At 36.8% G+C, this 70219-nt stretch overlaps 2 protein-coding genes across 2 annotated transcripts; both read right to left on the bottom strand.

The window, feature by feature from the left end:
* Window positions 1-17582: 17582 nt before the first annotated feature.
* Window positions 17583-45524, bottom strand: LOC140154600 (uncharacterized). Its single transcript, XM_072177168.1, has 11 exons — window positions 45244-45524; window positions 35658-35835; window positions 33830-33968; window positions 31986-32204; window positions 28990-29138; window positions 25790-25977; window positions 25322-25615; window positions 23080-23567; window positions 22262-22441; window positions 21430-21560; window positions 17583-18229 (listed from the first exon to the last, which is right to left on the bottom strand). Exons 1-11 carry the CDS (start codon window positions 45427-45429, stop codon window positions 18084-18086), a joined length of 2298 nt encoding a protein of 765 aa, XP_072033269.1. The 5' UTR covers window positions 45430-45524; the 3' UTR covers window positions 17583-18083.
* A 10337-nt stretch (window positions 45525-55861) lies between these two features.
* On the bottom strand, window positions 55862-70219 carry LOC140155590 (uncharacterized). Its single transcript, XM_072178493.1, has 6 exons — window positions 70145-70219; window positions 65633-65757; window positions 64787-64901; window positions 59053-59186; window positions 58307-58383; window positions 55862-57821 (listed from the first exon to the last, which is right to left on the bottom strand). Exons 1-6 carry the CDS (start codon window positions 70217-70219, stop codon window positions 57715-57717), a joined length of 633 nt encoding a protein of 210 aa, XP_072034594.1. The 3' UTR covers window positions 55862-57714.

A 70219-nucleotide genomic window follows, 5' to 3' on the forward strand; every position in this document is an offset into this window, starting at 1 on the left:
AGCATTTATACTATATTCAGTAGACAACATTTATGCCATCTTCAGTAGACAGCATTTGTGCTATCTTCAGTAGACAGCATTTGTGCTATCTTCAGTAGACAGCATTTGTGCTATCTTCAGTAGACAGCATTTATACTATATTCAGTAGACAACATTTATGCCATCTTCAGTAGACAGCATTTGTGCTATCTTCAGTAGATGGCATTTGTGCTATCTTCAGTAGACAGCATTTGTGCTATCTTCAGTAAACAGCATTTGTGCTATCTTCAGTAGATGGCATTTGTGCTATCTTCATTAGATGGCATTGCTGCTATCTTCAGTAGACAACATTTATACTATATTCAGTAGACAGCATTTATGCTATCTTCAGTAGACAACATTTGTGCTATCTTCAGTAGACAGCATTTGTGCTATCTTCAGTAGACAGCATTTGTGCTATCTTCAGTAGACAGCATTTGTGCTATCTTCAGTAGATGGCATTACTGATATCTTCAGTAGACAACATACTATATTCAGTAGACAGCATTTATGCTATCTTCAGTAGACAGCATTTGTGCTATCTTCAGTAGACCGCATTTGTGCTATCTTCAGTAGACAGCATTTGTGCTATCTTCAGTAGATGGCATTTGTGCTATCTTCAGTAGACAGCATTTGTGCTATCTTCAGTAGACAGCATTTGTGCTATCTTCAGTAGATGGCATTTGTGCTATCTTCATTAGATGGCATTGCTGCTATCTTCAGTAGACAACATTTATACTATATTCAGTAGACAGCATTTATGCTATCTTCAGTAGACAACATTTGTGCTATCTTCAGTAGACAGCATTTGTGCTATCTTCAGTAGACAGCATTTGTGCTATCTTCAGTAGATGGCATTACTGATATCTTCAGTAGACAACATACTATATTCAGTAGACAGCATTTATGCTATCTTCAGTAGACAGCATTTGTGCTATCTTCAGTAGACAGCATTTGTGCTATCTTCAGTAGATGGCATTTGTGCTATCTTCAGTAGATGGCATTACTGCTATCTTCAGTAGACAACATTTATACTATATTCAGTAGACAGCATTTATGCTATCTTCAGTAGACAACAGTTGTGCTATCTTCAGTAGACAGCATTTGTGCTATCGTCAGTAGACAGCATTTGTGCTATCTTCAGTAGATGGCATTACTGCTATCTTCAGTAGACAACATTTATACTATATTCAGTAGACAGCATTTATGCTATCTTCAGTAGACAGCATTTGTGCTATCTTCAGTAGACAGCATTTGTGCTATCTTCAGTAGATGGCATTACTGCTATCTTCAGTAGGCAACATTTATACTATATTCAGTAGACAGCATTTATGCTATCTTCAGTACACTGCATCTGTACTAACTTCAGTAGACAGCATTTGTGCTATCTTCAGTAGACAGCATTTGGGCTATTTTCCGTAGACATCATTTATGTCATCTTCAGTAGACAGCATTTGGGCTATCTACAGTAGACATCATTTGTGCTATCTTCAGTAGACAGGATTTATGCTATCTACAGTAGACAACATTTGTGCTATCTTCAGTAGACAGCATTTGTGCTATCTTCAGTAGACAGCATTTATGCTATCTTCAGTAGACAACATTTGTGCTATCTTCAATAGACAGCATTTATGCTATCTTATCTTAGTAGACAACTTTTGCGTTATCTTTAGTAGACAGTATTTGTGGTATCTTCAGTAAACAACATTTGTGCTATCTTTAGTAGACAATATCTGCAGTTGACAGCATTTATGCTATATTCAGTAAACCATTTATGCTATATTCAGTAAACAGCATGTGCTATCTTTAGTAGACAGTATTTGTGGTATCTTCAGTAGATACCGTTTATGCTATCTTCAGTAGACAACATTTGTGCTATCTTCAGAAGACAGCATTTGTGCTCTCTTCCTCTTCAGTAGACATAATTTGTGTTATCTTCTGTAGACAGCATTTTATGCTATCTTCAGTAGACAACATTTGTGTTATCTTCAGTAAACAGCATTTGTGTTATTTTCAGTAGACAGCATTTTGTGCTATCTTCAGTAGACAGCATTTTGTGCTATCTTCAGTAGACATCATTTGTGCTATCTTCAGTAGACAGCATTTATGCTATCTTAAGTGGACAGCATTTATGCTATCTTCAGTAGTAGTCAACATTTGTGCTATCTTTAGTAGACAGCATTTATGCTATCTTTTGTGCTATCTTCAGTACACAGCATTTGAGCTATCTTCAGTAGACAACATGTGTGTTCTCTTCAGTAGACAGCATTTGTGTTATCTTCAGTAGACAGCATTTTATGCTATCTTCAGTAGACAACATTTGTGTTATCTTAAGTGGACAGCATTTGTGTTATCTTCAGTAGAGGGCATTTTGTGATATCTTCAGTAGACAACATTTGTGCTAACTTCAGTAGACAACGTATGTGCAATCTTCAGTAGACAGCATTTTATGCTATCTTCAGTACACAGCAAATGTACCAACTTCAGTAGACAGCATTTGTGCTATCTTCAGTAGACAGCATTTGTACTATCTTCAGTAGACAGCATTTTATGCTATCTTCAGTAGACAGCATTTGTGTTATCTTAAGTGGACAGCATTTGTGTTATCTTCAGTAGAGGGCATTTTGTGATATCTTCAGTAGACACCATTTGTGCTAACTTCAGTAGACAACGTATGTGCAATCTTCAGTAGACAGCATTTTATGCTATCTTCAGTACACAGCAAATGTACCAACTTCAGTAGACGGCATTTGTGCTATCTTCAGTAGACAGCATTTGTACTATCTTCAGTAAACAGCATTTTATGCTATCTTCAGTAGACAACGTATGTGCAATCTTCAGTAGACAGCATTTTATGCTATCTTCAGTACACAGCAAATGTACCAACTTCAGTAGACAGCATTTGTGCTATCTTCAGTAGACAATGTTTGTGTTATCTTCAGTAGACAACATTTGTGCTATCTTCAGAAGACAGCATTTGTGCTCTCTTCCTCTTCAGTAGACATAATTTGTGTTATCTTCTGTAGACAGCATTTTATGCTATCTTCAGTAGACAACATTTGTGTTATCTTCAGTAAACAGCATTTGTGTTATTTTCAGTAGACAGCATTTTGTGCTATCTTCAGTAGACAGCATTTTGTGCTATCTTCAGTAGACATCATTTGTGCTATCTTCAGTAGACAGCATTTATGCTATCTTAAGTGGACAGCATTTATGCTATCTTCAGTAGTAGTCAACATTTGTGCTATCTTTAGTAGACAGCATTTATGCTATCTTTTGTGCTATCTTCAGTACACAGCATTTGAGCTATCTTCAGTAGACAGCATTTATGCTATCTTCAGCAGACAGCATTTATGCTATTTTCAGTAGACAGCATTTATGCTATCTTCAGTAGACAGCATTTATGCTATCTTCAGTAGACAGCATTTATGCTATCTTCAGTAGACGGCATTTATGCTATCTTCAGTAGACAGCATTGTTGCAATCTTCAGTAGACAATATCTTTAGACAGTATCTTTAGTAGACAGCATTTATGCTATCTTTTGTGCTATCTTCAGTACACAGCATTTGAGCTATCTTCAGTAGACAGCATTTATGCTATCTTCAATAGACAGTATTTATGCTATCTTCAGTAGACAGCATTTATGCTATCTTCAGTAGACAGCATTTATGCTATCTTCAGTAGACAGCATTTATGCTATCTTCAGTAGACAGCATTTTTGCAATCTTCAGTAGACAGCATTCATGCTATCTTCAGTAGACATGATTTGTGCTATTTGTGCTATCTTCAATAGACAGTATTTATGCTATCTTCAGTAGACAGCATTTATGCTATCTTCAGTAGACAGCATTTTTGCTATCTTCAGTAGACAGCATTTATGCTATCTTCAGTAGACAGCATTTATGCTATCTTCAGTAGACGGCATTTATGCTATCTTCAGTAGACGGCATTTATGCTATCTTCAGTAGACAGCATTTTTGCAATCTTCAGTAGACAATATCTTTAGACAGTATTTTTACTAGACAGCATTCATGCTATCTTCAGTAGACAGCATTTACGCTATCTTCAGTAGACAACATTTACGCTATCTTCAGTAGACAACATTTGTGCTATCTTCAGTAGACAGTATTTACGCTATCTTCAGTAGACAACACTTTTGCTATCTTCAGTAGACAATATCTGTGCTATCTTTAGACAGTATCTTTACTAGACAGCATTCATGCTATCTTCAGTAGACAATATCTGTGCTATCTTTAGACAGTATCTTTACTAGACAGCATTCATGCTATATTCAGTAGACAGCATTTATGCTATCTTCAGTAGACAGCACTTACGCTATCTTCAGTAGACAACATTTTTGATATCTTCAGTAGACAATATCTGTGCTATCTTTAGACAGTATCTTTACTAGACAGCATTCATGCTATATTCAGTAGACAGCATTTATGCTATCTTCAGTAGACAGCACTTACGCTATCTTCAGTAGACAACATTTGTCCTATTTTCCGTAGACACATTTGTGCTATCTTCAGTAGATGGCATTACTGCTATCTTCAGTAGAGGACATGTATACTATATTCAGTAGACAGCATTCATGCTATCTTCAGTAGAGCGCATCTGTACTAACTTCGGTAGACAGCATTGGTGCTATCTTCAGTAGACAGCATTTGTGCTATTTTCCGTAGACATCATTTATGCCATCTTCAGTAGACAACTTTTGTGCTATCTTTAGTAGACAGTATTTGTGGTATCTTCAGTAGATAGCATTTATGCTATAATCAGTAAACCATTTGAAATATTCAGTAAACCATTTATGCTATATTCAGTAAACAACATGTGCTATCTTTAGTAGACAGTATTTGTGGTATGTCCAGTAGATAACATTTGTGTTATCTTCAGTAGACGATATTTAGAGTATATTCAGTAGACAGCATTTATGCTATCTTCAGTACACTGCATCTGTACTACCTTCAGTATACCGCATTTGTGTTATCTTCAGTAGACAGCATTTATACTATATTCAGTAGACAACATTTATGCCATCTTCAGTAGACAGCATTTGTGCTATCTTCAGTAGACAGCATTTGTGCTATCTTCAGTAGACAGCATTTGTGCTATCTTCAGTAGACAGCATTTATACTATATTCAGTAGACAACATTTATGCCATCTTCAGTAGACAGCATTTGTGCTATCTTCAGTAGATGGCATTTGTGCTATCTTCAGTAGACAGCATTTGTGCTATCTTCAGTAAACAGCATTTGTGCTATCTTCAGTAGATGGCATTTGTGCTATCTTCATTAGATGGCATTGCTGCTATCTTCAGTAGACAACATTTATACTATATTCAGTAGACAGCATTTATGCTATCTTCAGTAGACAACATTTGTGCTATCTTCAGTAGACAGCATTTGTGCTATCTTCAGTAGACAGCATTTGTGCTATCTTCAGTAGACAGCATTTGTGCTATCTTCAGTAGATGGCATTACTGATATCTTCAGTAGACAACATACTATATTCAGTAGACAGCATTTATGCTATCTTCAGTAGACAGCATTTGTGCTATCTTCAGTAGACCGCATTTGTGCTATCTTCAGTAGACAGCATTTGTGCTATCTTCAGTAGATGGCATTTGTGCTATCTTCAGTAGACAGCATTTGTGCTATCTTCAGTAGACAGCATTTGTGCTATCTTCAGTAGATGGCATTTGTGCTATCTTCATTAGATGGCATTGCTGCTATCTTCAGTGACAACATTTATACTATATTCAGTAGACAGCATTTATGCTATCTTCAGTAGACAACATTTGTGCTATCTTCAGTAGACAGCATTTGTGCTATCTTCAGTAGACAGCATTTGTGCTATCTTCAGTAGATGGCATTACTGATATCTTCAGTAGACAACATACTATATTCAGTAGACAGCATTTATGCTATCTTCAGTAGACAGCATTTGTGCTATCTTCAGTAGACAGCATTTGTGCTATCTTCAGTAGATGGCATTTGTGCTATCTTCAGTAGATGGCATTACTGCTATCTTCAGTAGACAACATTTATACTATATTCAGTAGACAGCATTTATGCTATCTTCAGTAGACAACAGTTGTGCTATCTTCAGTAGACAGCATTTGTGCTATCGTCAGTAGACAGCATTTGTGCTATCTTCAGTAGATGGCATTACTGCTATCTTCAGTAGACAACATTTATACTATATTCAGTAGACAGCATTTATGCTATCTTCAGTAGACAGCATTTGTGCTATCTTCAGTAGACAGCATTTGTGCTATCTTCAGTAGATGGCATTACTGCTATCTTCAGTAGGCAACATTTATACTATATTCAGTAGACAGCATTTATGCTATCTTCAGTACACTGCATCTGTACTAACTTCAGTAGACAGCATTTGTGCTATCTTCAGTAGACAGCATTTGGGCTATTTTCCGTAGACATCATTTATGTCATCTTCAGTAGACAGCATTTGGGCTATCTACAGTAGACATCATTTGTGCTATCTTCAGTAGACAGGATTTATGCTATCTACAGTAGACAACATTTGTGCTATCTTCAGTAGACAGCATTTGTGCTATCTTCAGTAGACAGCATTTATGCTATCTTCAGTAGACAACATTTGTGCTATCTTCAATAGACAGCATTTATGCTATCTTATCTTAGTAGACAACTTTTTGCGTTATCTTTAGTAGACAGTATTTGTGGTATCTTCAGTAAACAACATTTGTGCTATCTTTAGTAGACAATATCTGCAGTTGACAGCATTTATGCTATATTCAGTAAACCATTTATGCTATATTCAGTAAACAGCATGTGCTATCTTTAGTAGACAGTATTTGTGGTATCTTCAGTAGATACCGTTTATGCTATCTTCAGTAGACAACATTTGTGCTATCTTCAGAAGACAGCATTTGTGCTCTCTTCCTCTTCAGTAGACATAATTTGTGTTATCTTCTGTAGACAGCATTTTATGCTATCTTCAGTAGACAACATTTGTGTTATCTTCAGTAAACAGCATTTGTGTTATTTTCAGTAGACAGCATTTTGTGCTATCTTCAGTAGACAGCATTTTGTGCTATCTTCAGTAGACATCATTTGTGCTATCTTCAGTAGACAGCATTTATGCTATCTTAAGTGGACATCATTTATGCTATCTTCAGTAGTAGTCAACATTTGTGCTATCTTTAGTAGACAGCATTTATGCTATCTTTTGTGCTATCTTCAGTACACAGCATTTGAGCTATCTTCAGTAGACAGCATTTATACTATCTTCAGTAGACAGCATTTATGCTATCCTCAGTAGACAGTATTTGTGCTATCTTCAGTACACCGCATCTGTACTAACTTCAGTAGACAGCATTTGTACTAGTAGACAGTATTTGTGCTATCTTCAGTAGAGAGCATTTATGCTATCTTCAGTAGACAGCATTTATGCTATCTTCAGTAGACAACATTTGTGCTATCTTCAGTACACAGCATCTGTACTAACTTCAGTACACAGCATTTATGCTATCTTCAGTAGACAACATGTGTGTTCTCTTCAGTAGACAGCATTTGTGTTATCTTCAGTAGACAGCATTTTATGCTATCTTCAGTAGACAACATTTGTGTTATCTTAAGTGGACAGCATTTGTGTTATCTTCAGTAGAGGGCATTTTGTGATATCTTCAGTAGACAACATTTGTGCTAACTTCAGTAGACAACGTATGTGCAATCTTCAGTAGACAGCATTTTATGCTATCTTCAGTACACAGCAAATGTACCAACTTCAGTAGACGGCATTTGTGCTATCTTCAGTAGACAGCATTTGTACTATCTTCAGTAGACAGCATTTTATGCTATCTTCAGTAGACAGCATTTGTGTTATCTTAAGTGGACAGCATTTGTGTTATCTTCAGTAGAGGGCATTTTGTGATATCTTCAGTAGACACCATTTGTGCTAACTTCAGTAGACAACGTATGTGCAATCTTCAGTAGACAGCATTTTATGCTATCTTCAGTACACAGCAAATGTACCAACTTCAGTAGACGGCATTTGTGCTATCTTCAGTAGACAGCATTTGTACTATCTTCAGTAAACAGCATTTTATGCTATCTTCAGTAGACAACGTATGTGCAATCTTCAGTAGACAGCATTTTATGCTATCTTCAGTACACAGCAAATGTACCAACTTCAGTAGACAGCATTTGTGCTATCTTCAGTAGACAATGTTTGTGTTATCTTCAGTAGACAACATTTGTGCTATCTTCAGAAGACAGCATTTGTGCTCTCTTCCTCTTCAGTAGACATAATTTGTGTTATCTTCTGTAGACAGCATTTTATGCTATCTTCAGTAGACAACATTTGTGTTATCTTCAGTAAACAGCATTTGTGTTATTTTCAGTAGACAGCATTTTGTGCTATCTTCAGTAGACAGCATTTTGTGCTATCTTCAGTAGACATCATTTGTGCTATCTTCAGTAGACAGCATTTATGCTATCTTAAGTGGACAGCATTTATGCTATCTTCAGTAGTAGTCAACATTTGTGCTATCTTTAGTAGACAGCATTTATGCTATCTTTTGTGCTATCTTCAGTACACAGCATTTGAGCTATCTTCAGTAGACAGCATTTATGCTATCTTCAGCAGACAGCATTTATGCTATTTTCAGTAGACAGCATTTATGCTATCTTCAGTAGACAGCATTTATGCTATCTTCAGTAGACAGCATTTATGCTATCTTCAGTAGACGGCATTTATGCTATCTTCAGTAGACAGCATTGTTGCAATCTTCAGTAGACAATATCTTTAGACAGTATCTTTACTAGACAGCATTCATGCTATCTTCAGTAGACAGGATTTGTGCTATTTGTGCTATCTTCAATAGACAGTATTTATGCTATCTTCAGTAGACAGCATTTATGCTATCTTCAGTAGACAGCATTTATGCTATCTTCAGTAGACAGCATTTATGCTATCTTCAGTAGACAGCATTTTTGCAATCTTCAGTAGACAGCATTCATGCTATCTTCAGTAGACATGATTTGTGCTATTTGTGCTATCTTCAATAGACAGTATTTATGCTATCTTCAGTAGACAGCATTTATGCTATCTTCAGTAGACAGCATTTATGCTATCTTCAGTAGACAGCATTTTTGCTATCTTCAGTAGACAGCATTTATGCTATCTTCAGTAGACAGCATTTATGCTATCTTCAGTAGACGGCATTTATGCTATCTTCAGTAGACGGCATTTATGCTATCTTCAGTAGACAGCACTTTTGCAATCTTTAGTAGACAATATCTTTAGACAGTATTTTTACTAGACAGCATTCATGCTATCTTCAGTAGACAGCATTTACGCTATCTTCAGTAGACAACATTTACGCTATCTTCAGTAGACAACATTTGTGCTATCTTCAGTAGACAGTATTTACGCTATCTTCAGTAGACAACACTTTTGCTATCTTCAGTAGACAATATCTGTGCTATCTTTAGACAGTATCTTTACTAGACAGCATTCATGCTATCTTCAGTAGACAATATCTGTGCTATCTTTAGACAGTATCTTTACTAGACAGCATTCATGCTATATTCAGTAGACAGCATTTATGCTATCTTCAGTAGACAGCACTTACGCTATCTTCAGTAGACAACATTTTTGATATCTTCAGTAGACAATATCTGTGCTATCTTTAGACAGTATCTTTACTAGACAGCATTCATGCTATATTCAGTAGACAGCATTTATGCTATCTTCAGTAGACAGCACTTACGCTATCTTCAGTAGACAACATTTGTCCTATTTTCCGTAGACACATTTGTGCTATCTTCAGTAGATGGCATTACTGCTATCTTCAGTAGAGGACATTTATACTATATTCAGTAGACAGCATTCATGCTATCTTCAGTAGAGCGCATCTGTACTAACTTCGGTAGACAGCATTGGTGCTATCTTCAGTAGACAGCATTTGTGCTATTTTCCGTAGACATCATTTATGCCATCTTCAGTAGACAACTTTTGTGCTATCTTTAGTAGACAGTATTTGTGGTATCTTCAGTAGATAGCATTTATGCTATAATCAGTAAACCATTTGAAATATTCAGTAAACCATTTATGCTATATTCAGTAAACAACATGTGCTATCTTGAGTAGACAGTATTTGTGGTATGTCCAGTAGATAACATTTGTGTTATCTTCAGTAGACGATATTTAGAGTATATTCAGTAGACAGCATTTATGCTATCTTCAGTACACTGCATCTGTACTACCTTCAGTATACCGCATTTGTGTTATCTTCAGTAGACAGCATTTATACTATATTCAGTAGACAACATTTATGCCATCTTCAGTAGACAGCATTTGTGCTATCTTCAGTAGACAGCATTTGTGCTATCTTCAGTAGACAGCATTTGTGCTATCTTCAGTAGACAGCATTTATACTATATTCAGTAGACAACATTTATGCCATCTTCAGTAGACAGCATTTGTGCTATCTTCAGTAGACAGCATTTGTGCTATCTTCAGTAGATGGCATTTGTGCTATCTTCAGTAGACAGCATTTGTGCTATCTTCAGTAAACAGCATTTGTGCTATCTTCAGTAGATGGCATTTGTGCTATCTTCATTAGATGGCATTGCTGCTATCTTCAGTAGACAACATTTATACTATATTCAGTAGACAGCATTTATGCTATCTTCAGTAGACAACATTTGTGCTATCTTCAGTAGACAGCATTTGTGCTATCTTCAGTAGACAGCATTTGTGCTATCTTCAGTAGACAGCATTTGTGCTATCTTCAGTAGATGGCATTACTGATATCTTCAGTAGACAACATACTATATTCAGTAGACAGCATTTATGCTATCTTCAGTAGACAGCATTTGTGCTATCTTCAGTAGACCGCATTTGTGCTATCTTCAGTAGACAGCATTTGTGCTATCTTCAGTAGATGGCATTTGTGCTATCTTCAGTAGACAGCATTTGTGCTATCTTCAGTAGACAGCATTTGTGCTATCTTCAGTAGATGGCATTTGTGCTATCTTCATTAGATGGCATTGCTGCTATCTTCAGTAGACAACATTTATACTATATTCAGTAGACAGCATTTATGCTATCTTCAGTAGACAACATTTGTGCTATCTTCAGTAGACAGCATTTGTGCTATCTTCAGTAGACAGCATTTGTGCTATCTTCAGTAGATGGCATTACTGATATCTTCAGTAGACAACATACTATATTCAGTAGACAGCATTTATGCTATCTTCAGTAGACAGCATTTGTGCTATCTTCAGTAGACAGCATTTGTGCTATCTTCAGTAGATGGCATTTGTGCTATCTTCAGTAGATGGCATTACTGCTATCTTCAGTAGACAACATTTATACTATATTCAGTAGACAGCATTTATGCTATCTTCAGTAGACAACAGTTGTGCTATCTTCAGTAGACAGCATTTGTGCTATCTTCAGTAGACAGCATTTGTGCTATCTTCAGTAGATGGCATTACTGCTATCTTCAGTAGACAACATTTATACTATATTCAGTAGACAGCATTTATGCTATCTTCAGTAGACAGCATTTGTGCTATCTTCAGTAGACAGCATTTGTGCTATCTTCAGTAGATGGCATTACTGCTATCTTCAGTAGGCAACATTTATACTATATTCAGTAGACAGCATTTATGCTATCTTCAGTACACTGCATCTGTACTAACTTCAGTAGACAGCATTTGTGCTATCTTCAGTAGACAGCATTTGTGCTATTTTCCGTAGACATCATTTATGTCATCTTCAGTAGACAGCATTTGGGCTATCTACAGTAGACAGCATTTGTGCTATCTTCAGTAGACAGGATTTATGCTATCTACAGTAGACAACATTTGTGCTATCTTCAGTAGACAGCATTTGTGCTATCTTCAGTAGACAGCATTTATGCTATCTTCAGTAGACAACATTTGTGCTATCTTCAATAGACAGCATTTATGCTATCTTATCTTAGTAGACAACTTTTGCGTTATCTTTAGTAGACAGTATTTGTGGTATCTTCAGTAAACAACATTTGTGCTATCTTTAGTAGACAATATCTGCAGTTGACAGCATTTATGCTATATTCAGTAAACCATTTATGCTATATTCAGTAAACAGCATGTGCTATCTTTAGTAGACAGTATTTGTGGTATCTTCAGTAGATACCATTTATGCTATCTTCAGTAGACAACATTTGTGCTATCTTTAGTAGACAGTATCTGCAGTTGACAGCATTTATGCTATATTCAGTAAACCATTTATGCTATATTCAGTAAACAGCATGTGCTATCTTTAGTAGACAGTATTTGTGGTATCTTCAGTAGATACCATTTATGCTATCTTCAGTAGACAACATTTGTGCTATCTTTAGTAGACAGTATCTGCAGTTGACAGCATTTATGCTATATTCAGTAAACCATTTATGCTATATTCAGTAAACAGCATGTGCTATCTTTAGTAGACAGTATTTGTGGTATCTTCAGTAGATACCATTTATGCTATCTTCAGTAGACAACATTTGTGCTATCTTTAGTAGACAGTATCTGCAGTTGACAGCATTTATGCTATATTCAGTAAACCATTTATGCTATATTCAGTAAACAGCATGTGCTATCTTTAGTAGACAGTATTTGTGGTATCTTCAGTAGATACCATTTATGCTATCTTCAGTAGACAACATTTGTGCTATCTTTAGTAGACAGTATCTGCAGTTGACAGCATTTATGCTATATTCAGTAAACCATTTATGCTATATTCAGTAAACAGCATGTGCTATCTTTAGTAGACAGTATTTGTGGTATCTTCAGTAGATACCATTTATGCTATCTTCAGTAGACAACATTTGTGCTATCTTTAGTAGACAGTATCTGCAGTTGACAGCATTTATGCTATATTCAGTAAACCATTTATGCTATATTCAGTAAACAACATGTGCTATCTTTAGTAGACAGTATTTGTGGTATCTTCAGTAGATACCATTTATGCTATCTTCAGTAGACAACATTTGTGCTATCTTTAGTAGACAGTATCTGCAGTTGACAGCATTTATGCTATATTCAGTAAACCATTTATGCTATATTCAGTAAACAACATGTGCTATCTTTAGTAGACAGTATTTGTGGTATCTTCAGTAGATACCATTTATGCTATCTTCAGTAGACAACATTTGTGCTATCTTTAGTAGACAGTATCTGCAGTTGACAGCATTTATGCTATATTCAGTAAACCATTTATGCTATATTCAGTAAACAGCATGTGCTATCTTTAGTAGACAGTATTTGTGGTATCTTCAGTAGATACCATTTATGCTATCTTCAGTAGACAACATTTGTGCTATCTTTAGTAGACAGTATCTGCAGTTGACAGCATTTATGCTATATTCAGTAAACCATTTATGCTATATTCAGTAAACAGCATGTGCTATCTTTAGTAGACAGTATTTGTGGTATCTTCAGTAGATACCATTTATGCTATCTTCAGTAGACAACATTTGTGCTATCTTTAGTAGACAGTATCTGCAGTTGACAGCATTTATGCTATATTCAGTAAACCATTTATGCTATATTCAGTAAACAACATGTGCTATCTTTAGTAGACAGTATTTGTGGTATCTTCAGTAGATACCATTTATGCTATCTTCAGTAGACAACATTTGTGCTATCTTTAGTAGACAGTATCTGCAGTTGACAGCATTTATGCTATATTCAGTAAACCATTTATGCTATATTCAGTAAACAACATGTGCTATCTTTAGTAGACAGTATTTGTGGTATCTTCAGTAGATACCATTTATGCTATCTTCAGTAGACAACATTTGTGCTATCTTTAGTAGACAGTATCTGCAGTTGACAGCATTTATGCTATATTCAGTAAACCATTTATGCTATATTCAGTAAACAACATGTGCTATCTTTAGTAGACAGTATTTGTGGTATCTTCAGTAGATACCATTTATGCTATCTTCAGTAGACAACATTTGTGCTATCTTTAGTAGACAGTATCTGCAGTTGACAGCATTTATGCTATATTCAGTAAACCATTTATGCTATATTCAGTAAACAGCATGTGCTATCTTTAGTAGACAGTATTTGTGGTATCTTCAGTAGATACCATTTATGCTATCTTCAGTAGACAACATTTGTGCTATCTTTAGTAGACAGTATCTGCAGTTGACAGCATTTATGCTATATTCAGTAAACCATTTATGCTATATTCAGTAAACAGCATGTGCTATCTTTAGTAGACAGTATTTGTGGTATGTCCAGTAGACAACATTTGTGCTATCTTCAGTAGACAACATTTGTGCTATCTTTAGTAGACAGTATCTGCAGTTGACAGCATTTATGCTATATTCAGTAAACCATTTATGCTATATTCAGTAAACAACATGTGCTATCTTTAGTAGACAGTATTTGTGGTATGTCCAGTAGACAACATTTGTGCTATCTTCACCGGGCTTCAAGTGGCCCTATATTTCCTATGTTAAGATAAACAGCTTTTGAAACTATTTTTTGTCAAGTAAATGGATCCAAATTGAAGAAATGGGCTATTCCATTTAAAATTTCACAAAATGTTCGAGAACGCTTTGTGACAAATCAATAGAGCATCCAATGGAGCAAACTGCATCTTTTGAATTTGCATCATCCTTAGGATTTTGGATCATCGTATCATCATTTCTTGACTGATTTCAACAAATAAGGTCTTAATTCCGAGCTAAAATATGCAGCTATTGGATGATGGTTCTAATTATCACACATCTGTCTTTATTTAGAATATACAAGGATGAAAATAACTGGTAAGGCCAAGAAAAAAAATTGTTTGTTTACCCTTTCCCAACGAACCGAAAAGTCACAAAAATCTTGGGTTACATTTTATTTTTTCCCCTTTTATAACCTCAAAAAATCATTAAAATTTGTTTTATACTTTTCTAAGATGTTTTTAAACGTTTTGAAACCCAAACATTGGCAAAGGGATACCTCATGACTATGTTTCCATCACTGTTCTCATTTTTCTTTGTTTGTGTTTTGTTTTTTGACAAAAATGTGGGACTTTAACATCTGCTGTTTACATCATTTTTTTTTAATCAACCTATCGACCCTCCTGATTTTTTTCTTGGCCTAACGTAATTCTTTTGCAGTCTGTATAAGCAGTTCTAGAATTATATTTTTGACCTTATAGCCAAAGTAAGGGTTGATTTCAAAATCCAAGGTGACCATAATGACCGCCAGAAATATCAAATTGCTTGCTTGGTAATACCATACATTTTAACGAATACATGACCATTCTGTCGGTCCAGCTTCTAGTCTTGGGCCCAAGCTTCACGTGGCTCACGGTTTGTAATGAACGACAGAAACCGGCTGTGAAGGAGACTAGTCACTCCAGACTGGAGTGGCAACATCGTCAATTTCAGAAAAAACAACACTCGACCATGGACTTTAATTGTCGGTTTGTCATTATATGAAACGATAAATCAAGTTAAGTAACTTCCACTCTGAAAACTTAGGAACTTGTTTGATTCCACTGACTATTTGCGATCGAAATATACACAACACAAATGACAGAAATCATCAAGAAAAAAATCGAACCAAGGACTTGTTTTCACTCAAATTTGAGTCGAATTATCAACCGGAAGTGACGTGGCACGGACCGACAGAATATGAACAAAAATAATCAAAAATACTTGGCTTAATTCCATTTTCAATTCAAATGACATTTATTAACATAATTATGTGTTCTCACATAAAAATCATCATATCATAATAAATATGTAGGCCTTACATACTGTAATATAACTGAATTTTATACAAATCACTATAATGTATAGTGCAATATTTTCCCTTGATTGTTTCGAGCTTTTATCAATTCTGGACAGTATATCCACATTAAAGGAGAATATTGTGATCCTAGCATCCTTTTTTATGACATTTTCCAGTAGATATCCATGAAAAAAGCTTATTCCCAAAATTTCAGTTGATTCCAATTTTGCGTTTGCAAGTTATGCATGATTATGTGTATTACACTGCTCCATAGGGCACTGTGTTGAATTACGTGCTGGTATACCAGCAGTCCAGCACGAAATTCAAATTTGACAATATTTTTGCTAAACTAATTAATTTGCAAGAAATTTTTGGTACATAAACATTATGGTATAAAAATCTCAACTTTTTTTTTGGAGAAAAGTGGGGGGATGAGGCTGTGATGGATCACGAAATGCCCTTTTAAGTAGAATGCATAATAAGTATTTTTGCCGGGTTAAACATTTGTGGCTGCTGCCGCGAAAATTAAACCCCGCAAAAATTTGCCGCAATACAGTATGTAATTGTGTATAGCAAATGGATTAATGACAAATTAATATAATCTTCATGAAATATAGTACCAAAGTAATTCACCGGAACAGAAAATAACAAAAAAAGAAAGTGTCTCCTTGCATTTCTAAATGTTTAGATTAACCAACTATTAATACAGCACATCAACTCATTATACTTAATCAAACCCTGCACTACTGCCCCTGATCATTATACATATGTGACGTGTCATGTCAAAAGGAGACATTTTTGGGCAGGTTATCAATTTTGAGGTTTTTACATATTATATATCTTAAATATAGAGATATTTTGTTCCACAACGCCGTTTTCCCCAATGAAATCGGACATTCCGAAGCGAAGATATTGAGTTAATTCGTAAGTTATGGTATTGTAAAATTGGAAATTGAGATATCGGCCTTTAAAAATATTATTGACAATGTTGAGAGTAGGAATTACCTTGAAAAATGTTTCAAAAAATGCAAGATGCCAGTTATATTCCAGTCTGAAGCTATCAGACAATATTTTTAATATTAATAACAGCACAAATGTGCAACAAACCCAAATTGTGAAAAAATCACCCCCGGGCAGATTTTTGGCTATTTTTCCATTTACGATCCTGCCCAAAAGTGTCTCCTTTTGACATGACACATCACATATATTTAACTTTACCAGCTGGTTACTTTTAATTTTTGGTCAGAATTACCGGTTTCTACTTCCCATAACAATATAATTATTCAATTTCAGAACTCATTTGCTAGAAAAACTGTTTGTTCCAGCAGTTTTAAGAGACCTTTCACAATAATATTTTCTTTCTAAACTTTCTGTTTTCAAATAAAAAAAATTAATCAAACATAGTCTTTTCAGTAGACAAAAGCCCATGTTATTTCAAAATACATTTATACACAAAATACAATTATACATAAATACACTTATACATAACATACAAACTTATTGGTAAATTCATGTTATGCACAAATTATTTTTGAATTAGCGAACAAGGGTTCAACGCTTTAGGGCAGTATATCAATTTTTAATGTTAGCTAACCCTGCATGCCGCCCTCTTTTGCTTACTTATCACGCCGATCTATTATCTAAAGCGTTGATCCCTTGTTCGCTAATTAAAAAATACCGTAGAACCCTGTCTACAAGCATATATAGTACTTTTTATAAAAGCTTCATTAATTCGAAACAAGTGTTAATACACCAATACAATAGATCGGTCTTAAAATAATACTTGTTTGTATATATGCTTTGATCCGTAATTTATACACACTATATGCTTGTAGACGGGGTTTTACGGTAATTCATGTGTAATATGAATTTACCAAAAGACGAATACAGATTCAGCTGTCTGCCGAATTCATATGAAGCGGTCAAAATAGGTACCATTTCAGAAACTGTTTGTTTTTGTCCTTGACTATGTTTTGTTCAAACTGTAGTAGACAAAAATTATTTAGTGTTTATTACACCATCATCACCTCATGGTACAACCTGTATGAAAATGATTGGTACTTTTGTTTTGTGGTGTGCATTTGTCTCGCAAAATTTCGGTAATAATTTTTTTCCAGGTTTTTTTTTGTGTACAAAAATATTGGTAAGAATATGGAACACTTTAAGTTAGTGAAAATATTTTATGTGTACATAAAAGGGCCCAAACTGGGCTACAAATGTATGCAGCAAAAGTGGTTTCACATAACTATGGGCAAGAGGTCAGGAGATAAACCTTTTGGGGACCTGAAATCATAGATCACAGAATAAAAAATGCTGTTTCGTTGGTTACGGGTGATTTTCCTTTCTTCCAACGCTCCAATTTACTCAGCAAAAGAAGCATCACTTTCAATTGGGGACCCAAATCCACAATCTTGGTTTCTTCTTCAGTTATGTAACTTGAATCTGCAAACAAGAAAATATGAAAAAAAGTTTAATGCTCTGCGTGCTGGCCATAGGCTTCAAAATCAAGAGCGTCGACCGTGATGCCTCCACCAAAGGGAGTGATGTGGCACGTACTCACAAGTTGATACAAAGCTGGGTGACCCCGGATGACCCCAAAATGACCTTCCAAATATTTGGCTCTAAAATGTTGACTGTATCCACCAAGTTTCATGTACGTATGACAGTTTTTACTAATTTGACCTCAGATGACCCCTGGGTGACCCCAAAATGACCTCCCAAAAATGTGACTGTACTCACCAAGTTTCATGCCCATATGATAGTTCAAACTAATTTGACCTTAGACCCCTGGAGACCCCAAAATGACCTTCCAAAAATTTGGCTCTAAATGTTGACTGTACCCAATACGTTTTATGCCCATCCAACAGTTTTTACTAATTTGACCTCAGATGACCCCTGGGTGACCCCAAAATGATGTCCCAAAAATTTGGCTCTAAATGTTGACTGTACTCACTAAGTTTCATGCCCATATGATAGTTTTATTTAATTTGACCTCAAATAACCCCTGGTGACCCCAAAATGACTTCCCAAAAATTTGGCTCTAAATGTTGACTGTACCCACCAAGTTTCATGCCCATAAGATAGTTTTTACTAGTTTGACCTCAGATGACCCCTGGTGACCCCAAAATGACCTTCCAAAAAATTTGGCTCTAAATGTTGACTGTACCCACCAAGTTTCATTCCCATACGACAGTTTTACTAACTTGACCTCAGATGACCCCTGGGTGACCCCAAATGACCTTCCAAAAATTCGGCTCTAAATGTTGACTATACGGTACCTACCAAGTTTCATGGCCATATGACAGTTTTTGCTAATTTGACCTCAAATGACCCCTGCATGACCTCAGGTGACCTTGACCCACTAACCAATAAAACTTGTTCTGCCTGGGGTCAAGATGCACCCACCCACCAAGTTTGAGGAACATCGACCCTAGTCTCTGAGAAAAAGAGGTAAATAAGGAAAATGAGCCCCCTGACCTCAAATGACCTTTTACCTCAGTATATGACCTTGAACCTCACCCAAAAAAAAGTAGCCAGAGTTTTTGATCATGACCCACCTATCCTGAAAGTCAATCCGCCCATCCATGCCCGAGATATGGCATCCGAACGGAAGGACGGAAGCACAAACATTGCAAAAACAGTATGCCTCGCGGTGGAGGCATAAAAACAATTTGTCGTCTGCATCACATACTGTCATATCTCAAAAGGCTGCCTTGTGTGATTATTGTATTTCATATCGTATTCTTATATTTGAGCATGCTTCTCTTTCTTTTATGAATGGACTTGAAATTTTAATATTGTGATAATGCCTCCAAATCAATATATAAAGTTAATTTTACAGTGTTTTACAATTTTTATACGTTCCAGTTATGGTGATACCTTGGGACATCTCGCTGGTCAAATTCCATTCACTGTCAGAGTAGGTTCGTGTGTGTGATTGCAATGGAGAAAATAAATCTGCAATCAATACACTTGATTGCTAAGAATTGAACAGGGCACCTGTCTCACCAAATCTCTCTAATACCTATTCGAAAATGACAAAGGTGTCATCAAAGCTGGAACTGATAACAATCACACAGCCTTTTGAGATACAACAGTATGTATTAATAAAAGCAAACAAATTCTAGTTAACCCTCTGAGTACTACCTGCCGATATAACATTGCCTCTGATTGGTCAATTACATGATATCTTCACTTTAATCACCAATCAGAATGAAGCTTTGTAAAAAATACACTCCAATTTGTTTGTGTGGTGAAATTATTCTAACAATATTGCGGATTGGTCCAACTGATAATGAAAACTTCTTTCTGGCCAATCGGCAGGTAGTTCTCATGGGGTTAATACAACCTTGGATCACTCATTTGATGCATTAGTATATCACACCAAGAAGCATAAACCTACTCTACATGTGTCATGCGTAAGCAGCAATCAGTTCAAAATACATTGTGAGCAATCATGATTACGTCCAGATTTTCTGTGATTCATTGCTGTGACAGCACTTTCAGCTGTAATAGATCTTTTCAGCAGTTGATCAAAAATTGTATGAAATTAGATGAAGATGTCACACACGGTTATTAACAAAAACACCACAACCAATCACACACTGGCGACAGTATGTTTGATGAGTGTGTGGTATGGTATTATTGTTTACACCAATTATGTCCTTCTTACTTGACACAGTGAATTGAATGCGCAAGTTTTTCCATATCAAATTTTAGTTGAATACAGTAGCGTAGACAAGGGGATAGCTTCCCCCTGTGGAAAATCTTTCCCTCAATCTCTGGGAAATTTCCCTTTGAACAATTTGTTATTTTCCCCTACTTTTTTCCCATACTTTCCCATTTCCTTGAAACTATTTTGATTGGTTACAAACAGGGCTTAATCATCTATTGAGCCAATCAGAGATATGGTAAGAATAGTTAGCAGGGACATGACAAGTATCAGCCTCAAAGAACTATTTTGATTGGTTACAAAGAGGGCTATGTCATCTATTGAGCCAATCAGAGATATGGTAAGAATAGTTAGCAGACACATGACAATTATCAGCCTCTAAGAACTATTTTGATTGGTTACAAAGAGGGCTATGTCATCTATTGAGCCAATCAGAGATATGGTAGGCATGCACTTTGATTGGTTACTCAGATAATTATATCATGTAATTGACCATTCATAGATACTGTAAAGACAGTAGTGCCCATGGAGTTAAAAGCAGTGATACCAATGCATGACTTGGACACCTAACTGGGCATCTTGGAGATTGCTTGCCACGCATCAAAAAACCTTGCAGCGACTTGCCTAAAATTGGACTACTTTTGAAAGTGTCAAGGCACGACAGCGATATTAATGTATTTTCCTTTTATTTAGCATGTTTAGCCAAATTTCAAGCGTTGTTGAGACCATTTATTGAAGCTTATTGATCGATCAGTATAAGTACCGGAAGTTTCATTGGTCAAGTGCTTTTCAACCCAATTGGGGGATTTATGCCCAAAATTTGAACAAAAGTGCCCAATTTTCACGTATTAGGCGCTTTATCAGAGATACTAAAAATTGGGCTACTACTTCTAGCTTTGCAACCTGTTCCATCGCACCTTGGCTGTCAAAATTTCTGGCAACACTGGTTAAAAGGTCAAATTTAGCCTACCTTGTTTACATTGGAGTATTTGGTTCAGAGTATCGATGTGAGTGTTGATGACGTTTAGTGGAAGAATTCTCCGCAGATAGTCTTGTTGACCGCTGAACTCCTCAGGTGTGATGAGAGCTATTTGACAAGGCCTGTAAAAAAACATGATGAAAACATGCATGAATAAATATTGACAATGAGCTATTCTATTTAAAATCCCCACTACCCCTGTGGAAGACATAGCTTAAGTCTTCCACAGAGGGAGTATAAGTTTTGAATAGAATAGACATTTGGGTAACTTCCATTTGAAATAATCACTCCATTTGTGGAAGATATAGGTAAAGCCATAATACAGGTGGAGTATGGGTTTCAAAATGATTAACTCTGACCAATTACATGTGAAAAACATACTCCCGCTGTAGAAGATATTTCAAAAATCTTCCACAGGCGGAGGGTGGATTCCAAATGGAATAGCCCAATGGAGAGGTGATGGCCGCAGTGAAATGAGTTGTTTACAGGTGATGCTGATTTTTTTTCTCCATTCTCTTGATATTCTTGCTCATTAAAATTATCATGGTTATGGTTCTTTGATCGAAAAATAAAACAAGAAACCCAACCCATGGGCGACAAAAACCAACCAACCCAATTAACCCTGGTGTACGGGCAGTGGCGTCGTTAGACCAATATGATTCGGGGGGTGTACAGCATGTTTTGCTGACGGAAATATTTTGTGAATTATAGACCCAAATTTTTTTCAGCCAGGACTGCGCTCAAGAATCTAAAAAGTGGGGGGTGGGGGTGGGGCTTTTAGCGGTCAAAAATTTTTTTGACAATTTTTTTTATTCTGCCTCACCTTGTCCTCTGATTATCTTGACTTTGTCCTGTCCCTACCGGTCCTTGCTGTTGATGTCCACCTGCCCCTACTGGTCCTTGCTGTTGATGTCCATCTGCCCCTACTGGTCCTTGCTGTTGTTGTCCAGAGTGCTCTTGTGGTGTTGGTTGCACAGTGGCCACATGAGCCACATCAACAAACCTGTGGTAAACAATGTTTCCATTGTTATTAATTCAAAACAAAAAGTTAAAACTGGAAATTACCAAAATGTCCACTTTTGCAGTGAAATTCACTTTGCCCCTAATCCCCCCCCCCCCCCCCGGATGAAAATTCCTGGTGCTGCCACTGAAGCAAATGTGTTTTAAGGAGGGATGGTTTAATTGACATTTGACAACTCCATTTACTCATGGACGCAATGTTTAAGGTACTTGCCTTTAGTGCGCAAGGTCCCGGGTTCAATTCCCGGTGGTGGCAATTGGCTGGGATATTACTTGGAAAAAAAAGAGTCTGAAGTTAATTGGCAATCTTTGTAGATTCCGCTATCCCCATGATTAATTTAGAATTGGGTAAATGAACCACGAAAGTACTCCGTCCTTCGGAGGGGACGTAAAGCTGTCGGTCCCGTGTGCAGAGAGTCATACCTGTACATGTATCTCGCAGCCCGTTTCGAAAAGAGTACTGTGTTAACCCCTGACTGTTCCCAACCCGTCCCGGTATTCAAATGGACCCCAATGACAATAAGCTTCGATAGAGACTTGGGTTATCCAGGGTTGCCAAACCCTGAATAAATCAAATCAAATAAAAAAATCTTACTGATAAATTGTTCTTAGCTCACATACCGTTTATAACTCATGGTCAGTTCAGGAGTCTTGGGCATCTCGTCGTAAACATCCTGCAATCTCATGACTGAAGCAGGTTTCTGAGGCGTCACACCAGACAGTGGTAAGCCACCAGCTGCAGGTGGCAAACCACCAGCCGATGGTGGCAAACCACCAGCTGCCAGTGGCAAACCGCCAGCCGACGGTGGCAAACCACTAGCTGACGGTGGCAAACCACTAGCTGACGGTGCCAAACCACCAGCCGACGGTGGCAAACCACCAACTGCCTTGGGAATGTTAGATGTTGCCATGGCAGCTTGGTACTGATGTTGCTGTTGGTTCATCGTCATGGGCAGTGGATGTTGCGGTGTTGCTGTAGGAGGAACGCTTGTAGTTTGTGGAATACTTGTGAGAGATTGCTGGGAAAGTTGAGATGGAATGTAATGGCTAGCTCCGAAACGCTGTGTGAGCAGAACTGGTGGTGGAGGAGTTCCATCGTTACTTGGTATCTGAAATTCACAATTAATATTTTTAACTGCTAACGCTTCATATTCATATTTATTTATTTTCCTTCATAAAAAAATAACAAATAAACACAGCAATAAAAAACAGATGGGGAGGTGCAACTAAAAGCAAAGAAATACCTGAAAATTGTTGCACTCCCTATACATTTACTAAGTTACTAAACAAAACACACAACCAATTCCACAACCGTGCATCTCACACACATCACTCACATCGCAAGCATGAAAATAGTAACATTACAATTTCCAAATATAAACAAATGAATATATGAATACAAAAGCCATACTTTGGCCAAATTGAGTTAAGCATGGGAAAGTGTTGCTATACATAGGCCTGTCATATGTTTGAAAGAACAACTCAAATTCATCCTCTGTGTCTATTGAGCATGTGAAAAATAGCATGTATGAAAGAATCAACCCAAGTCCATGATTTGAGTCTTGTAACACATTGATTGAAATCCAGTATGTATAAAAGTCCACTTGTAACATCTTCATTGCTGGAGAGTGACTTTTGAAAAAAAAAATGGGTTTAATCAAGGAAAGTGTGTGGTTTATATTACATGGTAGAATGCTTATCAACATTGTACATAACTTTGTGCTTTATTTTGTATTATCTTACTAATGGTAATATCATTCCAACATTATTGTCTTTGTATATGATTCAAAAAATCACCCAAGTCCAGAATTTAAAATGAACCCCACGAAGTCCCTGCAATGCTAATCGTCATACCTAATACAGTTTAACCCACCCATTTGCACGCATACAACTTACCATATTGACCAGGTAAATCTAACTGAAGGAATTAAAATGATACACAGTTTTTTTTTCTCAAAATCACTTCCCATGGACTTGGGTGGGTTTTGGATTCATGTATTCATTAATACATAAACATGTAGACTACTTAAAAAGCTGTTTTATGTGGAATAATACCTAATTTAAGAAGATGATGAAGATTTTAAATTTGTTTTAAATTTACTCAGTCTTAAAAAGTTTAATATGATTTGGCAAACCATTCCATACATTTGAACACATTGTCAATATTGATTTCCCCCTCTGCATGACGGGTATATGAAAATCATCAAATCAAAATCATCAACATGTTCAACTCATATTTCAATTCATTTTTACATATCATTTATTGTATTTTTTGTTATTCTTAAGGTGGTACTACCGTACTACACCCCTTGATAAATTTGTGAATATTTTTGCATTTTTCTCAAAAAATAATAACACACTAAAAACAAAGGTTATGTATATTATAGGGGCAAGGAATCCAGTTACTACATTGAAATTTCAGTGACTCAAGACAAGCGGTATGTTATTTATGATAAGAAAAGAGGTACTGCTAGAATGTACCTCATTTCTTAACATATATAATGAACCACTTGTCTTGATTCACTGAAATTTCAGTGAACTAATTGATTCCTTGCCCCTATAATATATGCAACTTTTGTTACCAGTGTGTAGTTATTTTTTGAGAAAAATGCAAAATTAGTCACAAAATTTATCAGGGGGTGTAGTACTACCTAACTTTGCTGCTCATTACATCCCTATTAGGCCAAAAAAAAGTTGTTTGTTTGTCCTCAGATTAAGGCCGCCCCAATATTTTATTTTTATTTTTTATTTTGGAATATCTCTGGACCTAGATAGAGCTAAATGCTAGGAGCAAGCATTCCAGCCGAATCACACATTATGATTGTTTTGTCCTATATATGCTTATTGGCTACGTAATACTCACCTGGCTTGCTAGTTGCACTGGTTCCTGTGGCATGATGGTTGCTATTCCCAGCTTGTCTGCCAGCAGAACTGGTCTTGATGGCATCTCAGCTCCATGCTGCACTTGACTTGCCAGCTGGACTGGTGCTTCTGGCATAGTATTAGACTCATACTTGGTAGCCAGTCTTGTGGGTGCTGCTGGCATGGTGGATGCAGGCAATGTACACGTTTGGAATACTGGCATCGGTGGGGTCACATCTGATGTGCAACTTGGATTGGGTTGAAATTGAGGTGCTGCTGCTGGCACATGTATGAACTAGAAAACAAAGGGTCAAGATATAGCTGATATTGATCTTTATTATTCAAACAACGGATCAGACTTATTTTTTACAGGTTTTTTTTTCAAAAACAACAGTACATTGTAAATTAGATGTCAATTCATTGTAATGTTCAGGCAACAGAACAGTTTACTTCTATGTGTCTTACTAACCTCACTCCATGCAACTGTCATTTCTGGTGGTTCTGGAAGATCAGGGGTTGTAGTTCTACCATTGATGTCATCATCAAATGTGGGTGGTGGAGGAAGAGCCATATGTGAAGACTTAGGCCACTTCTTGACGGTAGAAAGGATGGGTGGTACAGGTGAATCCTCCATGTCTGGATTTGGTAAAGCTTTGTCTAATATTGAAGCAAAACAAGGAGAGAAGCATTGACATTGGGCTATTCCAATTGAAGTGCATACTCCCCTGAATTTGAATTTCAAATGGGGTTAACTGCATGGGTGACTCCGGTCGATCCTTCATGTAATTATTTTGTGTAAGCTAATCCTAACCCTAACCCTAATCCTAACCCTAATCATAATCATAACCCTAACCCTAATCATAAACTAACCCTAACCTTAACCCTAACCCTAATTTTGTGTAAAATTACATGAAGGAATAACAGTGACTCCATTTGAAATTTACACTCCCTGTGTGGAAGATTAAGATTATGTCTTCCATAAGGGTGTATGGATTTCAACTGGGAAAGCCATGTGGGCCATCAAAAGCAGACTGAATCCTTCATCTACTTACTGTACGTGCCATATCACTGGGTTGTTCTGGTTAGTAATTACTGAAAAACAGAGTGTTCCAAAAAATGAGAGATGCACTGCTAAGACAGTGACTAAATAGAATGTAAAAATCACTCTCCTATATCAAATTTAAGAGCAGTAGAGAGCGATTGCTCTAGCTCTCCTCAAAAGGCAGTCCCTGTAAATACCCCTGGTGGGTCATGACCAAGTTGATGTCTTACTCACTTAATAGATTACTTAAGGGTCATTATTTCATATGTTTACCAGCCTTGCCCTAGTCTTGTTTGCATAAAAAGTTTGCCTGAAAAGTTTATTGGCACCAACCTTTGCTCTCTATTAGTCCCTATCCCAAAATCCAATTACTAGAGACAAGAGTTCAATGTCAAACAAAGCTGATGTTTCACTTGATTACTTAAATATCAAGAGTTCAATGTCAAACAAAGCTGATGTTTCACTTGATTACTTAAATATCACAGTTTTGCATATTATATATTTTCACTAAATACCATTGTTACTAACTCCAACCTGTTTGTAGACAAATAATTGCACAAATTTGAGTGCTGGTTCCTCACTCCACTTTGACTTGATTCATCACCACAGGTACTCATCCATAAATTACATACCCGGTCACACAGGGTCTCCCAGTCAGTCCGAAACACTGTCAGTCCGAAGCACCGCTAGTCCGAATTTTAGGGTTAGGGCTAGGGTTAGGTTTAGGGTTAGCGTTAGGTAAGCTTAAAATTTAGACTAGCGTTCGTTCGGACTGACGGGATGTACCCGGCCACACAATTACCCATAAAGTCACATCCCTACATATTGCTTTATTATACTTTAAATCCCTCCTGGATAACAGGATAATACAGACTGCAAACGAATTAAGGCACCCCTGCATATCCTAAACAAGGACAGATGTGTCATAATTATAGCTAATATAATAGTTTCTCAATCCTGAGAAAGCTTACAACGCCTACCACACACGCTTTGGGTAGTGCTACATTTCCTGTGCGTGCACAAACGACCGCGCTATCGTGTCATTCCAATAAACTTGCGACATTACGCAGTGCAGTATGTTCATACGCTCTGGATCGAGAAGTTAATATTTTCGGCAATCGGCATAGTACTAGCAGCCACATTCTTTTAGCTTGGAATTAAGACCTTAATGACCTTATTCTTTGAAATTGGACACAATGATTCAAAATCCCAAGGAAGATGCAAGTTTATAAGTTGCAGTTTGCTCCACTGGATACTCTTTTGACACCTTCTCGAACAAGAGAACTAGCGCCATGAAATTTTGATTTCATACCTTCTGTGGATTTCAGGTCACCGTTTCTTAAAGTATTTCAACAAATGATATCTTAATTCAGAGCTAAAGGGTACAGGTATTGGCTGGTGGTTTTTAAAAGTTTGACATATTTGTCTTTGTATAGGATACAGTAGCTCGAGATACTCTAGCTAAAATACAGGTTTACATTTACTATCTTGCTGTATTTCAGCTAGAGCTCCAAACGACAAGTTTCCGGGTTTTTTTGGAGAACAATACTGTTACGTAAGATGAAGAAGAAACCCGCCTCGGAGCCCGCCCTACTCATTATTTCATTGTACTTATTGCAATTTGCCTCCACACATTACGTAATCAACACAAAGCTTTTGTGAGGATTAGTGAGTGGATAAGAAATTGACAGTGGAGGATCTGAAGGACACGTCGATTGTTAGTTGTCAATCATGAATTGCCATAGCGTATTAATATTTTACTGCATGGCATTCGCAAACACCAAGACAAATTATGCCGTATTTTTCCAAAGATCATCTCATATGAAGTAAGCTGAATGCGATCTGTACTTTTGTAACATTCCGATCGCTTTTGATCACCTATTATCGGTAATTTGCTTGAAAACACATGAGTTCATGTTGTGTAAACATAATTAGCATAGACACAAATGAAATTACGATGCAATACAATGCAATTTGAATGCGTAGCAGATCTATAGAAATAACGTTGCCCGGTTTTATGCAGAATTAGACCCTGTCTGGGATACAGGGGTGAACATAAGGGAACAAACCAAAAGATCGATGACGTCCTATAAACGAAACTAGTTTCGTTTGGGGGTAAAATACTCGATTACGTTTGTACAAAAACATCGGTCTGAAGAATGTGTCATTATAATTATTATGTCAACATTTTCAACATTTCATTATTACGTTTCTGGCAGGGAGGGAGGGGGTCGGCTGAGAAACGAAACTAGTTACGTTTATAGGACGTCATCGATCTTTTGGTTTGTTCCCTAACTGGAATTGAAAGTAGAAAGATTAAGACACAATAAAATATATTTTTAAAATACCTTTATGATTTTTAAATTTGATCCCGATCAAACCTGATCAAAATATATGGGAGCTTCTCACAGGCTGGGAAATAAGAAGCGCCGGGGTTCACAGGGTTTTACAGGGAACCAGGGGCTTTTTTTAATGAACCAGAGGCTATTCAATTTTGATACCTCACTCAATCAGGCTGGAGAAATAAGAAGCTTTGGACCAGGGGTTACTTTGTAAAAATAGCCCCTGGTTCACATGGTTTTACAGGGAACCCCTGGCCCCACTTATTTCCCAGCCGGGCTTCTCACCTATGAAATGTTCCGGCGTATTTGATGGAATGTACCGGTTGCCAAATATTCCTGGTGTCACTCTCACAGTGTCCATGGAAAATGGTATATCCGGTTGGTTGAGTGGAGTGGTCATAGGCGGAAAAGGTGCATTCGTTATATTGAAGGTTCTGTAGGCGAGAAAGTGATAAGCTTTTGAAGTTTTGATTGATATGTATACATGCAGTACATGCATAAAAATTAATTTGTTTGACTCAATTGAGGTATGTTACTATACTGTGCACAAAAAGTATCTGTACACTTAACCCCATGAGAACTACCTGCCGATTGGCCAAAATGAATATTGTGTCCAATTTTGAACCTATCAAGGAGGGTATTAATAAAATCATCTGCAAATGCAAGTTTGGCCATAAATAGTTTGTAAAGCCTAGTCATAATTGGTAATAGAAATGAGCATTTCAAGTTATCAACCAATCAGAAATGCTGTTAGATGACCAGTAGTGTCCAAAGGGTTAAAACAAAAGCATTATCTCAAAGATATCTAAATTAATTATCAAATAAAGTAGTCAAGAGATGGGTAATTTTGTTCTGCATATTTTGATACCTCATTCAGCACAGTCTGACATTATTTTCTTGACAGTCACTGTTGCCCTTTGAATAGCTGTACTTTATATGGTTTTTTTAAATATTTTATATGTCATGTAATTTTGTTGTTTTTTATTGATTGTAAATTTCACATCAATTCAGCTTTTAGCTGCGACTGTGTCTTTTAGTAAACCATGAATGAATGCAAATGGTACTAATATATTATACAATACTGTATCAAAATGTTTGGTACCCAACAGATTTCAGGGATCATCACAAGCCTGTCAAATCAAAATACAACAAATGACCCACCTGGACTGGTTTGCCTATAAATGGCAAATGGGAACGCCTAAGGTCATTAAACTATAAACTGCCGTCATTTCCAGATGTTTACCCCCAGATGAAATAAAGCACATTTTACTCAAAAGTTTTGCTAGGCATATCCGTCAGGAGTATCTCCATTTATTTGTAATCCAGAATTGGATTTAACTTCAGCTTATCAATAAATACGGACCAAAAGGGTCCGTTCAATACATCAAACGTAGCCTAACTTCTCAAGAGAAAATTTCTCAAGAGAAATTTACATACATTTATTGAGTCAATCCTTTAATATAAATACCTTAGAAAAGTGCATAACATTAATCCTACTTTCCTGAAGCCGGGAACATTCAGGAAAGTAATCTGGATATTTGACATAATTTCGTTCAACTTCTCATGCACTATTTCTCAAATATATTAGTAACAAATTATTACTATTTGTAAACACTTATGCAATTACCTATGGTGATCAAATTATTTTCAATTGAATTGGCTTTAAGATGAAATTTTTGTGGCCATGTCCCTTTTTTTTTTTTCACTTTTTTAACCATCTAAACACAGTGTGCCTGCTCACCCGTAAGATACAGCTCTCTCGGGAATTTCCCGAGCCCATGCTTAAATTACTTACCCGTAAGGTACGGGGCCTCTCAACAACAAGGTGTGGCCCAACTTCTCACAGAGAAGTTAACCCAAATTAATTCCTTATCAGATACGGGGCCCTCCAGGGAATTTCCCCGAGCCCTTTAATTTGCACACACACAAGTGTGGCCTAATTTTCCCCTCGCAGAGAAGTTAACCCAAATTAAATCCTTGTAAGGTACATAAATGAATGAAATGAAGAAATGAATGATTGCATTAATAAATGAATGAAACATGAATGACCATGGTGCCCTCCAGGAAATTTCCCACAAACCCCTTTTGCCGATACACAAGTGTGGCCCAACTTCTCGGAGAGAAGTTAACCCGAATTAAGTCCTAGAAAGATACATAAATGAATGAAAGAAATGACTACATGAATGAATAAATAAAAAATGAATGAATGCATGAATATGGGGCACCCCATGACTTTAAGCGAGACCTTTTGCACACACACTTGTGGCCCAACTTCTCGCAGAGAAGTTAACCCAAATTAATTCCTCGTAAGCTACGGGGCCCCCAGGAAATTTGCTCAACCCTTTTGCACACACACAAGTGTGGACCAACTTCTCTTTTCGCAGAGAAGTTAACCCAAATTAATTCTTCGTAAGATATGGGGTCCTCCAGGGAATTTCCCGGCTCTATTGCACACACACAAGTGTGGTCCTACCTCTTTTCTCACAGAGAAGTTAGCCCAAATTAATTTATTGTAACTAACGGGACCTCCAGGAAATTTCAAACATGCTCAAAGTGTGGCCCAACTTCTTAAAAAGAAGTTAACAGCAATGTATTAACCAACAAGTTACAACAAAGCCCTTTTTCAGGGATTTCCTGAACCCCTAGATCTGTGTACCCAAATGAGGACTACCTCCCAAAAGAAGTTCATAACTTGTGAACTTATTGAATCCAACCCCTTGGTCCATTAACACCCTCTCTTCCTGGCAGTTTGCCATTACCTAGAGGCTACCATTAAAAACTCATATTTCAATACACTTTTGGTATGTGATCCTCGATATCCCATACAATATGGGGCCTCCCAGTCGACTACTGCTCCCCGATAAAATTGAATACTGGAATATGAAAAAAAATAATAATTTTGGGTGTGGTGGGTGGGAAAATTTTTTCATTACCAAATTCCAGAAACATCTTACTCCTTTCAAGACAGATATCCTTATGGCCTTATCCTGGAAAACTAGGCGGGGCAAGAATGTCATTGACCGCTTCCCATTGGCCACCGCAAACAATAGATCCTAAACATCACTGGCCCTTGGATAATGCCATTCCTAGGCAACCAATCAATAAATCAATCAATTGGATTTGTCCAGGCACTGGTTTTGGACTAGTCTATTCCACAGGAGGTAAATCTGTTTATTGTATATTAGATACAATAAACTTTATTATGTTGCATTTGGAATTTTCAATAAATTTGAAAACTGATAGGTACCAATCTTTTTGATACAGCCTGTATATCAGCTCACCTATCTGACCTAACTGGTGTGGCTTGCATTCTGGCACTCACTGCAGCCACACCAGGTTGTCCTGCAGTATACGTTGTTGACTTTGGCATTTTCATCATGGCAAGCCTATCCATAGTAGCTTGACTCAAGCCAAAGTCTGACAACTGAGGGGTCTTGCTCCCAGCTTCTTTGTCTGTGTCCGATTCCTGTTGGTTAGTCTTTGGTGGAGTAGCAAGCACACTGAATACAGAGTCAAGGATATATGCTTGAAAATATTATATACCTTTCACATTAACCCATACTTGCTTTCATATCTTCTAAATTTGACTTTTGCAAAGGGTTGCCATAGAAAGTTAGGCCAAAATTTCAATTATAGGCCAATCAAAATAAGGAAAATCAGGGCTTAACCATTGTAACAGAAACCATTTAATCACCATTCATTTCAGAAAAGTATATTAAAGAAAATATCAAAAGTCCCCAAAAGTCCAAGTACCGTATTCATTCAGGGCTCTTAACAAAGTCATTTTGCGTGGGCGCTTATGTTTTACCTGGTTTACCTAATTTTTTCGTGAGGGGCGTTTGTTAGAGACAAATTGGCGTAGGTTATAAAAGTTTCCTGAGGCGTTCTAGTAGCTTTTCTGATGCAGAAAATGTATTGCAAGTTTACACAGGACTTGTAGTCCTCCAGTTATTTCACTGTATCGACGTCTATCCGTCACTTCAACATTAATGGTACCCTTTAGTAAATTGAAAATACCCTGGGTGGGCGCTTATTGGGGCATGGGCGCTTATTGGAATTAATACGGTAGTTGAACAGTGCCCAATTTGCATTAAATCCAAAATGGCCGCTTATGCAGGGGGTGAAATTTCGAAGTTGGCCAAATCTTGTTAAAAACCATACCAATGTCTTGCTCTCATCATAAGGATACAGAAAATGTATAGTTTGACCAGTCTCCAACATACAGTTCTCTTGAGTTACAGACAATTCTTATGGATTCTGTTACAATTAGTGGTGGGTAATTTCCTTTAATTTGATTGGCCTATTAGGAGTCACATACAAATTAACAATTTTAATCTGTCAGGCCGGGCTGTCAGGTCCAGGGGATCACTCCTATGCAGAAGCGCTACCCATGATCATCCAAACATCTCAACTAAATGGTGCAAAAAATGTAATGGTAAGTGTGTTATAACACAATTATAACACAATTGGGGATGAAGCTATTATTTTTTTGTTCATAACATCTAAACAGAACATATTTCAGGCCTACAATATCACCTGGATTATTAGAAAAATATGAGGTTTCTTCTGACACACAATCTCCATTTTGACAGGAAAATGTGGGGGGTGGGGGGATGAGGCAGTCAATCGTGTCAGACATCTTTAGCTACTTTGTATTAGATGTCATGTGGAGAGCGTGGCCTAATGGTTAGGGTATTTGCCTTTAGTGCATGAGGTCCCGGGTTCAATTCCCGGCGGTGGAGATTTGCTGAGATATTGACTTAGGAAAAAATATGTCTGAAATTAATTGGCAACCTCTGTAGATTAAATTCAGAACCCCATGGTTCATTTACAATTGGGTGAATGAATCATGAAAGTACTCCGTCCTTCGGAGGGGGCTTTAAGCCGTCGGTCCCATGTACAGAGAGCCATACCTGTACATGTATCTCGCAGCCAGTTTCGAAAAGAATAGGGTGTTAACCCCTGGCTGTTCCCAACCCTTCCCGGTGTTTAAATGGACCCCAATGGAAATAAGCTTCAATAGAGGCTTTCTTGGGTTATCCAGGGTTGTTAAATTAGCCCAAACAAATATAAAAAAATCATGTACCAGACAAGATTTTCTCTACTCAATGGTTTCAAAGGATACTCATTCCTCTCTTGTAGCACTACTGCTGACACAGCTTCATTTTTGCCACCAGTCAGAACATCATCATCACTCTTCAACTCTTGTGGAATGTTCTCCTTATCATTTGCCTTTGCTTTCTTAGATGACGTCTGCTTGTTTGCTGTAATTCAATAAAACAAAAGTATACATTAATGCTCTGCATGCTAAGTTTGTTTCGGTTTATATATGGCGGAAAAAATAAGACTCATAACACTGTATATTGATATACACCAGGCACAAAAAGAAACTCGTCAGTTATATTCATCCTTGCTGTTCAATAACTTGATAATTTTGGATTATTCTGAAATATACATTTTGTTAATTGGACTTTGCTTTCTCATTTGACACCCTGTTCGTGAAAAAGCGAACAAGAATTGACCAGATATGCGCCTCCAAAGCCTCAAACCCCAAAATCAAAAGTTGCATTTTCAACGATTTTCAATGGGAACGCATCGTTGTATTGCACACAAGCACCACGGGCCAATCAATAAAGCTCACAGTGTAGGCACAATTGAATTGTTAAAATTGCAACTTTTCATTTTGGGGTTTGAGAGTTTGGAGGCGCATATCTTGGTCAATTCTTGCTCAATGTTCACGAACAGGGTATCAAATGAGAAAGAAAAGTCCAATTAACAAAATGTATATTTCAGAATAATCCAAAATTATTAAGTTATTGAACAGCAAGGATGAATATAACTGACGAGTTTCTTTTTGTGCCTGGTGTATAATGGCGTGCACACGGTTGGGTGCAAGGCTTACGCTAGTTGTGCATTGCGTAATGCATGACCGTTTCACGCTATGTGAATTTACGCAAGTGTGAGTTGGGACTTTATTGACTTGCGCAGTAATAATTTCCGAATAAAATCCGAACAAACTTTAGCCATAGGCGGCTGCAACATAAAAAGTTTTGTGATATTTTCTCAAAATATCAGGAGCTATCTTAGACTTGATTGTTCTCATTTTAATGCATTTTTCATGCTGATTCCAAATAGGGTCATGAAAATTTATAATTCTGAAATTACAAAAAAATTGAAACTTAGAGAGAGTTAATGGATAAAAACCTATTTAGCGACACTCCCCTAATAAGAGACCCCTAGGGCCGGTTTCTCGAAGCATGGCTAGTGGTCAGGCTTCCTAAGCCATCAGGCTTAAGCCCAATTAGTCCTATACCAGTAGTGCTTGCATTTTCAGAAAGATAAATCAATAAAATGGATCCACATTGGTAGCCTGACCACTGAGCCAAGCTTCGAGAAATATATTATAACAATTTTGGACCTGCAGTTTCTAGATCCTGGCTAACGTCCTGATGGAGTGATGGTAAGTTCATACATACTCACGATATAACGACGTTTCTGATTGGATTTGCGCCCTTTTTAGCTGGTCATAAATACCGTTTATGACCAGTACGCAGGGCATAAACAAGCTGCGTCACGCAGCGTTGGAACCCAATTAACACAATCCACGATTTGCTAGTGTTGCGTACACGCGCATGTCACCGCGCCCATCTCACGCGGATCGCAAAAGATGACGCGTATCACGCGTTGACTCCCGGCCGTTGACCTCATGAGCCGAGCTGCTTCCTGCAAGTAGGCCTACTCATTTTCTCCCAATTTATGAAGGAAAGCGGTATGGAAATGTTATTTAAACTTGTAAACCCTTATTATTTTCATCTGTATTGAATTGCTAAGAATGTTGGGTATGTATGAGCGGGGTTCATTCATAGGATTTCGGGCATGATCGATGTTTATGCCCTCAATCCTATGAATGAACCCCTACATTGTAATTCTAATAAGTCCCTTTCAAGGTGTACCTTGCTGTTGCTGTCGTTGATATTCCTTGTAAGGCACATAGCCATACTGCTCGAGATAATCCTCGTATTCCTGAATCTGTATCTTCTGAACTTCAAATAGAGACTTGACAGCTTTCAGTATCGTCTGGAAGTCCTGGCTTTCTGACTTCATGGTATGAAGTGTTTGCTGTGCATCTTTCTGTTGAGACATATAAAAGCATTGTCAAGACATACATCAGGAATCATGTTAATAAATTAGAGATTGTTGAGTATGATTTTGTTGCAGTTTAAAAATGACAAATACCAATATTTAATGCACATGCCATTTGATTTACTTTTTTGGGTGCATCCTGCTACTCAGAAGGCTTAAAAATTATCAGAAGCAGGGACTGCCTTTTGTGGAGAGCGAGAGCAAGCGCTCTCTACTGCTCTCCTTAAATCTGATATGGGAGAGTGATTTTTAGCTCTCCTTTAACCATTCTCTCCTTACATTAGATCTCCTTGAAGGCTCTAGCTTTTTAATGCTCTCCTGCAAATTCCAAAAGACAGTCCCTGCAGTAGCCCCACTGGTCAGAACTTGGAGACCTTCTACAAAGGGTTTATACTTTTAGACTTGGCTTGTCCTTTCCATAAACCTTTTATTCAAGAAATGCTTACTTTTTCATGACTTGACATGGGTACAAAAACTTTTCTTTTCTTCCGAAACTTTCAAAGGTGCTGATTTTTCAAGTTTCAAGTACAAAATTTTCAAGTTTATATACCTGTGCCTGCAGATCAGGATGCCTGCTAATCAGAGGACAGGGGACACGCTTGTCAGAATTTTCTTTTGAACTTTGAAGTGGATTGTGTATGTTGCAAGTAATACAAAGGAGAGACAAAAGATAATTCCTCATTGAAAAAACAAAGTGATTTGTCCAATACTTTTTTCTTGAGAACATTTTGTACCAAAATAATTATGAAATAACATAAAACATTTAAAATATAATTTTTCTACTCGTAACCGTGACGCTCTATAGTAGCAGTATTACTAGCCTTCTCCACTCCGAACAAAGGCTAGAGGCTTAATACATTGAAAAATCTGAGGTTTCCCGACCGAACTCCAGGGTTGCAAGTAGCTGTTGCCGATGAAAAAAAACCTGTGGTGCAAGCGAAGCCGAATGCTTGAATTTTTTTTGCTCTTTTTTACCACCTTAAAATTTGAATTTTCATAAAAAATTTCACAGATGTGTTGAAAATGATAACATACATAATATTCAACAAAAATTAGATTAAATTACAGTGAAAACAAAAAATTGACAGGGGGCACAAAAATTATCAAGTCCCCCCATGCCATGTTCCGACAGTAATTTCGCCATAACTTCACTTAGCAATACAGTAGAAGATTGGTTTTGGTGTCAAATTGCTGAGAAGTTCTCTCTTCCAATTAGGCCTGGCATTTTCGGGTCATTTTGTACCCGGGTACCCGGCGCATTTTTCATTCAAATTCAATGCATTTTGAAATCATTAATAGACTATGACATGAATACAAATGATCAATTTTCATATTAAAAATACAAAATATCTTGAAATTTTTTTTTTTTAATTTGGTACCGGGTAGGGTATTTCCTACCGGGAATGTAATCTCGTAATGTAACCCACTACCCCCTTGAAAATGCCAGCCTTAGTTCCAATAAACAACAATTCATGTTAATAGAATTAATTTGAAATTTTTATGCCTGTCCCTAGCTTAGTACACTACATGGACCCAACGCGCATGTTCCAGTTTGGCCATTGAAGAAATACTTAATTTGATTTATAGTGTAGTGCATGATAACTCTGATGATGATTTTAAATTTAGCAACTGCATGCATGAGGGACTGCACTAGTGGGGATTATGCACTTTCAGTTTCCCATGCGTTTGAACGGGAATTGGATTGCGTACTTTTTCGATGTCTGAGCAAATTTCTTCAATATTTTGAGAAAATGATGTCAAATTGTCTATTCTATATTGTTTGGTAATAATGTATTTTGCCAATAGTATGTTTAAAAGTTGTAAATTTGTGTTTTTGATCGCAAAGATCGGATATTTTCGTTCCCGATTCTGAACCCTTCGCAAGGGTGCCGATTTCGGCAGAACTTTAACGATAATTTTGCCTTTTTGGACACTAAAATGCATTCGATCCTTAGGCTTAATTTTGTTTCAACCGAGTCTTAAATTAGCAAGCACAATAAGGTTGGTACCACTTTTATATACATTGATGAAATTTTAAAGATTTTTTTTCAAGTTTCTAACCGGCGCAAATCGTTAAGCATGTAAGTGTATTTCCCATTGACATTCAAAATGGCGTAAGCCAGTCCTTAATATCAGATATACATAGGTACGGCGTATAGGACTGGCAAGCGAGTCTAGACTGCACGTTTATAGCCCAGCCTCATCTCATGAGTCATGAATACATGATTGAACTTGCATGACATTCCCATGCGTGCCGGCCTGATGCTAGACTGCGGAACTCAGTCCTCAATGATAGTCAGTCATTTATCTTTTGGTCGTTATATGACTATCATTTGAGGGACTGAGTTGTTATAATATGACTTCAATCCCAGATTTTGTCTCTCGGAATTTCCCACCAATTACCAACATCACAGTGTCTGTCCATGGAGTTGAGAAATTGCTCTCAAACCTAAATCCCAACAAAGCTTGCGGCCCAGACGGGATTTCCCCGCGCATTTTGAAAGAGCTTGCGCATGAAATTGCCCCAGCCCTGTCACTCATCTATCAATGTTCGCTTGATTCAGGCATACTGCCCAGTGAATGGAAGCAGGCAAATATTACCCCGATTTACAAGAAGGAGAGCGTACCAAAGCTTGTAATTATAGGCCTGTCTCACTAACATGTGTAGCTTGTAAATTAATTGAACACATACTGCATTCTCACATTATGAAATATTTAAAAAAACACAAAATTCTCAACAATGCACAACACGGTTTCAGAAGTGGCCATTCCTGCGATACTCAACTTATTCAGACCATACATGATTTTACTCTCTCATTGAACAACAGAACTCAAACAGATGCAATCATAATGGACTTCTCCAAAGCATTCGATACAGTACCTCATAATCGTCTGTTACTCAAATGTGCCCAATATGGCATTGATGGTAAAATCAATGAGTGGATCTCTGCATTTTTTTTAAATCGTATGCAGCGAGTTGTTGTAGGAGGAGATTGTTCTGAGTGGGCAGGAGTAAAATCAGGCGTCCCGCAAGGGACTGTCATGGGCCCATTGTTATTTCTTTTATATAAACGATCTGCCAGAAAATCTCAATTCCACTGTGCGTCTCTTTGCCGACGACTGTGTCATAGAATGTCACCACTATTCAAGATACACAACTCCTCCAAAAAGATCTGGAGCAGGCCTTGAAATAAGGGGCGCAAAAGAGCAAATTTGCACCTGGTGATTGGCAAAATGCTCCTGCTTCTGTTGGAAAATTACACACAAAGACATAGACCAGGAGCAATTTATTGTTAAATTATAGTACAATTGCTCCTGGTTCCGAAATCCTTATTTCAAGGCTTGATCTGGAGTCCCTTTCAAATTGGGAAAGTCGTTGGCAAATGAGTTTTAACCCGAGCAAATGTTTTCTGCTCCGCATTCCTGGTTCCAGATCACCAATCATCAACAAATACAAACTGGGTAATTCTGTGCTCGAAGAAACAACATCACACAACTACCTGGGGGTAGACATTCAACAAGATCTAAAATGGAACACACACATTAACAGAATTACATCAAAGGCAAGCAAAACCCTTGGTTTCATGAGAAGAAATCTGGGCTCATGCACCAAGGAAACCAAAATGGCTGCATATATACTGCCTTAGTAAGACCTACATTGGAGTATTGTTCTGCCATTTGGGACCCATACACAAAAGAACAAATACAACAAGTAGGCAAAATACAAAGAAGGGCTGCACGAATGGTGCATAATAACTACGATTGGAAGACTAGTGTAAATGAACTCATACGGGTGCTAGCAACAAGAAGGAGGATAACTCGCCTATGCATCCTGCAAAAAGCCATGGGGGGTCACCTAGCGCTGCCAGTCCAAAACTACCTGCAACCGGCCCAGAGGATCACCAGAAGATCTAGTCAATCATCCTACATAGAATACCACACTCGCATATACTCATTTAAATTTTCATTCGTACCAAGGACAGTTAAAGATTGGAACAATCTTCCGCCCAACATAACAAGCATCACAGATCCCATCCAGTTCAAAACAGCAGCAAGTAACCTCATCAAAGTACAAGAAAGAAACATTAAGGACTAAGCACAGCAAGCACACGCGCACACCATATTTCCTGCTTGCTTAGTTCCATAAGGGACGTTGTGCAGTACCAGAAAGAAAGAAAGAAATATATCTTCCGAGGTGCAATTTCACTTTCAGACAATAGCTGGGGATTAGTGGGGCAGAGGTTATCTATTGAATCCTTTCATGACCACTGAAGCATAGTCAAGTCTGCCAAGGACACTCGGTACAAATTGAAAGACCACACAACACGCGACACCAATTTGGTGTTTGTTATGACACCAATTTGGTGTTTGTTATGCTCCTCGAAATTAGTACCTTACGGTCTACATGTGTCTGGCCTGATGCCGCAAGTACACTCTAGTATTAGTGATAGGCTGTACAGCCCAAAAAAAGGGGTGATGTTTCAAAAAGCTTAGGGTACCAGCTGAATTGAAGCAGCTAATCCTCCTGAGCATTTTGACATCTTTTAAAAAAAAATCGGTTGAAAAATGAGACAGTGCCGGCCAAAAAACTACGCATAAGGGGGATTTCTTGGGACCCCCCCTATTTTTCACTATTTTGACAATTAGGCTAATGAAAGTTGACTCCTAGTTTCCCGTTACCCGACTCCGGTCAGAAAAAAATGCCGATCAAATATTTCATTATTTTCCATTATTTCATTATTTCACATTTTCAAGTTTTTAAGAAAAAAGGATAGTTTTAATGTCATCTTTCACGTCCGACACGTATTTTTTAAGCACTTTTACGCCGACCCTGACCGGCCCGAATAGTTTTTGCAAACGCTGGGTTAAACTACGTGGTAAAATGGCGATATCGTAGGGCGCATTTACTGGAGACTAGCAATTCCCTGCATCTAAGTTTCTCCTACCATTAAATGGATAGACCGAACACAAAGAGAGGCAGCCAAGTTCGCGAGAACCAGCGTATGAACAAATACGAAAGCATTTATACAGTGCACTATGTAACGCTCTATAAGACAACATCAAAATAAATAAAATAAATAAAATTTGAAGTCAAATTTATTCTGCTTTTCTTACAAATATATGTATTTAATAAAATAAACTTATAAATAAAATGATTTATTTGTCAATTTCTTGCATGGTTGTTTTATTATTAACACGTGCACCCTGTGATGATTTTTACCAGCAACCTCCAGTTTGTGCAAGTAGACAAACTAATTTCCGTATAAATATTGCTTCCAAAGATGTGCTAGTGGAGAGTAAGTTTGGTTTGTAAAAAGTAGTGTGCAATAGAACACACAGACACAGTGTATTTATATGGAAAAGTGGTTCTCCAAAGACTATCATGGACTTCTGGTGCTTTCATATGTTGCACAACCTATAGGTTAATTTGAAGATTCCAAAGAAGATGTGTTTAATTAAAATTTGTTTTGAAGTGAAGCATGGTCATTACTAACTATACTTTATTATTTTATTTGGGCCTCAAAACATAGCATTCCGTAATTAACTTTGCACCGATAATGAAAGTTTGAAAATAATGAATAATGAATAATGAAACAGTCACCTACCCAGTCATGAAAAACTATGTAACGGGAAACTGGGGATCAACTTTCATTAGCCTTATGGGCGTTTTCTTTGCTGTTTGTTGGATTCTAATGATTATTTACATGATTTTGGGACCCCTGGATATATTTATGCAATTTTTACACAAATCGTATGTTTTGATGCAAGTTTAAGAGCCAATTTAGGATGTGAGGGCGCTGTTCAGCCTAATAGCTGTTGCGTATCCCCCCTACTAAAATTTTATCATTTCTTGTTATCATATCAAAGTTACTGATAAATAACAGCATCTGTCCAAATTTGAAATCTCTACCTTATTTCACTTGCGCGTGGTACCCATTTGAAAATGTGTAGAGACGCTTCCATTGACTTACATGTGATACAAAGTTCGTTGACCCCTGTACATTGCTATGGGCAGGTTACCCCTGTATTAAAAATTAGCGCCATGGCCACACCAAATGTGATAAATGGCTGAAAATTTCAGAATATGGATGATTGATGATTATCTTTAGTATGATTAACTTAAAAATCAAAAATGGTTGCGAAAGGGGTCGCTAAAAGGTAAAGCGCCCTCACTGCCTAATTTTACACAAAAACGTTAATTTTAAGGACACTAAAAAGTTTCATTTGACACAAAGTGCATAAATTACCTTCCTGGACCTAAAACTATGTAAGTAGATGGCCCATTTCACGGTTAGGCGCCACTTTTGGTGAAAAAAACTTGAAATTTTCAAAATGGATTAAATTTCATTTAATTGGGGTTTTCTTTTCCACATAAGACCAGATTTTCATAAAAATATCATTTCCCAGCTTAAATCTCTCTACTTCTTGAAGAAAATTATAATTTATTATCTCATGTTATGTAATTTTTAAACAAATTTGATAAATATTGAGTAGTGAATATTTATACTTTTACTGTCCAATATATATAATAGATATTTAAAATAAACAAGTATGTCATAGGCTCTCTTCTGACCAACTTTGGGCAAATTTTGTTGTGTAATGACAAATTTATGGCCACTTACATGTAATTTTGTGGTAAAAAAGGGAAATTGACATGAAAAGGTTTACTCAACAATTTTAATAATCAATGAATGACTCTGATATTTCACAGCTTTGATGGTCATAATATGGGTAATGTTCACAAATAATATCAGCCAGTTTGAAAGCACAGGTCAAATTCAAGATTCTTATGTTTGTGCAATTTTGGATGTGACAGATGTCAATGTGAACGGAAACCACACATTGTAAAGCAGAGTATGTTTCAGAAAATAATGATTCAAAGAGTTTTCACACACTCAGTAAATTAAATGGGATATATTGAAACATATTAACCTGTGTTAGTGTTCATTTTAAAACATTGTTTACAATTTATAGAGGTGGATGTGACATTTTTAATTGTGAACAGAATATTTCATTATTATAAACAGTTTGCTTGTCAAAATATAAGCTTTAAAGCACTTCTAACACATATATTTTGATAGATTCTATTGAATTGAGCAATGCTAAAATGTTTTTCCTGACCCTTTATATTTTTGCCAAGCAAAATGTTTATAATACTGAAATATTCCGTTCACAATTGAAAATGTCACATCCGCTTCTGTAAATTGTATACAAAACTGTCCCCTAAAAGACAACAACAAAGCCATGAAATAATCATATGTGACATGTATGAAATAATAAACCTATTTTAGAAAGTCAAATATCATGTTGTTTAAGTATTTTGGCCTAAAACTACTAATTTTGAGGATGTGACATGTGAACGGAAATTGAAGCTTTTTGAATCTCCTGTCACAATTAAAGAAGGCATGCTGAATTAAAAACTTATTGTGCCTTTTGATCCCCCACAAACCTGTAATGAAATAACTTCAAACTGGCATCCTAGTCCCATTCCTGTCTTAGTTCTTTGAAGAAACTATTTTGGATGTGACAGGTACCATGGATGTGACACATGGGAACGGAAACTTTGAAATGACATCTGCAAGCTAAGTTGATGAAGGAGTTTTCATTAAATGGTGTCATTAGATAGCTCATAGCAGGAGATTTTTAAAAATCAAGGAGAACAAATTCTGCCACTTATTTGTTAATAAATTATACTATTTGGAAAATTAATCGGATGTGACAAAATTGTGAACGGAATTTGTTGGCAAAAATTCAAAATATCGCTGTATCTACGTATTAAGAGCAACAAGTGTAATTTGTTCAACAAATAGTAAAAAGACTCTGAACTTTACTAAAACACACTAGTTTGCCATTCATGTAAAGTATTAGTCGATCTATTCCACATTGAATAAGGTACATAGATGTGAACGGAAAATGTCACATCCAAATTCAGAAATTTAAATGGTTCTCATGCTAGTTTAACTGACAACTACTACTTTGTTCATGTATGGCTGTATAGTGCAACTTGTTCATTACATAAAAACAACAAAAGCAGCTGGTAGGCTCAACATAGTTAAAAGTGGCAGCATTGGAAAATAAATGTCTGTTTTTAGGTTGCTAGTAAAATGTGGTTTTTGACCACTTCTGACCCCTGTGCGCCCTGAAAGATAAAAGCAGAAAGGCCGATTAAGCTAGTGGAGGTAGGCTATACAGAGACAATGAAAAATCACCAACAGTAAATTCTGTAACCCCATTATTTTTTTACACACCAGGCCAGATACGTTGAAAATCAAAAAGTGGCGCCTAACCGTGAAATGGGCCAGATACCAAAAATGCATTACATAATCCTTAATGTGATAAAATTCCCTTAAAACTAAAAATAAAGGTCAAATCTGACCCCCCCCTTGTGTGTCGTTATTTGGCGGCACTGTCTCAATTTTGGCGATTTCAATAAAATTGGTGTCAAATTACTCAGAACAACAAGCTGCATCAAATTAGCTGGTACCCTAAGCTGTTTGCAACTACACCCTTATACAGCCTATCACTACTAGTATGCCAAAACGGCATTTCGGAGGTGTTTCTAGATCTTAGTCTCATTATGATAGCAGCTTTTTTTAATGGAACTGCTATCAAAATCCCTCTAAAATTCCATGTGCGAGTGACTTATCACCATAAAAAATCATATATTTGGGTCAAGTGAAGTATAGAAAACATATTTTAGGTATCCCAGGCAAACCTTAGTTAACACATTTGCTAGTCAGCGAAATTCGCCGAGACCGGGGCCCAAACACAATGCATATTTACATAGAAATTTTAATTTTTTTTCGAGAATAGGTCGGTGAAGGAAACCTACATAAATATGTTTTCTATACTTCACTTGACCCAAATATATGATTTTTATGGTGATAATCAAGTCGCACATGGAATTTTAGAGGATTTTGATAGCAGTTCCATTAAAAAAAAAAGCTGCTATCGCCATGAGACTAAGATCTAGAAACACCCCTAAATGCCGTTTTGGGGAATTTTGCTAGCAGAATCTTTTTGATGAAAGTCAATCTTTGACAAGATGTAACTTTGTTACGGAAAGTGCTATGACAAAAATGTTTTCATTTTTGGCTTTCTTTACTCAAGGGCTTTAATTTGATATGTAAAATGATGCAGTTTGATGGCAAATTTTAATTCACCTAGCATACCTACATATTTATGTAGGTTTCTTTCTTCGGCCACTTGTTTTAAATTTGTATGTAAAAATGCATTGACATTGTCGGCGAATTAGGCTGACTAGCAAATGTGTTTGCCTGGCATACCTACACTCTAGCGTCAGAAGGAGGCTCAGGAACATCCACGGATTTGCCAAGATAAGCCAACACTCCGACCAACAGAATTTTGTTAAAAATATTGATAATGAGGTTTTACCTTCACATTTTGGGCTTCTTGTCGCATTTCTTTAAAAATGAGTTGCGAAGGTTTCCGATTCGATTTTCCCGACGATCGCAAACCAATCGGCTTCTTCATGTTCTCTTCCAGCCTAGCTGTCTCATTTTCAACAGTTGTCCCGAGTCTTCTGAGCTTTGTCCAGAAACTTTCTCTCTCCATTTTCATGTTTTAGTCTTTACTGACAAGCTAAATCATGTACTGAGCTTCAGCTGAAATCATGAAATTGTTTATTTTTGTTTTTTGAAGCTACCGCGAAAAGACCTTTGACCTACCACGGAACCAGTGACGTCAGCTATTGTGTGCAATAGTAAAAAATCCCTTTAAAGGAGTATTTCGTGATCCTAGCATCCTCTTTTTATGACATTTTTCAGTACATATCCACGAAAAAGGCATATTCCCAAAATTTCAGTTGATTCCGATTTTGCGTTTGCGAGTTATGCATGATTATGTGTATTACACTGCTCCATAGACAATACGTTGTAATTTCGTTCTGGTGCACCAGAACGAAATTCAAATTTCGCGATATCTTTGCTAAACGAATTAAGGCCACTACAATTGATCCTTAGGGAGTGTTCATAAATACTCTGGTGGGGGGGGGGGCTGGAAAATATGTAGGGGGGGTCAAAATTTTTTAGGAGTTCTGAATAGGGGGGGTTAAAAAAGTTTTGGGTGTATGAACTGGGGGGGTTAAAAAGTTTTTCGGCATGTAGAGGGGGTGTAAAAAATTTCTCGCGCTGCGCGCGCAAATGTTCCCGTATTAATCCAGAACAAAAGTAGGGGAAGGTGGGGCATAACGGAACACCTAACTTCAAGGATGCTCTGTGACGTCACCATAAGTAATATGACTGTAAAAATTATATCTTCAGTTGAAGATTGTATTTACCTTTAATATAGGCTACATTAACCAATATAACTTGAATCTTACAGTTTTTTATAAAAATGAAGAAATATTTTCAAAAAAATAAATCCGTTTTGCCCCACTATCGGGGCAAAACGGAACCCCCCTATGGGGCAAAACGGCACCCTGGGTGTAAACTTATATCAGTAGTTCCATCGGTAGGCCCTAGGCCTAGTTATATGTTGGCCTATATTCAGTTACAATATTAAGTGGGCCTGCCATCTCTGTGGAGTGAGTTAACTTCTTATAGACCTAGTAGGCCTATAATATGTATGACCAATATTTGATTAGAAAGAAATATTGAGTAGGCCTACCCATCTCTGTAGAGTAAGTTAACTTTTAATCATTAATTCTATCTGTAGGCCTAGTGTAATATGCCTATGTTTCAGCAAAGTGTTTACCATGCTCGAGTAGGCCCCTAGATAACGCCTACATTTCCTTGAGTGAAGACGTATTTATGTACAATTGGGGCAAAACGGAACCCATCTGTTGGGCAAAACGCCCGGGGCAAAACGGAACCCTGTTCCGTTATGCCCCACACTAGGGGTTCCATTTTGCCCCATACCCGATTTTTTAGGAATAGGTTGCATGCATAATACTTTGTAGCATATGGCCCATGCAGTACATACAGGTCAAAGCTAGTACCTTAGTGTTCACATATACACAATTATTTAAGAATCCGATATCAATAAAGTGAAATTTCACCACATTAAACATCTTCATATCTTACGTCAGACAGGTTGTAATTTTTTGACTCGATCTTGCTCGGATGTCAGTAGATTGTTTCAGATCAAATTTCTGTTGTAAATCTGTGTGGCCATACTTGTGTTCCTCGATATAATTAGCATAGACGACAGTATTGCCAAGGCCTATTTTCCCTATGGGTCCGTTTTGCCCCGGGGGTCCGTTATGCCCCACCTTCCCCTACATTTGATCCAGTGTTAAAAATTGTCGTCTATAACTTAATTTTGAGGTTTGTGTCAGTTCTTTCTGGTCAGCTCTTTAAATCACTAAACGCTGCAATATCTTTGCTCTTCTTTAGTGTTGACAATTTTTACAATAATGTTTCATGTAGTACAGATTATTCATTTATATTATTATCACTAATATATACAACTAAATCATGTTGCATTACAATTATAGGCGGATGAGGCTTGAAGAAACGGGTTACACATCCTCCCCTCTAATTTTTTTTCCATGGGGGGACATCCCCTAAAAATCCTTAAAGAAGAAAAAATAAAGCAATAATAATAATTGCCATGTGCAACTTCTTTTAGCACATCGAAAAGCACCATGTTTTGGGCCCAAATAGGATAAAATTGCAAAATTTTGCGCTATATGCGAACTGGCCCATCAATTTAAGAGCAAAACACACCATTTCCGCAGTAGTGTAGACAGGGGGCGGAAGGGCCCCTGACAAAAATGAAAGAGAAAAGTGCCCTCTGACAAAAAAGGAGATTAGCATGGACAAATGAAAATTATACGATGCAACAAACAATGCAATGCTATAGGGCCTAGACAATATTCCATATAAATTCAACCCGATCATGGGCCAAAATAGTGTAAAATACAAAATGTTTGCACGCTGTGTGCCCACATTGTCAATAAAGGCATTTTCATCCCATCATGGGCGAAATACACAATTTTTGCACGCGTATTGTCCCAATAAAGCCTTTTTTGAAGCTCAAATACATGTACAGTCTCTCTAAAAAACAAAACCGGTATATGTATTTGCAACTGCAATTTATTTTCTCGTCTGTGTCCCCGAAATTTTATTCACCCCCCGACCAAGAAAACTTAATGCTACGCCCCTGTATTTTGGGCTAAAATACATAGGCGTAGTAAACATATAGGCGTAGATCCCGAGGGATGGCACATTCAACCATCTCCCCAATGTTGACGCTTGTATGTGTGTTTCTGACCAAATTAAGCTCATATTTGGCCATTTTAGCCCCCAAAGTACAAATTTTTGCGCGCTTCGCGCCTATGTTATCCACTTTTACATCAAATTTCATTCGTTTAGCTTCCACATTTCCACATCAATGACATGCGTACAATTTTATTGCACTTGAATACAAATGTTATGGTAGTAGAATTGAATTAGTAGAATGGTACATTATGATGGGGGGGGTCAAAATAGTTTTGAACCTATATGAGGGGGGGTCAAAAAAGTTTTAGGTCCATTAAGAGGGGGGTCAAAAAAGTTTTGGGTTCGCGAAGAGGGGGGTTAAAAAAATTTTCGACATGAAAAAATATTTTCCAGCCCCCCCACCAAAGTATTTATGAACACTCCCTTAGTTTCCTGTTTCCCTCGCGCGTCCAAAATCAAGAATGGAAAAATATTTAATTATTTTATTTTTATTTAGGTATTTTCATCTTTTAATTGACTTTTTAATTACTTTTATTTGCTAATATCTGTTTTTGATCATCTCAACTTTGATTATGAATATAAAACAAGAACATTGTAGAGTCCCCTACTAATATTAATGTAAAAAATCAATTATAAAGGTAAAATAATTAAATCCGTAGTCTTAGTCAAAATGACCAAATGGACTGTTGATAATAGTCACGATCACATTTTCAAAATAAAGAAAGTAATAGATAATTAATAATTAATAGATAATTAATAATTAATAATTAAAAGTCACCTCGTCCTTCATTTTCAAACTTGAAACAGGAAACTAAGAATTAATTGTGAAGGGCCTAATCTGCAAGAAATATTTTGTACATAAACATTATGTAGCCAGAGTATTCCAGTGATATAAAAATCTCAACTTTTTTTGAGAAAAGTGGGGGGATGAGGCTGTGGATCACGAAATGCCCCTTTAAAAGGAAATGTGCGCTAGTCGTAATTCCATTGGGGAAAAAAGGCAGACCTACACTATGATAAGTAGGCCTACAATTCATATTAGCTCATATTAAGGGCTCGGAAAACAACGTTTTCACGTATTTTTTGTGGCACATGAGAGCACATCAGACCCCTCGAATTGCATTCTGAATACGAGGAATGTTCTTCTGATAGGCCTATCAATTTTGTTTTTAAATTGGCGATAGGCCTAGGCCTACTACGTTTTATGGCAAATCATTAAAAATTGATATTTTTATTTTTCACATTTATTAAACAGTCCATGAAGTAAAATTTAAAAATCTAATAAGGCCTAGCTGGAGGAAAAGCCGACGGCATTTGAAAATTATACACCGTTCCCAAAAAGACCTAGGCCTATAGTTTTTTTAGTGTTTTGGGAAAAAAATCTGTAGGCCTATCTTCCGAGTAGCGCGAAAAAAGCTACAACTGACACCAACATTATACTGAAAGGATTTCCTAACACGCGTCCGGTGGCAGACCAAGGTAGGTTGGTTTTGACAGAAGTGTTTTTGTTGTAGGCCTATTGTTCTACGGGTGGTACAAAATCAGATTCAGAGGGGTGTAAATTCGGGCAATTCGAGATATCCAAGGCCACGTTTATACAAATTTGTCCAAACATTATGTCAAATTATTCCTCTCGTCACAGGCCTACATGTCATAAGGATTACTACCGTATATATCTACAACTTATCGTTGAGATGTTTATGAGCTAAAAGGTCGAATGTTTAGGGGTTGAAATAGAAAAATGCTCCAATTTGGATGAAAGTGGTCTCAAATGGTTCTTTCTGTACAACTCTAGTTTGGGGTAACTTCGCCGACAAGAGTTTTTAAACCACTGCTTCCCAACAAAACTAATTATATTTCTGATCAGCTGTTATTTAGGGTTCCCCTCTACACCTTGAAGTTGAAAAGGATTTTTTTTTTAATTTTAAGGGTGATATAGGGGTTAAAATAGCCTGACCAAAAGCTACCAAAGTTACCACGCATTTGGGGCAACTTTGGTCAGATAAGCCTATACATTCCATGAAGAAAAAAAAATTAAAAAAGTGATCTTTGCTGACTGTTATTTCTTCCAAATATAATAACTTTGATTAATATTACTTAACAAATTGACACCAAATATGACTAAAAACAATATTGCTGTTTGATGAACTACTTGCAATCAGCAGTAGATAGGGCATTGATGAACTATATACTTGCTATCAGCAGTAGATAGAGCATTGATGAACTACCTGATATCAGCAGAAGATAGGGCAGTGATGATCTACTTACTATCAGCGGTAGATAGGGCATCAATGCATTACTTGCTATCAGAAGTAGAAAAAAAGCATTGATGAACTACTTGCAATCAGCAGTAGATAGGGCATTGATGAACTACTTGATATCAGCAGTAGATAAGGGCATTGAACTAACTGATATCAGCAGCAGTAGAAATAAATGCATTGATGAACTACCTGATATTAGCAGTAAATAGGGCAGTGATGAACTACCTGATATCAGCAATAGTTAGGGCAGTGATGAACTACCTGGTATCAGCAGTAGCTATAGCACTGATAACTACTTGCTATCAGCAATAGATAGGGCATTGATGAACTACTTGCTCTCAATAGTAGAAAATATGCATTGATGAACTACCTGGTATCAGCAGTAGACAGGGCATTGATGAACAACTTGCTATCAGCAATAGATAGGGCAGATTAATGACTTGCCATCAGCTGCAGGAAATAGGACAGTGATGAACTACTTACTATCAGCAGTATAGAAATTGATGAATTACCGGTACTTGCTATTAGCTGTAGATAGGGCAGAGATGAATTACTTGCTATCATCAGCTGTAGATAGGGCAGTGATGATCTACTTACTATCAGCGGTAGATAGGACATCAATGCATTACTTGCTATCAGAAGTAGAAAAAAAGCATTGACGAACTACTTGCAATCAGCAGTAGATAGGGCATTGATGAACTACTTGATATCAGCAGTAGATAAGGGCATTGATGAACTATAACCGATATCAGCAGCAGTAGAAAAAAATGCACTGATGAACTACCTGATATTAGCAGTAAATAGGGCAGTGATGAACTACCTGATATCAGCAATAGATAGGGCAGTGATGAACTACCTGGTATCTGCAGTAGATATAGCAATGATGAATGAGATCAGCAGTAGTTAGGGCATTGATGAACTACTTGATATCAGCAGTAGATAGAGCATTGATGAACTACCTGATATCAGCAGTAGAAAAATGCATTGTTGAACTACCTGATATCAGCAGTAGATAGGGCAGTGATGGACTACCTAGTATCAGCAGTAGATATAGCAATGATGAACTAATTGCTATCAGCAGTAGATATAGCAATGATGAACTAATTGCTATCAGCAGTAGATAGGGCATTGGTGTAGGCCAGTGACAAACTACTTGCTATCAGCAGTAGATGGCATTTATGAACTACTTGATATCAGCAGTAGATAGGGCATTGATGAACTACCTCATATCAGCAGTAGAAAAAATGCATTGATGAACTACTTACTATCAGCAGTAGATACAGGGCAATGATGAACTACCTGATACCAGCAGTAGATAGGGCAGTGATGAACTACCTGATATCAGCAGTAGATATGGCAATGATGAACTACCTGATATCAGCAGTAGATAGGGCCGTGATGAACTACCTGATATCAGCAGTAGATAGGGCAGTGATGAACTACCTGATATCAGCAGTAGATATGGCAATGATGAACTACCTGATATCAGCAGTAGATAGGGCATTGATGAACTACCTCATATCAGCAGTAGAAAAAATGCATTGATGAACTACTTACTATCAGCAGTAGATACAGGGCAATGATGAACTACCTGATACCAGCAGTAGATAGGGCAGTGATGAACTACCTGATATCAGCAGTAGATATGGCAATGATGAACTACCTGATATCAGCAGTAGATAGGGCCGTGATGAACTACCTGATATCAGCAGTAGATAGGGCAGTGATGAACTACCTGATATCAACAGTAGATATGGCAATGAGGAACTACCTGATATCAGCAGTAGATAGGGCAATGATGAACTACCTGATATCTGCAGTAGATAGGGCAGTGATGAACTACCTGACGTCAGCAGTAGATAGGGCAATGATGAACGACTTGCTATCAGCAGTAGGTAGGGCATTAATGAACTACTTGGTCTCAGTAGTAGAAAAAAAAGCATTGATGAACTACCTGGTATCAGCAGTAGATACAGGGCAATGATGAACTACCTGATACCAGCAGTAGATATGGCCGTGATGAACTACCTGATATCAGCAGTAGATAGGGCAGCGATAAACTACCTGATATCAACAGTAGATAGGGCAATGATGAACTACTTGCTATCAGCAGTAGATAGGGCAGTGATGAACTACCTGATATCAGCAGTAGATACAGGGCAATGATGAACTACCTGATACCAGCAGTAGATAGGGCAGTGATGAACTATCTGATATCAACAGTAGATAGGGCAATGATGAACTATCTGATGTCAGCAGTAGATAGGGCAATGATGAACTACCTGATATCTGCAGTAGATAGGGCAGTGATGAACTACTTGCTATCAGCAGTAAATAGGGCAATGATGAACTACTTGCTCTCAGCAGTAGAAAAAAAGCATTGATGAACTACTTGCTATCAGCAGTAGATATAGGGCAATGATGAACTATCTGGTATCAGCAGTAGAAAAAAAATCATTGATGAACTTCTTGATATCAGTAGTAGAAAAAAAAGCATTGATGAACTACTTGCTATCAGCAGTATAGATATAGGGCAATGATGAACTACCTGATAGCAGCAGTAGATAGGGCAGTGATGAACTACCTCATATCAGCAGTAGATATGGCATTGATGGATTACTTGCTATCAGTAGTAGGAAAAAAGTATTGATGAAATACTTGCTATCAGCAGTAGATATAAGGCAATGATGAACTACCTGATATCAGCAGTAGATAGGGCATTGATGAACTACCTAACTGGTATCATCAGTAGATAAAATGCATTCTTCTCGCTATGGTGGTCCTTCTCACCAACTTGCATGAACCTGCAGCAATCTATGGCAATTTGACCCTAGAAGACCCCAAATTGACCTTGACATTTTTTTGTCTTGCTACGGTGGTTGTTCCCACCAAATGTCATGAACCTGCCAGTCTATGGCGATTTGACCCCGGATAAGCTATTTGTTTCGCTATAGTGGTTGTTCCCACCAACTTTCATGAACCTGTAACAATCTATGGTGATTTGACCCCGGATTACGCCGAATGACCCAAAATGACTTTGACATTTTTTGTCTTGCTTCGGTGGTCGTTTCCACCAAATTTCATGAACCTGCAACAATCTATGGCGATTTGTCCCCGGATAACCCCAAATGACCTTTGCTACAGTGGTCGCTCCCAACAAATTTCATGAACCTGCAACAATCTATGGCGATTTGTTCCCGGATAACCCCAAATGACCTTTGCTACAGTGGTCGCTCCCAACAAATTTCATGAACCTGCAACAATCTATGGCAATTTGGCCCTGAATGACCCCAAACTAACCTTGACATTTTTAGTCTCGATACGGTGGTCCCCAGCAAACACAAAAACGTTTTAAATAAGTTATATTTTGGCTTTTGGTTTAGGTAAAAACGTTTTAATAACATTAAAATGTCGGGTTATATAAAGGTCATGATAACGTTTTAAAACGTTTTGTATAAAAACACACTACAACAATATTTTTAAATGTTTTCAAACAATGTTATTGTAAACTAATTTTGCAAACATTTTTTTTTTTTTTTTTGCCAATACTTAAATAACATTAAGTTAAAATATTTGAATCCAGCAAACACAGAAATGTTCTTAAAATGTATTTTTCAAAACCTTTTAATAACATTTAAATGTCGGGTTATATAAAGGTCATGAAAACGTTTTTAAAACGTTATTGAAAATATTTTGGGCAAATATTTTTCGCAAAATATTTTTTCAACCCCAAAATAACATTCTGTTTAGAATGTTTTGTATCAAGTTTTCAAGAATGTTTTTGGAATGTTTTTAAAACGTTTTTATACCCTTTATATAACCCGACATTTAAACGTTTTGTGTAAAACATTTTTGTTTGCTGAGCAGTAGATTATCAAAAATGTTTTTAAGGTTATGAAAACGTTTTATACTCTTAATATACCCTTTATATAACCCGACATTTAAACGTTTTCTGACAACGTTTTATAACCTTTTGCGAATGATGTCGAAAACGTTTTGTGTTTGCTGGGTCGTTCCCACCAAATTTCATGAATCTGCAACAATCTATGGGCATTTGACCCCAAAATGACCTTGCGATTTAGCATATCTTCCAAAATTCCAATCAGGACAAGAACCTCTGGCAGCGCTACTCCTCACCAAGTTACGTCACTGCACCCCATACAGATCTCCTGATAATCTGTTCACAAGGAATTTTGCTTGATACACATAAATTATGCAAATTAGGTACTTAATTACCATATTTTGTGCTGAAAATCTATTCAGATCGAGACCCTCTGGTCATGCTACCCCCTACCAAGTTACATCATCATAGCATAGCACTTACGGTTCTCAAGATAATGTGTTCACAATCTTTTCCGAACACCCTACCAACACACGCCTACTTGTGTAATTGTGAACTTGTGTGACTTTCATGTGTCCTTGTAAGTATAATGCACATCATGTGTGTCTTTTTTTCATCTTATGTGTCTATTTTTACATCTTGTGTGACTTTTTTTGTGTATCTGTCTGTTTAGTGTGTTTTTCTTGTGTGGCCTTTTTCAATACCTTTAAAAATGACCTCTATTTAAGAAATAAAGGATAATACATTATCCTTTACACCCATCAGGCGGCGAGTGGCATGATGGAGCCGGCAACTTGTGAAACCGCCCGGCTGTATAGCATTTTCCATATACTTGGTTAGTTTTGTGTGGTTCATTATCGAACCCCAATAGTTTTAGCTTGTATTTATATTATTTATTAACATAGGCTTATTTGTTTGTGATATTTCAAGCGTTTAAAAATTTCAAAATAATCCCATTTAATTACACGGTTGACGATGGAAATTGACTGAATTTAGAGAATGCACGGTGCATACACCTGCAAATAATGTGTCCGAGGCAGTAAAAATGTAAATAATGGGTGAAGCGCAGAATAATTGCAGAATAATGGGCTGTCATGTGACATGTTTTAACAAATCACAGTGCGCGATTTTGAATAATGGGTCGTAAGAGTAATAGAATTTATAATACCCTTCTGAAAAACCCTGCTTCTGTGGCCAGACACACAAGTAAAAAATGACACACAAGATGCATTACTACCAAAAAAGACACATAAGTATAGCTCTGTAAACACCCTCCCCCCCACACACACACCCCCACACCATAGAGATTACCAAGTCTCCATCTGAACATAGTTCAGGCGAGACAATAACCAAGACATATTTGGATAAGCTAGCATGATCATTTATTATAAGACCACATTTTATCACATGAAATAAATATACAAGAAGCTACATTAAAAAGTATACACAATTCACATACAAATTCACTGCAACGTGTGTAAAATGGCTTGATATAAAACTTTTGGAAAAAAGGTTGGTGATTTAAAGTGTGCTGTGGCAAACTCACACAGGCTCAGCTCTGCACATTTTTACAGCTTGTCTTGCTACCGCAACCAGTGCCAGCCCCAGTTCCCCCCGCCCACCCCCCCCCCACACTTTTGAGGCCAAAAAACCAAACAAATTACATAAATTTCCACTTTTTGCGGCAATTTTGTGCAAAATTTGTTGATTTTGCCCCACCCCTGAAATTCACTTTGTCCACCCCGAAAAAATTCCTGGTGCCGCCACTGACCGCAACCGTCTTTTCTCTATACAAAAGCCTCAATCATTTAGTTGCCAAAATATTTTGCCTAATTGTTCTAGGAATTATCATAAATTAGCATAATTAGGCACCATCCATACGTGTTCATGTTCAGGGCTATCTAAGCATAAACTGCTGGTAAACAAACATTCACAAGGATATTACCGGTATACAACTATATACAGTGTATACACCAACAAAATTTTAACTGTTGGGATTAGAAATTTTAGCTAAATTTTACTTCTAATCAACAGAAACATTCGGTAGATGTATCATAGAAGTCCCTAATATTTAAATGAGGTTATACAGAGAGTAGTCATCCTTGAGAGGGCACTCTATTCATGTGGTTTCTTTTATTAAACATCATTTAAATACTTGGGACTTCTATTTGATATATCTACCAAACATTCCTAATGTCTACAGCTAGTCTACTTCATAGTCCCATTTTGTTTGTAATGTGCTATTATTCCAGTTGAAATCAATACACTCCTATGATCTTCCACACAGTGAGTGTGAATTTCAAATGGGGTTACCTGAATGGGCAACTTCACTTGAAATTTATACCCCCTGTGTGAGTGGTTAAGGTTGTATCTTCCATGTAGGGTGTATGGATTTTAACTGGAACAGACCCTTTCATAAATGCAGCTCATCTCATAAACTTGCCAAGTGACTGTTTTTGGTTAAGAGCTGTTCTTGTCCTGAATGCATTTTCATCAGGTAAAAATAGGGATACAAATGACTGAAAAGGGCTATTCCACTTGAAAGTCATACCCCCTATGGACAACATGACCTAATCACCCGCACATTGGGTGTATATTTCAAATGGAGTCACCCATTCAGGTGACCCCATTTCAGTGAAATTTACACTCACTGTGTGGGAGATTAATGTCATGTCTTCCCAGGGGGTGTATGGATTTCAACTGGAATAGCCCAATGGGACCACAAAGTAGCCTAATTGATGGAATGTTGCAACATTTTGATTTATCAATAAACATTATTTATTATATTCATTCATTTACTAATATTTCAACAACATTTAAATTAACAAGGTCCATAAAATGATTGAATTATTCCTTGTAATGCTGCCATTCATTCCTATTTTGTATAGAGCATAGGTTCTTAATTATATTACAGAGGACTATCAAAAGACACTTCAAAGTCTGCGTTTGAGGGCCAACACCTTATTTTGCTATGTTTACTGTACATTTCAGAGCTCCTCAAAGGCCTTGGATGGATCTTATTATCAAGCAAGGTATCGATGTACTGGCCAAATAAATAAAGCAACCACCTAAATTTGAATGAAAACACAAAGTCTAGTTGGAATGTATTGGATTGGACTGACAAAATGACAGAATTATTTTACTGTCAAACTTATGTGTCTATGATTTCTCTGAAAGTATATCATATTCATAATCCTTAATTAGCAACCCATTCTGGAAGATATACCACATCTACAATGTAATAAATAAGCTTTACAGTGAGCAGGGTCTTAGCTAGGATTTGACAAGTGCCTGTCACTTTCACATAAACATCCTGTCCAATTTTTAACACTAAAAACAAAAACCAGATCTCTGCCCCTTCAGAGGGTCAGTTCAAATAGCTGTTGCGATAGCCGTGATTGGTTAGTCTGGTCTTGTTTTGAGTTCACAGAACTTATTCAAGCATTATTTTTAGACTTAAGGAGGTGTCACAGGCACTAATTTTGCCTGTCCCAGGAGCAAACTGCCCATCCAAAATGATGTGTGGATAGCTAACAACCTGACAGTGTGGACCACAATTATGCATTACACTGAATATTTATCATAAATCCTCTGGTTCACTACTATCGTCATCTTCATCTCTTCTTTTGGCATAACCAAACAAAGACTTGTTGCTTTCTGGTCTAACATCTGGTAAAAGTATGATACCTGTATGAAGGAAACGCACAGGGAAATGAGAGAAAGTGAAAATATGTCTCATGTCTCAATTATTCTTATTTTTATTTAAGTAGAAATAGCAAACATCTAAATATTAAAATTTACTTTACAAATCAGGAGTTTGCAACCTGTGTTCCACTGTACAAAGACTGTGTTTCAAGAAAAACTTCATTTTGAAAATACAGACTTGCTCAAAAATGTCTGACGACTAATATTTCACCATTTGAAGGGGTTGGAGCATGGTATTTCAGACTTTTGAAAATTAAGAACCACCCTAACGGACAGAATGACGGACAGAATGACGGACGGACAACCAGGAAACATAATACCTCTGGTGGAAGCATAAAAATTATACTCAAACTGAATTAAGAGTGAGAATAAAGGATAGGATTTTGTCTTTTGCCCATCCATTTATGACACATGGCAAAAAACAAAATCGTATCTTTTTTCCTATAATTGACAACACACACACTCACCTGTTTTAGCTAATCGTTTCTCTAGCTCTTCAGTAGTAAAGTTATCATTATTGCCTAGTTCTTCAAAACCTATTAATCTGAAAGGGAAATGAAACAAATCATTACTTACAATAGTTTCCTGGGTTGGAACAATAAATAATCAGGTAATTGCATGTCTAATAGAAAGAATGTGACAGTCAGACAACCAAGGTGCATTAGCGATGCTTCTGATTGCACGTTTTCGCATCATGTGGAATACCTGCGCTTGCAGATACTTTGTGAATTGAGCTTTTTTGATGTTTGGTTTGGTTAGGTTTAAGCTACTCATATAGGAGGAAAAATTAAGGTGTTAAAACAAACAGGGCCGTTCCGACCATTAGGCCAGGTAAGGCGGTCGCCTAGGCCGGCTAACGCAGAGGGGCACAAAAAAAAGGGGCGAAAAAAGAAAAAACAGGATTGGAGAAAGAAAAGGGAAGACAAAATGAGGGTGGATAAAAGAAAAAATGGGAGGAAAAATAATAAGGGGGTGAAAAGAGAAACGGAAAACAGGGGGGAAAAGGAAAAGGGGGACCTGAGAAAAAGAAAAGAAAAAAAAAATACAAAAAAGAAGGAAAACGGTTGTGGGCAGTATACAAATAGGTCAAAACTGATGAGTTTTAAAGGGGGTAACCCCCCCCCACTATTTTGGTATGCTTTGGTGGGGCAGCAGGGAGAGGCTTTGCCTAGGGCGGCAAAATCCCTAGGAAAGGCCTTGTTAACAAACTTACCTGTCTACTACGATGCCATCTCTGAAGCTAAGTATTGCGGGCAGCACTTGAATCTTTAGTTTAGTAACCAAAAATTTGGCTATATCCACACTCACACGGGCAAACTTTGTACCAAAATGCTTCTCTGCTAATGTCTAGAACACAATAATAGAACATGACATAAACGTCCATAAAAATGTAATATTTAATATAATTTGGCAAGCAATTTGCAAAGGGCTAATGAAACTTATGCAGCTAGTTATACTCCCATGTTCTTAAAGTTTTTGCACATTCTTTGCAGTTGCAGGTTCTTGAGCCAAAATTGAGAGAATATCAAACTGGATAATATTTTATGAGTTGGATCTTTTTCATGAAAAGATTAGGCTACTATTTCAAGTTCTGTGAACTTCCTCATTCACAACAACAGCAAACTCTCACTCCAGTGCAAAGATGTTTTACTTTAGTAAAACCATGCCTATACTGATGCACGGCAGTGAACGTAACCGTTCCGGCTGAAATCCAGAAATGACGTCATTTGTTCTGGTGCTGCCACTTCCGGTAACGCTGGAGAAGAACATGCCTTTTGCAAACAAAATGGCCGACTCGTCCCGGCCCCTTTCCAGCGAAAATACAGCTTATTTAGCCAATGTGAACATGGTCATCGCAAGAAATATTTTCCTATGCATATTGGACTAACACCTCAGCTATATGGTATTTCACGATATAACAGTAATTAAAAGAAAACTGCAAACGTTCGTTCGTCGGATGTTTGACGAAGTGACCAGCTCTAATGACGTCACTATGTAAACAACATAGAGGTATAAATAATTAATTAGGTAATACCAAATATGGAGGTATCCAAAAGTATGCTAATTAGAACAGGTTAGAAGGCACGACGAATCAGAATACGATTCTGGTATCCAGTTCTATGCAAATGAGTTGAAGGAGGTTACGTGAACATGTAAACTTATGCGACTCTTGTGTATACCGACCTCTGTGCTCCAGTGTCAGAGGGAGGTTTAGGAATAGCCAAGTTATGACAACACTCTGACCAACTGAATAAGTGTAGTTGTGTATCCTTGACTTGACTTACTTGACTTAAGGGTTTACCGTCAGTAACTAAACCTATCGATCAAATTTTTTTAAATTGACATATTTTGTACATTAATATGTGTAGATAATAAATCAGTAAAAAAAACAGGGGGTGCCGGACCTTACTTTTGAGCTACAGCCGTTTTAAAAGAGGTGTACATTTCCAAAAATATCTGTACACTTCAATGGCAAAATCAGCAATTTTCTTAAAATAGACAACCTTTTGCGTTGTAGAAAAAAATTGTATCGATCAAACTTTTTAAATTTTATATATGTTATGAAAAGAAAAAGCTCTGTAAATCGCAAAAAAAAATTGGGGTACCGGACCTTGTTTTCACGTAAATTGACCAAAATAGGTCAAAAATGCATTTTTTTTTCTTTTCCATGCGTAGTTAGTTGTGTACATGGATATATTGGTGCGTACTAACGCGCTGGTATACAAGCAAGATCTGATGCAAGATAAGCGTTCATTTACGCAAATGGACAAAAAAAAGGAATTGTCTGTTTACGCAGGAAAGTTTTCACTGTAAAAAAAGTTACCTAAGAAGTTACCATAATAGGAACAATTATTCTAATGATGTCGATTATTAAGACTTCATGCCTTACTGTTCCTACTAATTTGGTGTATTTTGGTCATAAACGGGTGTAAGAAAGACGCTCATTCTGTAATCTGCAAAGATATTGGACCAAAGGGTTATCAAATTACACAAAGTGAGGAATTTTCAGCCTTCACCAGGTTCACCTGACTCGATCGACCAAAAAGAGGATTTATTAAACATGTTAAAGCTTAAACGTTTGACACCATGGCGGAAGTGTTTGACTATAATAGGCCTACAATTATTATAGGCATAGGCCTACTTAGCATGCTTAGTGCTGTTTACCGAGAGAAAACTGTTTTGGTCACAAACACTAATACGGAATTATCTCGAGGTGGATTCATATCACATCGCAGTTCAATTAAAGCAAAGTTAAACACTGGGTTGCCTATAGCTGTAGAAAAACGTTTGGCTTATTAGGTCAAAAAAAAAGGTTTGTCTCAAAGCTCATGCATGGCGCATTTGTAAAATCGTGAGATATGAAAAAAAAGAAATGCGGAATTATTTTTTATTTCAATTTTTTTTTTTAACTTTTTCCAGAAAAATTCGGCGAAAATCAGATTTTTTTCTCCAAATAGGGCCCTACCATGAAAAAAGTCGGAATAAAAAAAAATCGCATTTCGCATTTGTTTTCAAACAACTCGTGAGCTTTGAGACAAACCTTTTTTTTTGCCTTAGGCTATGATATTATTTTGTAAATGTATGACACATTTGTTTGAAATTGAATAGTTTTGATGGTGTTGTCTATGTAGCATGCATTATGAATTCAGTGCACGTATAGGCCTAGGTCTTTACCCAATAACACAAAATGCTTTAAACATTTAAATGTTGGATTATAAACTTTTAAAAGTTGCCGTGTGGTGCGTTTTATTATGAAACGTTCTATCATAACCTTTAATAGGCCTATAATATACCGGTAGCTGTTACCCAACATTTAGGCCAAAATATTATTAAAACGAATTAACCAATTTAACCAACACTCGTTTAGGCCTAATGTTTACAAAAACCACTTGATTCTGTGTTTGTTGGGTAGGCCTATAACTTCATACCATACTGTCGAAAGCCTACTTTGGGGAGGGGTCCAGGTCCGTTATCAGTGGAAGCACGCTGGCAAAATTTGGTTTGTAGGCCTACATGTTATATTTAAGCTGCCACTTTTCTTGCGCTCAGCAAACATTGTTTTCTTTATTTTGTGGCCCTGGTTATCGCCGGTGCGCAAAAATAGCATTGACACGCACAACACGCATCGTTTCTCTGCGATGTCTGCAACATAACGCCGAAAGCGACGGCGGAATGCGCATATGCGTTGAAAAGAGGCGCAATAGTCGAGTCGAATCGGGTGACGACGGAAAACCCTTAACTGCACAGGACGTTGTGTCCCTTTGCCCATCCATTGTGTATCCAGTAAAATTAAAACTACAGATATTCTTGTCATCACTTGTGGTATTAAGGACTACTATAAGCAAATTAGGTAAAAATTTTTGTTTTGGAGTAACCCGCCCTACCCTAAAATTGGGCCCGACCCTAGACTTAACCCCCCCAAAAAAATTGCTATGCGGTGCTCATCTTCAAAAAGTATACAACTATCATGGAAAATTGCAATCGCAGAACACAGAGGTACAAAACAATGCGCTTTTCAGACTTGGCAAAAGTTGTTTTGTCATTTTGTGATTAATTTGACTGCGAGATCAAGTAGAGTATATATATTCAATTAGGGTGGCCACAATGCTAGCTATTGTGTGTACCCCTGCCTACATACACAAATGTATGGTGGAAATGTAACAGATTCTGCAGCAGTTGGAAAACTTTTGGGCATTTTGAATTCCATATAATTTGTCTCCTAGTAACTTCTGTGCAAACACGACTACCTAATTAGATAGAAAATATTCTGCTCGTAATGAAGGTGAATATAGCATTTTTGTACGGTCATGCATGCTATATTCAGTTTTACAATCTAGACCCTCAGAGCAAAATCCTGTGCACAAATCAGACAATTTGGTTGTGTAGTTTAGGAAATACAGGCCTTTGAAGGTTATAATTGGCACATAATAGCGCACTCAATGGTGAAAATCACATATATTTACCTCAAAAGTCCTGGCAAAAGAGTTATTTGTGTGATTTCAGCCATTTTAAAAATGTTGTAAAGAAGCAAATATAGCAATTATGACCCTGGATTTTTAATATTTGCATTTAAATGAACATTAAATAAACAAAAACAATACATATCGTGCCTTCTTTGGCTTTATTCCCACAATTATCGCTCCGTGAATATGCAAATTTATGACAAAATCAGGATTTTGCTAAAAATGGGGTAAAAATGGCAAATTTTGTGAATCTTTAAAAGGCTGTATCTTCGCAACGGATTGTCCGATTGAGTTGATTCAAAAGATTTTTAAGGGGGTACTACACCCCTGTGGTAAATTTGTGACTATTTTTGCATTTTTCTCAAAAAATAATAACACACTGGTAACAAAAGTTATGTATATTATTGGGGCAAGGTATCCAATTATCGTATTGGTCGAGTATAGTCCCACCGCTTTTTTATGTGAAAATTTTTCACAATTGGGGGGTGGGATTATACTCGAATTAAAAAAAAAAAAAAAATTATTTTTTTAAAGTTATTTTTTCGGTTTTGGAAAAAAAAAAAAAAAAAAAAAAAAAAAAAAAAAAAATAAAAATAAAATAAAAAAAAAAAAAAAAAAAAAAAAAAATTCAAGATATTTTGTATTTTTAATATGAAAATTGATACTTTGTTTTCATGTCATACTCTGTTAATGATTTCAAAATGCATTCAAATTCAAGGGGTACTACACCCTGTGGTAATTTGTGACTATTTTTGCATTTTTCTCAAAAAATAATAACACACTGGTAACAAAAGTTATGTATATTATTGGGGCAAGGTATCCAATTACCGTATTGGTCCGAGTATAGTCCCACCCGTTTTTTATGTGAAAATTTTTCACAATGGGATTATACTCGAAAAAAAAAATTTTTTAAAGTTTATTTTTTTCGGTTTTGGAGTGTCTCTGGACCTAGACCTAGATGCTAGGATCATTCATGGTTGACCTAAAAAAAAAAAAAAAAAAAATTCAAGATATTTTGTATTTTTAATATGAAAATTGATAATTTGTTTTCATGTCATACTCTATTAATGATTTCAAAATGCATTCAATGCATTTTGAAATCATTAATAGAGTATGACATGAATACAAATTATCAATTTTCATATTAAAAATACAAAATATCTTGAATTTTTTTTATTTTTATTTTTTTTTTAGGTCAACCATGAATGATCCTAGCATCTAGGTCTAGGTTCAGGGACACTCCAAAACCGAAAAAAAAAAAAAAAAAAATTTTTACAATTTCTGAAATTAAAAAAAAAATGGGGGGTGGGATTATACTCGAACGTGGGACTATACTCGGACGAATACGGTACTACACTGAAATTTCAGTGACTCAAGACAAGCGGTTCAGTATATATGATCGGAAATGAGGTACATCCTAGCGGTACCTTATTTTTTATCATAAATAACGAACCGCTTGCCTTGGGTCACTGAAATTCCAGTGTAGTAATTGGATTCCTTTCCCCTATAATATACATAACTTTTGTTACCACTGTGTTATTAGTTTTTGAGAAAAATGCAAAAATAAACACAAATTTATCGAGGGGTGTAGTACCCCCTTAAAATCATTTTGCAGCAGGAATAATCCTGACAGAAAAAGTAATTCCAGGGGTGGGTTTGAAATTTTCATGTGACCACCCTAATTCAATAATTAATATAGGAAGTGGAAAAAAAAAAAAAAAAAAATTCCACCTGCCCTACCCTATTTTGCAATGGTCTGTTACTCCAATACAACATTTTTTGTTGTTGCTGAGGCTGAAACATACCGGTTGCGTCCATGTAGCGTACTAAGGGTGTACGCAGCGAAAGGTGCTTGCTTGCAATCTTCTGGACCAAGTTATACGCATGTGTGTTTATGGCGGAGCTACAAGCGTTCCAACTTGGCCAAGAATTACCTAATATACCTATAACATTTATTTCTTTGTGTAAAAATGTGTCACTTACTTCTAAATGTTTGTCTACAAGAGCACAGCTTCTGAAATCTGGATGGAAGAAGTGAATGACTACTCTAGTCTCTTGTGTGGTTATATCTAACACACTTTTTTCCTTGTCAATGGTGCTGCAAAAACAAATAAAATACTATATAATATAGTGAGAGTCAAACATATCATTTCTGTGTGTGATTTTTAAAACATACATACACTACATGTATAGTGTGTCTCGCCATGTTGGATTTTACAATGGCAGATTCCAATCAGTGCATTTACGTGTACCTATTCTGAAATGCTAGGATCATTCATAGTTAATTTGAAAAACAAATTTAGAAAAAAATTACGAAACAAATTAGTTTGTTATCCTTAATATGCAAACCATTAACTAATATGTACATAAATGCATGGAAACTCCCGCCAGGTTATAGTTGAAAGATTGCAAATTTCAAGTTGAGGACCAAAACGACTGATTCAAAAGGCAAGTTCATAAAAAGACACACTCAGTGTGAGCAGACTGAGCACTAAATAGAAAATGTTTGCGGGTTAATAATACATCAAAGTGTCCATTGAATTTGTAGGGGTAGCGTTAACCCCCGATCGGGGGTGAATGACCCCCTAAATTTAACAAATATTAATTTTTCACCCTCCATATATTGGGAATGTGCAAGCTCGGGGTGAACTCTGACCCTTTACTTTTGGACCTTACTCCTACCCCTGAATACACTGCAAAATATTTTTCACCCCCAAGATTTAATTTTCACCCCATGTATTTGGATTTTCTGCAAGCTCGGGAGTGAAAAACACGGAAAACAACCCCGACTTTCGGGCCTTAATGCTACCCCTGGTTAGTTGTAGGTACCTGTAAAGGCCATATCCTTTCTCTTTGTGCTGTTGATATTGATGTACTTGTTCTTTCAATTCTGACATTCGAGCATCTCTGATGTGAGAAGGTAACTCTTCATTTTCAAGTTCCTCAAGTAATTTCTGGAGAAAAAAAAAAGGAAAAACAACAATTTACTGTCATGATCAATCCAATTGATCATTAGATCTTAATTTTTAATTTATCAAGTTCTGTTTGTCAAGTGTTTTTAATCGCACCATTTTGTTGCGTGGTCTTTCAGTGTCCAGCGTGTCTAAGCTTGCACGAGTCTAACAGGCGAGACGCCGCTGGAATAATATAAAATGTTTTGTTGAAAAGGAAATCGATCATTCTTTGATTCGGGTTTAGAGAAAGCAGTCATATATTTATAAGCCAAGGCTCCCGCTGGACGCGAATTCTTGCTCCAGACGCATTTTTGTATTGCTGGACGCAATGTTCAACAAATTTCATCAACCCGTCAGCCCAAAAATTATAAGCTTTTAGCACTTTCAAATCTTAAAATATGTTGACAGTATTGATGTTATTTACTTGTGAATTGTATGTAAACATAAGTAAACATCAAGTAAACAACATTATACTGTATATCTCTACATAAAGTACACTTTAATGTGTTATGGGGGTACTACACCCTTGGCCAATTTGGTGCCTATTTTTGCATTTTTCTCAAAAATTATAGCGCATTTGATTCAAGTAAGATATGTATATTATAGGGGCCAAAGACTACAACTACTGCAATCAAAATTCAGCAACTCAAGGCAAGTAGTTTATTGATTTATTGATCAAATACTGGTTTTGACTGTAACTCCCCAACTGTTATCTGTGCTGAAATAAAATTTCCAATACTTGTCACCAATGCGCTATAATTTTTGAGAAAAATGCAAAAATAGGCTCAAAATTGGGCAGTGGTGTAGTACCCCCTTAAGGGCTGGGGTATGAACGTTTGGACAGTATTTATTATGGGACATTAGAGCACATCAGACATATCGAATTGCATTCTGAATACGAAGAATGTCATTCTGATATCAAATAATTTTGATTTTTTGAAATTCACAATTTAATACACATTTTATGGCAAATCATTAAAAATTGATATTTTTGATATTTAACAGTACTTGAAGTTAACTTTATAAATCTGATGATTTATACTTAAAGTGTATGTAGGTGGGATGAAAAGCCGACAATCAATTGAAAATTTTGACCTTTCGTATTGAAGATATGGATTTTTTTTCCCAAAACACCAAAAATAATTAGGTCTTTTGGGGAAAAAAATCCATATCTTCAATATGAAAGGTCAAAATTTTCAATTGACCGTCGGCTTTTCCTCCCTGCTACATACACTTTAAGAATATGTCATTAGATTTACATAATTTACTTCGAGGACTGTTATATATCAAAAATTTGAAAAATTTGAATATGAAGCATGTCTTTCTGATATCAAATAATTTTCATTTTTTGAAAATTACAATATAATATAAATTTTATGACAAATTATAAAAATTTGATATTTTTCAAATTTTTATATATAACAGTCCTCAAAGTAAATTATATAAATCTAATGATATATTCTTAAAGTGTATGTAGCAGGGAGGAAAAGCCGACGGTCAATTGAAAATTTTGACCTTTCATATTGAAGATATGGATTTTTTCCCAAAAAGACCTAATTTTTTTTTGGTGTTTTGGGGAAAAAAATCCATATCTTCAATACCAAAGGTCAAAATTTTCAATTGATCGTCGGCTTTTCATCCCACCTAAATACACTTTAAGTATAAATCATCAGATTTATAAAGTTTACTTCAAGTACTGTTAAATATCAAAAATATCAGTTTTTAATGATTTGCCATAAAATGTGTATTAAATTGCTAATTTCAAAAAATCAAAATTATTTGATATCAGAATGACATTCATCGTATTCAGAATGCAATTCGATATGTCTGATGTGCTCTAATGTCTCAAAATAAATACTGTCCAAACGTTCATACCCCAGCCCTTAACCGATTTTCAAAATTCAAAATTCTTTTTAGGGTAAACAGACCCTGCTCTTTCCATCTGTCTGTGGAACCCTCTTGAAACCTCCTTATTTAGTTATTACCCAGACCTCTTAATTGCCAATAATATTGTTTCCCTATTTTTATTGACATACTGGGGAACTTTGAAAGGTTGTTTACTTGGTTTTTTTTGCATTGGTGATCCGTAACTATTAAACTACCTATATTTTATTGTCATCAAATCAATTTTTCACTAAAAACTAACAACAAAATGCCAAAATTTTCAACTTTGGACAGATACCCACTTTTCATTTTTTTTGCATTGTATGTGCAGTACAATGCTCTCAGTAGCATATTAAATAATAATTATGGACCGGCTGCAGCCTCGACTGTGATGATAGAATAAATGTGACAAATGTTATTATTTTTTATAGGGCTAGCCTAGGCCTATAAAAAATTAAAAGCTGTAAAAAATGCTACACAAAACTGTGAAAATGCTACATAAAAATATTTTGCATAGCATTTAACATTTTTGCTATATGCAAAACATCTATATAAATAAAAGGAAGTCGCTAAATCTTGTCCAGAAGCAGGCTCGAGATGCTTTCACTTTCAGCTCTGATTTATTCGTACATTGATCGGGTACATATTGCCATTAAACCATCTGACGTTCATTTTTGCAAAACTATTCAATCACTATGGAAATAACAAAAAAAATGGACGGTTGCTAGGCCGTTGAGGTCAGTAACCTTATGGGTCAGGTCATGACAGCAAACGCGTCAAATGCAAGCGATGTCCAACACGCGCGGTAAGTGGCGAGGCACGCACCTGCGCGTACAGGTTTCACGCGCATTGCGGCGCATGGTATGGACGCACTTAATGTTGGCTTACCGCGCGTATGCCTACTTATGTGTACGTGACCCCAGACAAACAAGTGGTATCGTGACTGACTGCTTCTCTGAGACAGTGGCGGATCCAGGAGTTGGGAAGGGTGGGGGGGGACACTCGAAGTTTTTGCCGCAACCTTTTTGAATGGCCACTAAGCACCATTGTCCCCTCAGAATTGGTAACTCGATCAAGGCAAAGGCCTTCAAACCATTTTTGGGGGGATTATTGGGTGTAAGCTGATGAAAAAGGGGATTATTGGGTGACAGATTTGCAAAAAAGTCCACTTTTCAGAGGGAATGTTAAAATGTAGCCAACAGAGTCGTTCAACTGTTCAGTATAGCCCAAAAAGGTTAAATGTTAGGGGGGTGGGTGAGCCCAATTTAGTGGAACTTGAAAGTCCACATTTTGGAAATTCTGCGGCCCGCAAATAAATCCTGGCTATAATGTAGGCCTAACTATTAACAACAAGGGCTCGCTTAAAATGCTTTGCAGCAACTTTTAAACATGTTGCTTACATGTTTTATACCATTATAACCCGAAATTGAAACGTTTTCTAGCAACCTCTTCTAACATTAATGTTTTATGTTTGTTGGGATAAAGTTAAAATCAACCATTTTGTCACGAGCTGTTTCAAAAGAAATCTGAGGGATTGAGTGAGTAACAACATTATCACAGGTCTGGATATTCACTTAAAGTTTAGCTTCTTTATTATGACAGGAGCTAACATATGATTATCAAGCTAACATGATCATTACTATACTGGATGAATAATCTACACCAAGACACCATGATTATCATCACCGTTTACTATGTTTACTAACCACTCCCGTTTACTAACCGCTCCCGTTTACTCAACTAGCGGGGACCCGCGCGGGTCTCCCGCTAGTTTAGCTTCTTTAATATGACAGGAGCTAACATATGATTATCAAGCTAACATGATCATTACTATACTGGATGAATAATCTACGCCAAGACACCATGATTATCATCACCGTTTACTATGTTTACTAACCACTCCCGTTTACTAACCGCTCCCGTTTAGCGGGGACCCGCGCGAAGCGCGGGTCTCCCGCTAGTTTACAATAATTCCAACATTGTGCTTGTCCATGTTGTTGCCACCTTACTCCTTAGGCTTAGCGTTATAATTAAAGACAGATATAATAAGAATTTATCGCGTCTGACGTCGTCTGCCAATCAAACTCGAGCACGGTTTGTTTACTAATGTCGTGATGATGACTTGCTGAACACAGCGGTATAACCGGTCGCCTTGTTAATTTTGCACTGTCAAACATGCAAACCATCTCAAAAGCTGTTCCTTTTCTCCGATCAGCACCAGATAGATCGGTCTTCCTTTTACGCGCTATTAACCTGTGTTAATCAATCAAGGATTGTAATTGACAGTGACATCAGACGCGATAAATTCTTTTTATCTATGTCTTTAATTATAGCCTATGGCCAAGCCCAGCAAGGGTGACGAATTTTGAACCGAATCAGAAAAATAAATGTTAAATGCATCCATATATGCTTAGCCTTAATAGCGACTACACTCTATTCTTTTTACATGAATTTAATAGATATAGCAAATAACAATTAAAATAAACTTATCGAGAAAGAATACCTCTTCTGCCAGCGCCTCATCGTCAAGAATTTCGTCTGCTTGTTGCGCCGTCGATTTTTCAACAACATTTGCCAT

This window comes from Amphiura filiformis, chromosome 6 (genome assembly GCF_039555335.1).
Source record: "Amphiura filiformis chromosome 6, Afil_fr2py, whole genome shotgun sequence".
Lineage (NCBI taxonomy): Eukaryota > Metazoa > Echinodermata > Ophiuroidea > Amphilepidida > Amphiuridae > Amphiura > Amphiura filiformis.

Excerpts from the sequence above, each read along its gene's own strand:
- LOC140155590 (XM_072178493.1), bottom strand. The coding sequence starts at position 70,219 with ATGGCAAATGTTGTTGAAAAATCGACGGCGCAACAAGCAGACGAAATT. Across the intron at positions 58,384-59,052 it reads GATGGCATCGTAGTAGACAG|ATTAATAGGTTTTGAAGAAC; the intron begins GTAAGTTTGTTA and ends TTTCCCTTTCAG. Across the intron at positions 57,822-58,306 it reads GAAACGATTAGCTAAAACAG|GTATCATACTTTTACCAGAT; the intron begins GTGAGTGTGTGT and ends TCCTTCATACAG.
- LOC140154600 (XM_072177168.1), bottom strand. The coding sequence starts at position 45,429 with ATGAAAATGGAGAGAGAAAGTTTCTGGACAAAGCTCAGAAGACTCGGG. Across the intron at positions 25,616-25,789 it reads TGACAGTTGCATGGAGTGAG|TTCATACATGTGCCAGCAGC; the intron begins GTTAGTAAGACA and ends TTTGTTTTCTAG. Across the intron at positions 18,230-21,429 it reads AATACTCCAATGTAAACAAG|ATTCAAGTTACATAACTGAA; the intron begins GTAGGCTAAATT and ends TCTTGTTTGCAG.